Genomic DNA, 72,089 nt, shown 5'->3' with positions numbered 1-72,089 from the left:
TTCCCGGTCTGCTCTTGATAAGAACGTGATGCCCTGACACCTTTACGAAGGAAAACCTGTGGATGAAAGCACAACACGAAGGGGCACTGACACCCCCGTGCATCATCCAGGAAAACCCGCAGGTTACAAACACAGTTCAACAAGTGGTCTGTCACCCGGTGAACAACTCGACAGGCAAGTGGAGTTCCATTCCTCCACACAAGACGAGACCTGATTTTCTGTACCAACTCTGCAGGGAAACTGCGATCCGAGTCAGTACCAGCGACAGGAAACCCAGGAGAGGAAACATGAGGTTCCTGCCTCCACTCGAGATGAGGCTCTCATCCATTGCACCAAACCCAGTGGAGTCCAGAGAGGCCCCTCCCAACTCCACAGTACCCCTGACTTCTCAGAGGCACCCGGAGAAGCTCCATGAGGTCACCGGCACATGTCGAGGGAACCCAGGGTTTCCTGCCACAATGGGAAAAAGACCTCGAGAGTCCTACTTCAACGTGTCTTGAAGCCCGAATCTGCTTCCATGGCTCTATAGAAATGACACGCACCCCCTCGCCACGCACATGGAGACCTGACTTCCCTGGCGCCATAAGAGAGGCTCCCTGAGCTCCCTGTCGTACCTCGTGAGAAACCCCACACTGACGCCGCAGCTTGAGAAAACTCACCATACGCCCCTGTCATCGCGAGATGAGGGCCTTCTTTTCCTGCATGGCCTGGAGAGGAATCCCGAATCCTCTTTCCAAACTCCACAGGAGGCTTGACTCCCTTTAGGCCACTTAGTGGGCTCCAAGAGATACCCGTCGCGACTCGAGAGGAGAATTGAGTCCTTTGCTTCCCCTCGAGACAAGGCCTGACTCACCAGGTGGGTCTGGAATGCAACCCCGAGATCCCTGTCTCCCCTGGAGAGGAACATTAGGTCCTGGAAACAAGCCTAGATGAGGTCTCTTTTGCCCTTCGGTAACTCGAGAGCAATCCCCCGCTCTCCCTGACAACTGGAATGGAAGATTGGACTTCCCTGGGCCAACACAAGAGGAAGCCTGAATTCCCCTTCGTAACTCGAGAATCCCGCCGCAACTCGAGAAAAAGCACTTGGTTGCCTCGTCATCACAAGATGAGGCCCTTGCCCGCTACAGCTTCTCAAGAAAAGTCCCACGTTCCGTCTTGAAGTGCAAAACGATACTTGACACCCTTGATGTGACCCCAAAAGTTCCCCGAAATATCGGTCTCACTCGAGGTGAACACTGAGGTTCCCGGCACCAGTTTATCTAAGCCCCTTCTCCCCTCCTGTTCGTGATAGGAGGGTCACTTCCCCTGCTTTGTTTGTAAGGGGTTCCCGACCTTCACGGGGCACTTCAGGATGAGGCCAGTCTCACGAGGAAATTCGAGACGTAGCTCGCGGGTGGTACCACATGCCAAAAGACTATGATTTCCCGGTACGCTCTTGATAAGAACCCGATGCCTGGACACCTCTTCGAAGGCAACCCTGTGGATGAAGGCACAACACAAAGGGGCACTGACACCCTCGTGCATCGTCCGGAAAAACCCGCAGGTTCCACATACAGCTCAACAAGTGGCTTGTCACCCCTGAAGAACTCGAGAGGCAAGTGGGGTTTCATTCCTCTACACAAGACGATGCCTGACTCTCCTGTCCCAACTCTGCAGGGACTTTGCGATCCGAATCAGACCAGCGCCAGTGAAGTCACGAGAGGAACGCTGAGGTTCCTGCCTCCACTCGAGATTAGGACCTCTTCCATTGCACGAAACCCAGTGGAGTCCTGAGAGACGCGTCCCAGCTCCACAGTATCCCTGACTTCTCAGAGGCACCCTGAGAAGCTCCCTGAGGTCACCAGCACAATTCGAGTGAACCCAGGGTTTACTGCCGCCACCATAGAAAGAACTCAAGAGTCCTTCTTCAACGCATTTTGAGGCCTGATTCCCCTACCATGACTCGAGGGCAATGACGCACTCCCTCTGCTACACTCATGAAGCCCTGACTTCCCTGGCACCACACGAGAGGCTCCCTGAGCTCCCCGTCATACCTCGTGAGAAACCCCACACTGGCGCCGCAGATAGAGAAAACCCACGAGACGCCCCCGTTTTCGCGACATGATGGCTTTCTTTTCTAGCATGGCCTGGAGAGCAATCCCGAGTCCTCTCTCCAAACTCCACAGTAGGCTTGACTCCCTTTTGGTCACTCAGTGGACTCCAAGACATACCCGTCGCGACTCGAGAAGAGAGCGGAGTCTTTTCCTTCCCCTCGAGGCGAGGCCTGACTCCTCGGGTGAGTCTGATATGCGAACCGGAGATCCCTGTCGCACCTGCAGAGAAACATTAGGTCCTGGACACAAGCCTAGATGAGGTCTCTTTTTTCCTGCAGTGACTCGAGAGCAATCCCCAACTCTCCCTCACAACTCGAATGGAAGACTGGACTTCCCTGGGCCAACAGAAGAGGAAGCCTGAATTTCCCGTTGTAACTCAAGAATCCCGCCACAACTCGAGAAAAACCACGTCGTTCCCTCTTCATCGCAAGATGCGGCCATTGCCACTACAGCGTCTCAAAAGAAGTCTTACGTTCCATCTTGAAGTGCGATATGGTACTTGGCACGTTTGATGCGACCCCAAAATTTCCCCAACACACTGGTCTCACTGGAGGGGAACACCGAGGTTGCCGGCATCACCTCATCTGTGCCCCTTCTCCCCTCCTGATCGAGACAGGAGGGTCGATTCCCCTGCTTTGTCTGCAAGGGGTTCTGACCTTCCCGGCGCACCTCAGGATGAGGCCGGTCTCACTAGGAAATTCGAGACGTAGCCTGGTGGGTGGTGCCACATGCGGAAAGACCTCGATTTCCCGGTCCGCTCTTAATAAGAACCCGATGCCCGGGCACCTCTTCGAAAGCAAACCTGTGGATGAATGCACAACACGAAGGGGTACTGACATCCCCATGCATAGTACAGAAAAACACGCAGATTCCAAACACAGATCGACAAGTGTCCTGTCATCCCTTGAAGAACTAGAGAGGCATGCGGAGTTCCGTTCCTCCACACAAGAGAAGGCCGGACTCTCCTTTCCCAACTCTGCAGGGACCGTGCGATCGGAGTCAGAAATGTAGATGAAACCTGACGTTCCTGCATCAACTCGAAATGAGGCCCTCTTCCATTGCGCCATACCCAGTGGAGTCCCGAGAGGCCCCTCCCAACTCCACAGTATCCCTGACTTCTCAGAGGCACCCTCAGAAGCTCTCTGCGGTCACTGGCACAAGTCGAGTGAACCCAGGGTTTCCTGCTGCATTCTGAGAAAGACCTCGAGAGTCCCTCTTTACCGTGTCTTGAGGCCCGATACCCTACCATGACTGGAGAGCAATGACGCATTTCCCTCGCCATGCCCATTGAAACCTAACTTCCCTGGCGCCACACGAGAGGCTCCCTGCGCTCCCCGTCCTACCTCATGAAAACCCCACACTGGCACCGCCGCTCGAGAAAACTCATGAGACGCCCCCGTCATCGTAAGATGAGGGCCTTCTTTTCCTACATGACCTAGAGAGCAATCCCGAGTCCACTCTCCAAACTCCACTGGAGGCCTGTCTCCCTTTAGGCCACTCAGTAGCCTCCAAGAGATACACGTCGCTACTCTAGAGGAGAGCGGAGTCCGTTGCTTCCCCTCGAGCGAAGGCCTGACTACTTGGGTGAGTCTGGAATGGGATCCCGAGATCCGTGTCGCCCCTGTAGAGGAAACTCGGTCCTGGACACAAGCCTAAATGAGGTCTTTTTTGTCCTGCATTGACTCAAGTGCAATCCCCAGCTCTCCCTCGCAACTCGAATGGATGATTGGACTTCCCTGGGCCAACACAAGAGGAAGACTGTATTCCCCGTTGTAATTCGAGAATCCCGCGGCAACTGGAGAAAAACAACGTGGTTCCTCCGTCATCAAAATATGAGGCCCCTGTCAGCTACAGCGTCTCCAGGGAAGTCCCATGTTCCGTCTTGAAGTGTGAAATGGTACTTGGCACCCTTGATGCGACCCCCAAATTTCCCTGACACCCCGGTCTCACTCGAGGAGAACATGGAGGTTCCCAGCACCGCTTCAGCTGAGCCTCTTCTCCCCTCCTGATGGCGACAGGAGGGTCGATTCCCCTGCTTTGTCTGGAAGGGGTTCCCAGACTTCCCGGCGAACCTCAGGATGAGGCCAGTCTCACGAGGGAATTCGAGACGTAGCCTCGTGGGTTGTGCCACATGCCGAAAGACCCCGATTTCCTGGTCCACTATTGATAAGATCCCGATGCCCGGTCACCTCTTCGAAGGTAACCCTGTGGATGAAGGCACAACACGAAGGGGCACTGACACCCATGTGCATCGTCCCCCAAAACCGCAGGTTCCACATACAACTCGACAGGTGGCCTGTCATCCCGTGAACAACTCGAGAGGCAAGCGGAGTTCCATTACTCCACACAAGACGAGGTCTGACTCTCCTGTCCCAACTCTGCAGGGACCCTGCTATCCGAGTCAGAAATGGAGAGGAACCCTGACGTTACTGCCTCAATCCGAGATTAGGTCCTCTTCAATTGCACCAGTCCCTGTGAAGTCCCGAGAAGCCCCTCTCAACTCCACAGTATCCCTGACTTCTCAGAGGAACCCCGCTAAGCTCCCTGAGGTTATGGGCACAAGTCGAGGGAACCCAGGGTTTCCTACCACACCCCGAGAAAGACCTCGAGAGTTCTTCTTCGAAGCGTCTTGAGGCTCGATTCCCCTACCATGACTTGAGAGCAATGAGGCGCTCCCCCTCGCCACGTCCATGGAGACCTGACTTCCGTGGCACCACAGGAGTCTCCCTGAGCTCCCCGTCCTATCTCATGAGAAACCCCAACCAGGCACTGCACCTTGAGAAAACCCACGAGACGCCCCCGTCATCGCGAGATGAGGGCCTTCTTTTCCTGCATGGCCTAGAGAGCAATCCCGAGTCCTTTCTCCAAACGCCACAGGAGGCTTAACTCCATTTAGGCCACTCTTGGGCTCCAAGGGATACCCGTCGCGACTCGAGAGGAGAGCGGAGTCCATTCATTCACTTTGAGACGAGGCCTGACTCCCCGGGTGAGTCTGGAATGCAACCCCGAGATCCCTGTCGCCCCTGGAGAGAAAAACTCGGTCCTGGACACAAACCTAGATGAGCTCTATTTTGCCCTGCAGTGACTCGAGAGCAATCTCCAGCTCTCACTTGCAACTCGAATGGAAGATTGGACTTCCCTGGGCCAACACAAGAGGAAACCTGTATTCCCCGTCGTAACTCAAGAATCCTGCCGCAACTCGAGAAAAAACACGTGGGTCCCCCGTCAGCGCTAGATGAGGCCCTTGCCCACTACAGCGTCTCAAGAGAAGTCCCAGGTTCCATCTTGAAGTGCGAAACGGTACTTGGCACCCTTGATGCAACCCGAAAAGTTACCCGACTTACCAGTTTCACTCAAGGGGAGCACCGAGGTTCCCGGCACTACTTCATCTGAGGCCTTTCTCTCCTCCTGATCCCGAAAGGAGGGTCGATTCTCCTGCTTTGTTTAGAAAGGGTTCCCGGACTTTCCTGCGCGCCTCAGGATGAGGCCGATCTCACGAGGAAATTCGAGACGTAGCCTCGTGGGTGGTGCAACATGCTGAAAGACCCCAATTTCCCGGTCCGCACTTGAGGAGAACCCGATGCCCGGACACCTCTTCGAAGGCAACCCTGTGGATGAAGGCACAACAGGAAGGAGCACTGACGCCCCCGTGCATCTCCGAAAAACCCGCAGGTTCCACACACATCACGAAAAGTGGCGTCATCCTTGAACAACTTGAGATGTAAGCGGAGTCCCATTCCTCCGCAGAACACGAGACCTGACACTCCTGAGCAAACTCAGCAGGGACCCTGCGATCTGAGTCAGATCCGGCTCCAGGAAGTCAGGAGCAGAACCCTGAGGTTCCTGCCTCAACTCGAGATGAGGCCCTCTTCCATTGCACCAAACCCAGAGGAGTCCCGAGAGACCTCTCCCAAATCCACAGTATCCCTGACTTCTCAGAGGCACCCTGAGATGCTCCCTGAGGTCACCGGCACAAGTCAAGGGAACCCAGGGTTTCCTGCCGCAACCCTAGAAAGACATCGAGAGTCCTTTTTCAACCCGTCATGAGGCCCGATTCCCCTACCCTGACTGGAGAGCAATGACGCGCTCCCCCTTGCCCCGCCCATGGAGACCTGACTTCCCTGTTGCCACACGAGAGGCTACCTGAACTCCCCGTCGTACCTCGTGAGAAACCCCACACTGGCGCCACAGCTCGAGAAAACCCACGAGACGCCCCCGTCATCTCGAAATGTGGGCCTTCTTTTCCTGCATGGCCTGGAGAGCAATCCCGAGTCCTCTCTCCAAACTGAAGAGGAGGGTTGACTCCCTTTAGACCACTCAGTGGGCTCCAAGAGATATGCGTCGCAACATGAGAGGAGAGCCGAGTCCTTTGCTTCCCCTCGAGACGAGGCCTAACTCCCCGGGTGAGTCTGTAATGCAAACCCGAGATCCCTGTCGCCCTTGGAGAGGATCATTGGGTCCTGAACACAAGGCTACATGAGGTCGCTTTTGCCCTGCAGTAACTCGAGACCACTCCTCAGCTTTCCCTCGCAACCCGAATGGAAGATGGACCTCCCTGGGCCAACACAAGAGGAAGCCTGAATTCCCAGTAGTAATTCGAGAATTCCGCCTCAACTCGAGAAAAACCACGTGATTCCCCCGTCATTGCAAGATGAGGCCCTTGCCTGCTCCAGCGTCTCAAGAGTAGTCCCACGTTCCGTCTTGAAGTGCGAAATGATATTTGGCACCCTTAATGCTACCCCAAAAGTTCCCCGACATACGGGTCGCACTCGAGGGGAACACCGAGGTTCCTGGCACCACTTCATTTGAGCCCCTTCTCCCCTCCTGATCGCGAAAGGAGGGTCGATTCCCCTGCTTTGTCTGCAAGGGGTTCTTGACCTTCTCCGCGCACCTCAGATGAGGCTGTCTCACGAGGAAATTCGAGACGTAGCCTCGATGGTGGTGCCACATGCCGAAAGACCGCGATTTCCCGATCCGCTCTTGATAAGAACGCGATGCCCAGACACCTATTTGAAGATAGTGTGGATGAAGGCACAACACGAAGGGGCACTGACACCCCGTGCATACGTCCGGAAAAGACCGCAGGTTACTCATACAGCTCAACAAGTGCCTGTCACCCAGTGAACAACTCGAGAGGCAAGCGGAGGTCCATTCCTGAACACAATACGAGGCCTGACTCACATCTCCCAACTATGCAGGGGACTGCGATCGGAATCAGAAATGGAGAGGAACCCTGAGGTTCCTGCCTCCCCTCGAGATGAGGCCCCCTTCCATTTCACCAAACCCAGTGGAGTCCCGAGAGGTCTTTCCCAACTCCACAGTATTCCTGACTTCTCAGAGGCACCCGGAGAATCTCCCTGAGGTCACCGGCACAAGTCGAGGGAACCCAGGTATTCTTGCCAAGACCCGAGAGAGATCTTGAGAGACCTTCTTCAACGCGTCTAGAGGCCTGATTCGCCTACCATGACTCGAGAGCAATGACGCGCTCTCCCTCGCCACACGCATCGAGACGTAACTTCCCTGGTGCCACATAAGAGGCTCCCTGAGCTCCCCGTCGTACCTCCTGAGAAACCAACACAGGCGCTGCAGCTCGGTAAAACCACCGAGACCCCCCGTCATCGTGAGATGAGGGACTTCTTTTCCTGCATGTCCTGGAGTGCAATCCCGAGTCCTCTCTCTAAACTCCAGAGGAGGCTTGACTCCCATTAGTCCATTCAGTGGGTTCCAAGAAATACCCGTCACGACTCGAGAAGAGAGAGAAGTCCTTTGTTTCCCCTCGAGATGACGCCTGACTCCCGGGTGAGTCTGGAATGCAACCGCAAGATCCCAGTCATCCCTTGAGAGGAACATTAGGTCCTAGACACAAGCCTGGATGAGGTCTCTTTTGCCCTGCAGTGACTCGAGCGCAACCCCCAGCTCTCCCTCGCAACTCGAATGGAAGATTGGGCTTCCCTGGGCCAACACAAGAGGAAGCCAGAAATCCCCTTCGTAACTCGAGAATCCCGCCGCAACTCGAGAAAAACCACGTGTTTCCAACGTCATCCCAAGATGAGGCCCTTGCCTGCTATGGCATCTCAAGAAAAGAACCACGTTCCGTCTTGAAGTGTGAAACGGTACTTTGTACCCTTGATGCGACACCAAATGTTCCCGGATACGCCGGTCTCACTCGACAGGAACACCGAGGTTCCCGCACCACTTCATCTGAGCACCTTCTCCCCTCCTGTTCGCGACAGGAGAGTCGATTCCCCTGCTTTGTTTGGAAGGGGTTCCCCACATTCCCGGCGCAACTTAGGATGAGGCCGGTCTCACGAGGAAGTTCGAGACGAGCCACGTGGGTGGTGCCACATGCCGAACGCCCCCAATTCCCCGGTCCGCTCTTGAGAAGGACCCGAGGCCCGGACCCCTCTTCGAAGGCAACCCTGTGGGTGAAGGCACAACACGAAGGGGCACTGCCACCCCCGTGCATCGTCCGCAAAGACCCGCGGGTTCCACACACAGCTCGACGAGGGGCCTGAGACCCCCTGAGCAACTCGAGAGGCCAGCTGGCTTCCCTTCCTCAGACAAGACGAGGCCTGACTCTCCTGTCCCAACTCTGCAGGGACCCTGCGGTCGGAGTCCGAAACGGAGAGGAAGCCTGAGGTTCCTGCCTCCCCTCGAGGTGAGGCCCTCTTCCCTGGCGCCAGACCCAGCGGAGTCCCGAGGGGCCCCGCCACCTCCAAAGGATCCCTCGCCTCTCAGAGGCACCCTGGGAAGTTCCCTAAGGCCCCCGGCAGAAGGCGAGGGAAACGAGGGTCTCCCGCCGCCCCCCGAGAAAGACTTCGAGAGTCCTTCTTCAATGCGTCTCGAGGCCCTAGTCCCCTCTCGTGACTCGAGAGCCATGACGCGCTCCTCCTCGCCACGCGCATGGAGACCTGACTTCCCTGGCGCCCCACGAGAGGCTCCCTGAGATCCTCGTCGTGCCTCGGGAGAAAACCCACACGGGCGACGCAGCTCAAGGAAACCACTGAGACGCCCCCGTCCTCGCGAGCTGAGGGTCTTCTTTTCCTGCATGGCCTAGAGAGCAATCCCGGGTACTCTCTCCAAAAGGAAGAGGAGGCTGGACTCCCTTGAGGCCGCTCAGGGGGCTCCAAGAGACCCGCGTCGCGACTCGAGAGGAGAGCGGAGTCCTTGGCTTCCCCTCGAGACGAGGCCTGACTCCCCGGGGGAGCCTGGAATGCAACCCCGAGATCCCTGCCTTCCCTGGAGAGGAATATTAGGTCCCGGACACACGCCTAGGTGAGGTCTCCTCGGCCCTGCAGTGACTCGAGCGCAACCCACAGGTTTCCCTCGCAACCCGAGGGGAAGATTGGGCTTCCCAGGGCCAACCCAAGGGGAAGGCTGAGATCCCCGTCGTAACTCGAGAATCCCGCCGAAACTCGAGAAAAACCACGTGGTTCCCACCTCTTGGCAAGAGGAGGCCCTTGCCCGCCACGGCGTCTCAAGGGAAGTCCCCTGTTCCGCCCTGAAGGGCGAAACGGTCCATGACAGCCTTCCTGCGACCCCCAAAAGTCCCCCGACACGCCGGGTTCCCTCGAGGGGAACACCGAGGGTCCCGGCACCGCTTCCTCTGAGCCCCTTCTCCCCTCCTGATCGCGACAGGAGAGGCGATTCCCCTGCGTGGTCTGGAAGGAGTTCCCGGCCTTCCTGGCGCACCTCAGGAGGAGGCCGGTCTCACGAGGAAATTCGAGACGAGCCACGTGGGTGGGGCCACATGCCGAACGCCCCCGATTCCCCGGTCCACCCTTGAGAAGGACCCGAGGCCCGGACCCCTCTTCGAAGGCAACCCTGTGGGTGAAGGCACAACACCAAGGGGCGCTGCCACCCCCGTGCATCGTCCGCAAAGACCCGCGGGTTCCACACACAGCTCGACGAGGGGCCTGAGACCCCCCCTGAGCAACTCGAGAGGCCAGCGGGGTTCCCTTCCTCAGACAAGACGAGGCCTGACTCTCCTGTCCCAACTCTGCAGGGACCCTGCGGTCGGAGTCCGAAACGGAGAGGAAGCCTGAGGTTCCTGCCTCCCCTCGAGGTGAGGCCCTCTTCCGTTGCGCCAGACCCAGCGGAGTCCCGAGGGGCCCCGCCACCTCCACAGGATCCCTTGCCTCTCAGAGGCACCCTGGGAAGTTCCCTAAGGTCCCCGGCAGAAGGCGAGGGACACGAGGGTTTCCCGCCGCCCCCCGAGGAAGACCTCGAGAGTCCTTCTTCAACGCGTCTCGAGGCCCTAGTCCCCTCCCGTGACTCGAGAGCCAGGACGCGCTCCCCCTCGCCACACGCATGGAGACCTGACTTCCCTGGCGCCGCACGAGAGGCTCCCTGAGATCCTCGTCGTGCCTCGGGAGAAAACCCCCACGGGCGCCGCAGCTCGAGGAAACCCCTGAGACGCCCCCGTCCTCGCGAGCTGAGGGCCTTCTTTTCCTGCATGGCCTGGAGAGCAATCCCGGGTCCTCTCTCCAAACGGAAGAGGAGGCTGGACTCCCTTGAGGCCGCTCAGGGGGCTCCAAGAGCCCCGCGTCGCGACTCGAGAGGAAAGCGGAGTCCTTGGCTTCCCCTCGAGACGAGGCCTAACTCCCCGGGTGAGTCTGTAATGCAAACCCGAGATACCTGTCGTCCTTGGAGAGGATCATTGGGTCCTGAACACAAGGCTAGATGAGGTCGCTTTTGCCCTGCAGTAACTCGAGAGCACTCCCCAGCTTTCCCTCGCAACCCGAATGGAAGATTGGACCTCCCTGGGCCAACACAAAAGGAAGCCTGAATTCCCAGTAGTAATTCGAGAATTCCGCCTCAACTTGAGAAAAACCACGTGGTTCCCCCGTCATTGCAAGATGAGGCCCTTGCCCGCTCCAGCGTCTCAAGAGTAGTCCCACGTTCTGTCTTCAAGTGCGAAATGATATTTGGCACCCTTAATGCTACCCCAAAAGTTCCCCGACATACGGGTCGCACTAGAGGGGAACACCGAGGTTCCTGGCACCACTTCATCTGAGCCCCTTCTCCCCTCCTGATCGTGAAAGGAGGGTCAATTCCCCTGCTTTGTCTGCAAGGGGTTCCCGACCTTCTCCACGCACCTCAGATGAGGCTGTCTCACGAGGAAATTCGAGACGTAGCCTCGATGGTGGTGCCACATGCCGAAAGACCGCGATTTCCCGATCCGCTCTTGATAAGAACGCGATGCCCAGACACCTATTCGAAGATAGTGTGGATGAAGGCACAACACGAAGGGGCACTGACACCCCCGTGCATCGTCCAGAAAAGACCACAGGTTTCTCATACAGCTCAACAAGTGCCTGTCACCCAGTGAACAACTCGAGAGGCAAGCGGAGGTCCATTCCTGCACACAAGACAAGGCCTGACTCACCTCTCCCAACTATGCAGGGGGCTGCGATCGGAATCAGAAATGGAGAGGAACCCTGAGGTTCCTGCCTCCCCTCGAGATGAGGCCCCCTTCCATTTCACCAAACCCAGTGGAGTCCCGAGAGGTCTTTCCCAACTCCACAGTATCCCTGACTTCTCAGAGGCACCCGGAGAATCTCCCTGAGGTCACCGGCACAAGTCGAGGGAACCCAGGTATTCTTGCCAAGACCCGAGAGAGATCTTGAGAGTCCTTCAACGCGTCTAGAGGCCTGATTCCCCTACCATGACTCGAGAGCAATGACGCGCTCCCCCTCGCCACACGCATCGAGACCTAACTTCCCTTGCGCCACACAAGAGGCTCCCTGAGTTCCCCGTCGTACCTCCTGAGAAACCAACACAGGTGCTGCAGCTCGGTAAAACCACCGAGACCCCCCCCCCCGTCATCGTGAGATGAGGGCCTTCTTTTCCTGCATGTCCTGGAGTGCAATCCCGAGTCCTCTCTCCAAACTCCAGAGGAGGCTTGACTCCCTTTAGTCCACTCAGTGGGCTCCAAGAAATACCCGTCGCGACTCGAGAAGAGAGAGAAGTCCTTTGTTTCCCCTCGAGAGGACGCCTGACTCCTGGGTGAGTCTAGAATGCAACCCCGAGATCCCAGTCATCCCTTGAGAGGAACATTAGGTCCTAGACACAAGCATAGATGAGCTCTCATTTGCCCTGACGTGACTCGAGAGCAATCCCCTGCTCTCCCTCGCACCTCGAATGGAAGAATGGACTTCCCTGGGACAACACAAGAGGAAACCTGAATTCCCCGTCGTAATTCGAAAATCCCGCTGCAACTCGAGGAAAACCACGTGGTTCCCCCGTCATCGCAAGATGAGGCCCTTGCCAGCTACAGCGTCTCAGTAGAAGCCCTACGTTCCATCTTGAAGTTTAAAATGATAATTGGCAACCTTGATGTTAGCACAAAAGTTCCCCGACACCCTGGTCTCACTCGAGGGGAACACCAAGGTTCGGCGCACCGCTTGTTCTGAGCCCCTTATCCCCTCCTGATCGCGACGGGAGGGTCGATTACCCTGCTTTGTCTGGAAGGGGTTCCGGACCTTCCCGGCGCACCTCAGGATGAGGCCGGTCTCACGAGGAAATTCGAGACGTAGCCTTGTGGTTGGTGCCACACGCCGAAAGACCCCGATTTCCCTGTCTGCTCTTGATAAGAACCCAATGCTAGGACACCTCTTCGAAGGCAATCCTGTGGACGAAGGCACAAAACGAAGGGGTCTGACACCCTCCTGCATCGTTGGGGAAGCCCGCAAGTTCCACATACAGATCGACAAGTGGCCTGTCACCCCGTGAACAACTCGAGAGGCAAGAGGAGTTAAATTCCTCCACACAAGACGAGGCCTGACTCTCCTGTCCCAACTCTGCATGGACACTGAGATCCGATTCAGAAATGGAGAGGAACCATGAGGTTCCTGCCTCAACTCGAGATAAGGCCCTCTTCTACTGCACCAAACCCAGTGGAGTTCGGAGCGGCCCCTCCCAACTGCACAGTATCCCTGACTTCTCAGAGGCACCCTGAAAAGCTCCCTGAGGTCACGGGCATAAGTCGACGGAACCCAGGGTTTCCTGCCGTAACCTGAGAAAAACCTCGCGAGTCCTTCTTCACGCGTCTTGAGGCCCGATTCCCCTACCATGACTGGAGAAAAATGACGCGCTCCCCCTCGCCACGCGCATGAAGATCTGACTTCCCCGGCACCACATGAGAGGCTCCCTGAGCTCCCCATCGTACCTCGTGAGAAACCCCACACTGGCGCCGCAGCTCGAGAAAACCCACGAGACGCCCCTGTCATGGTGAAATGAGGGCCTTTCCTGCATGACCTGAAGAGCAATCCCGAATCCTCTCTCCAAACTCCAAAGGAGGCTTGACTCCCTTTAGGTCACTCAGTGGGCTCCAAGAGATACCCGTCGATACTCAGGAGGAGAGCGGTGTCCTTTGCTTCCCCTCGAGATGAGGCCTGACTACGAGGGTGAGTCTGGAATGCAACCCTGGATCCCTGTCGCCCCTGGAGAGGAACCTTAGGTCCTGGACAAAAGCCTAGATGAGGTCTCTTTGGCCCTGCAGTGACTCAAGCGCAACCCCTAGCTTTCCCTTGCAACTCGAATGGAAGATTGGCCTTTCTGAGCCAACACAAGAGGAAGCCTGAATTTCCAGTTGTAATTTGAGAAACCCGCCGCAACTCGAGAAAAATCACGTGGTTCCCCGTATTGCAAGATGAGGCCCTTGCCCCCTACAGCGTCTCAAGAGAAGTTTCACATTCCGTCTTGAAGTGCAAAACAGTACTTGGCACCCTTGATGCGACCCCAAAAGTTCCCCTATATACCGATCTCACTAGAGGGGACACTGAAGTTTCCGGCACCACTTCATCTGAGGCCTTTCTCCTCTCCTGATCGCGATAGGAGGGTCGATTCCACTGCTTTGTCTCGAAGGGATTCCCGACCTTCCCGGCACACCTCAGGATGAGGCCGGTCTCACGAGGAAATTCGAGAGGTAGCCTCGAGGGCCATACTACATGCCGAAAGACCCCGATTCCATGGTCCACTTTTGATCAAAACCAGACTCCTGGACACCTCTTCGAAGGCAAGCCTGTGGATGAAGGCACAACACGTAGGGGCACTGACACCCCGTGCATCTTCCGGAAAAACCCGCAGGTTCCTCACACAGCTCCACAAGTGGTCTGTCACCTCGTGAACAACTCGAGAAGCAAGCGGAGTTCCATTCCTCCACACAAGACGATGCCTGACTCTCCTGTCACAATTCTAGGGACCTTGCGCACCGAGTCAGAAATGGAGAGGAAGCCTGAGGTTCCTGCCTCCACTCAAGATGAGGCCCTTTTCCATTGCCACAAAACCAGTGGAGTCCCGAGAGGCCCGTCCCAAATCCACAGTATGCCTGACTTCTCAGAGGCACCCTGAGAAGCTCCCTAAGGTCACCGGCAGAAGTCGACGGAACCCAGGGTTTCCTGCCGCAACCCGAGAAAGACCTTGAGAGTCCTGCTTTAACGTGTCTTGAGGCCCGATTCCCGTATCATATCTCGAGAGCAATGACGCGCTCCCCCTTGCCATGCGCATGGAGACCTGAATTCCCTGGTGCCACACGAAAGGCTCCCTGAGCTTCCCGTCGCACCTCGTCAGAAACCGCACACTGGCACCGCAGCTCGAGAAAACCAACAAGACGCCCCTGTCATCGCGAGATGAGGGTCTTCTTTTCCTGCATGGCCTGGAGAGCAATCCTGAGTCCTGTCTCCAACTCCACAGGGGGCTTGACTCCCTTTAGGCCACTCACTGGGCTCCAAGAGACACCTGTGGTGACTCAAGAGGAGAGCGGGGTCCTTTGCTTCCCCTCGAGTCGAGCTCTGACTCCCAGGATGCGTCTGGAATGCAACCCCGAGATCGCTGTTGGCCCTGGAGAAGAATATTAGGTCCTGGACACAAGCCTAGATGAGGTCTCTTTTGCCCTGCAGTGACTCAAGAGCAAACCCCAGCTCTCCCTCGAAACTCGAATGGAAGATTGGACTTCCCTGGGCCAACACAAGAGGAAGCCTGAATTCCCCGTCGTAACTCGAGAATCCCGCCGCACCTTGAGAAAAACCACGTGATTCCCCCGTCATCCCAAGATGAGGCCCTTGCCCTCTACAGCGTGTCAAGAGAAGCCCCAAGTCTGTATTGAAGTGCAAAACGGTACTTGGCACCCTTGAAGCGACCCCAAAAGTTTCCCGACACACCGGTCCCACTCGAGGGGAACACCGAGGTTCCCGACACGACTTCAACTGAGCCCTTTCACTCCTCCTGATCGTGACAAGATGGTCGATTCCCCTGCTTTGTCTGGAAGGGGTTCCCGATCTTCATGGCGCACCTCAGGATGACACCAGTCTAATGAAGAAATTCGAGACGTAGCCTCATGGATGGTGCCACGTTCTGAAAGACCCCGATTTCCTGCTCTGCTATTGATAAGAACCCGATGTCCGGACACCTCTTTGAAGGCAACCCTGTGGATGAAGGCACAACACGAAGGGGCACTGACCCCCTCATGCATCTTACGGAAAAAACCGAAGGTTCCACTCACAGCTCGACAAATGGTCTGTTATCCTGTGAACAACTCGAGAGGCAAGTGGAGTTCCATTCCTCCACACAAGACGAGGCCTGACTCTCCTGTCCCAACTCTTCAGGGACCCTGTGGTCGGAGTTTTAAATGGAGAGGAACCCTTAGGTTCCTGCCTCAACTCGAGATGAGAACCTTTGCCATTGCACCAAACACAGTGGAGTTCCGAGAGCACCTCCCAAGTCCACAGTATGCCTGACTTCTCAGAGGCACCCTGAGAAGCTCCCTGAGGTCACCGGTACAAGTCGAGGGAACCCAGTGTTTCCTGCCGCAACCTGAGAAAGACCTCGAGACTCCTTCTTCAACGCGTCTTGAGTCCCGATTTCCCTACCATGACTCGAGAGCATTTATGGGCTCCTCCTCATCACACGCATAGACACCTGACTTTCCTGGCGCCACACGAGAGGCTCCCTGAGCTCCCCGTCGTACCTCGTGAGAAAACTCATACTTGCGCTCCAACTCGAGAAAACCCACAAGACGCCCCCGTCATTGCGAGCTGAGGGCCTTCTTTCCTGTATGGCCTGGAGAGCAATCCCGAGTCCTCTCTCCAACTCCACAGGAGGCTTGACTCCCTGGAGGCCACTCAGTGGGCTCCAAGAGATACCTATCGCGACCCAGGAGGATATCAGAATCCTTTGCTTCCCCTCGAGCCGAGGCCTGACTCACTGGGTGAGACTGGAATGCGTCCCCGTGATCCCTATCGCCCCTGGAGAGGAACATTAGGTCCTGGACACAAGCCTAGATGAGGTCTATTTTGACCTGCCGTGAATTGAGAGCAATTCCCACCCAGCTCTCCCTGGCAACTCGAATGGAAGAATGGACTTCCCTGGGCCAACAGAAGAGGAAACCTGAATTCCCCGTCGTAAGTCAACAATCCCATCGCAACTCGAAAAAAACCACGTGGTTTCCCCTTCATCACAAGATGAGGCCCTTGCCCACCACAGCGTCTCAAGAGAAGTCCCACGTTTCATCTTGAAGTTTGAAACAGTATTTGGCAAGCTTCGTGAGACCCCAAAAGTTCCCTGACATACCGGTCTCACTCAAGGGGAACACCGAGGTTCCCGGCACCACTTCATCTGAGCCCCTTCTCCCCTCCTGATCGCAACAGTAGGGTCGATTAACCTGCTTTGTCTGGAAGGCTTTCCCGACCTTCCAGGGGCACCTCAGCATGAGGCCCGTCTCACGAGGAAATTCGAGACGTAGCCTCGTGTGTGGTGCCGCATTCCAAAAGACCCCGATTTCCTGGTCTGCTCTTAATAAGAACCTGATGCCCGCACACCACTTCGAAGGCAACCCTGTGGATGAAAGCACATCACGAAGGGGCACTGACACCCCCGTGCATTGTCTGGAAAAAACCGCAGGTTCCACACACAGCTCGACAAGTGGCCTGTCACTCCTTGAACAACTCGAGAGGCAAGCGGAGTTCCATTCCTCCACACAAGACGAGGCCTGACTCTCCTGTCCCAACTCTGCAGGGACCCTGCAATCTGAGTCAGAAATGGAGAGGAACCCTGAGGTTCCTTCCTGATCTCGAGATTAGGCCCTCTTCCATTGCAGCAAACCCAGTGGAGTCCCGAGAGGCCTCTCCCAGCTCCATAGTATCCCTGACTTCTCAGAGGCACCCTGAGAAGCTACCTGAGGTCACAGGCACAAGTCGAGGGAGCCCAGGGTTTCCTGCCGCAACCCGAGAAAGACCTCGAGCGTCCTTTTTCATTGCGTTGAGCCCTGATTCCACTACCATGACTCGAGAGCAATGACGTGCGCCCCCTCGCCACTCGTATGGAGACTTGACTTCCCTGACACCACACGAGAGGCTCCCTGAGCTCCCAGTCGTACCTTGTGAGAAACCCCACACTGGCACCGCAGCTCCAGAAAAACCACGAGACTCCCCCGACATCGCGAGATGAGGGCCTTCTTTTCCTGCATGGCCTGGAGAGCAATCCCGCGTGCTCTCTCCAAACTCCACAAGAGAGGTGCCAAGATTGCTGAGGAGTAGGACGGGGAGAACTCTTTCCCCCCCAAACAATTTCATCAAAAGAGCATTTAAACGTCGAGTAAATTCCACAATACAACTTATGAATGCTGCCAGAGGACATCAGGCACCCAGAAAAGAACCCAACTCTTGGAAAGTAGGTAGGAAAAAGTATAAAAGACAAAAAAAGAGACAAAAGAGGGAGGGAGGGATTTCCGTCCCGGGAAGATAGTCTTAAAAAGAGAAAAGTTTCCAAACACCAGGAAAGCTTTTCACTGCCAAATCTTTGCCAAGCTTTGGAAGCACAAAGGGCAACATAAGGGGGATAAAAATAAATAAACAATTAAAACTCGCAGATTGCAAGCCCTACGGTAACTCCCCCAGCCGCAAAGCAGTGCAGACGCCTGCTCACACCATTAGCAAGCAGGGGCTGGGCAGGGAGGCACGGCGCGGGCTGCATCGCTTAGAGTAAGAATCTGGCCTGAATACCCTGAGCACTATCTGAACGAAATAACTTGGGCTAGCAAACCAGACTCTGGGATATCTACCACGCAAAAAGCCAGCCCTAACCTAAGACACCGCCAGGCCCGCGCACGGAACAAAGGACTGAACAGAGATAGCCGGCTGCAGACCTTCCCCCTCCGGTGACAGGCAGCCAGAGCCAGAAGAGGGCAATCGCAGCCCCAGAGAGACATTATCTATAAAACTGTAAGCAGCCTTCTTTGCTAACTAAAACTTCTTGGGGATCTGGACGGTCAACATCTGCCTGAGAAGGTGCGCCTGTTTTACACCCAGATAACCGAGTGGCGGGGAGGCGATAAGTCACAACATTGGCGCTCGCCAATCACCTCATCACCTGAGCTGCTCGGACCTGGGAAGAGCACAAAACGCAGGCCCAACCGAGTCTGTGCCTCTGAGGACTACCCTAGTGCCTGAACCTGAGCGGCTTGGACCTGGGAGGTGCATGAAGCCCAGGGCCAGCCTCGGATTGTTCCCGGTGGAACAACCTAGAGCCCGAGCAGTGTGGGCAGGGAGGCTACACGTGCCGTGAGCGGGGGCAGACCCAGTGTGGCTGAGGCACTGCGAGCGCACGCCAGTGTTATATGTTTGCAGCATCACTCCCTCCCTCCCTCCCCACAGCGCAACTGAACAAGTGAGCCTAAAAAAAAAAAGTGTCCTCCACCGTCCCCTTTGTGTCAGGGCGTAAACCAGACACTGAAGAGACCAGCAAACAAAAGAAGCTATAACAGAGGGAAACGCCTTGGAAGCTACAGGCAATAGATTAAAACCCTGTGGTTACTAGGACTACATAGGAAGGCGCCTATAGATCTTGAGAAATATAAGTCGGACCAAGGAACTAGCCAAAAATGAACCGAACTCACGATACTCACAACAAAACCAGAGAAAGTCCTAGATATATTTTTATGATCATTCTTACTTTTTTTTAATTTTTTTAATTTTAAGTTCTCTATTGTTCATTTAATTTTCACTTTTATAACCTATTACTTTGCAAAAAAAAAGACCCTATTTTTTTCTTCTTCAGCAAACTTCATGTATGTATATATATATATATATATATATATATATATATATATAAAATAATTTTTTGACCTTGTTTTTTTGTTTTGTTTTTTTTTTCTTCTTTTCTTTAACATTGTATTTTTGAAATTCCAAACTGTACTCTAGATTTTTAATTTATGCTTTTTGATATTTGATATCAATTTTGTACCTGTAGTTTCTTTATAATTTTTGCGACATTGCTTGTTTTTGTTTGTTTGTTTTCTCTTTAGTTTTCTTCTTCCTTTTTTTTAACATTGTATTTTTGAAATTCCAAACTCTACTCTAGATTTTTAATTTTTGCTTTTTGGTATTAGTTATCAATTTTTTACCTGTATTTTCTTGATAATTTTTGCGACCTTGTTTGTTTTTCTTTGTTCGTTTTTTCTCTCTTTCTTTTCCTTCTTCTTTTCTTTAACATCGTATTTTTGAAATTCCAAACTCTACTCTAGATTTTTAATTTTTGCTTTTATGTATTTGTTACCAATTTTGTACCTTTAAGAACCCAATCTTCAGTACCCATTTTTCACTAGGGAGCGAGATTACTGGCTTGACTGCTCTCTCTCCCTTTGGACTCTCCTTTTTCTCCACCAGGTCGCCTGTGTCTCCTCCCTAACCCCTCTCTACTCTACCCAACTCTGTGAATTTCTGTGTATTCCAGACGGTGGAGAACACTTAGGGAACTGATTACTGGCTGGATCTGTCTCCCTCCTTTTCATTCCCCCGTTTTATCCTTCTGGCCACCTCTGTCTCCTTCCTCCTTCTTCTCATCTCTGTATAACTCTGTGAACATCTCTGAGTGGTCCAGTTGTGGAGTGCATATAAGGAAGTGACTACTGGCCAGCCCACTCTCTCCACTATTGATTCCACCTGATCTCATTTGGGTCACCTCTAACTCCCTCCTCCCTCTTCTCTTCTCCATGTAATGATGTGAACCTTTCTGAGTGGCCCTCACAGTAGAGAAACTTTTCTTCTTTAACGTAGATGTTTTATCAATGGTGCGCTATAGAAGGAGAAGTTTTGAAACTACTGTAAAAGTAAGACAGATAACTGGAAGCAGGAGGCTTAAGTCCAAACCCTGACTCCAGGGAACTCCTGACTCCAAGGAACATTAATTGACAGGAGCTCATCAAATGCCTCCATACCGACACTGAAATCAAGCACCACACAAGGGCCAACAAGTTCCAGGGCAAGACTTACCAAGCCAATTCTCCAGCAACAAAGGAACGCAGCCCTGAGCTTCAAGATACAGGCTGCCCAAAGTCACCCCAAAACCACAAACATCTCATAACTCATTACTGGACACTTCATTGCACTCCAGAGAGAAGAAATACAGCTCCACCCACCAGAACATGGACACAAGCTTCCCTAACCAGGAAACCTTGACAAGACACCTGTACAAACCCACACACAGTGAGGAAATGCCACAGTAAAGAACTCCACAAACTGCCAGAATACAGAAAGAACACCCCAAACTCAGCAATTTAAACAAGATGAGACAGAGGAATACCCAGCAGATAAAGGAACAGGATAAATGCCCGCCAAACCAAACAAAAGAGGAAGAGATAGGGAATCTACCTGATAAAGAATTCCGAGTAAGGATAGTGAAATGGATCTAAAATCTTGAAATTAAAATGGAATCACAGATAAATAGCCTGGAGACAAGGATTGAGAAGATGCAAGAAAGGTTTAACAAGGACCTAGAAGAAATAAAAAAAGAGTCAATATATAATGAATAATGCAATAAATGAAATTAAAAACACTCTGGAGGCAACAAATAGTAGAATAACAGAGGCAGAAGATAGGATTAGTGAATTCGAAGATAGAATGGTAGAAATAAATGAATCAGAGAGGATACATGAAAAACGAATTAAAAGAAATGAGCACAATCTCAGAGACCTCCAGGACAATATTAAACGCTACAACATTCGAATCATAGGGGTCCCAGAAGAAGAAGACAAAAAGAAAGACCGTGAGAAAATACTTGAGGAGATAATAGTTGAAAACTTCCCTAAAATGGGGAAGGAAATACTCACTCAATTCCAAGAAACCCAGAGAGTCCCAAACAGGATAAAGCCAAGGCGAAACCCCCCAAGACACATATTAATCACATTAACAAAAATCAAACACAAAGAACAAATATGAAAAGCAGCAAGGGAAAAACAACAAATAACACACAAGGGAATTGCCATAAGGATAACAGCTGATCTTTCAATAGAAACTCTTCAAGCAAGGAGGGAATGGCAAGACATACTTAAAATGATGAAAGAAAATAACCTACAGCCCAGATTATTGTACCCAGCAAGGATCTCATTCAAGTACGAATGAGAAATCAAAAGCTTTTCAGACAAGCAAAAGCTGAGAGAATTCTGCACCACCAAACCAGCTCTCCAACAAATACTAAACAGGAAACACAAAAACGGTGTATAAATTCAAACCCCAAACAATAAAGTAAATGGCAATGGGATCATACTTATCAGTAATTACCTTAAACGTAAATGGGTTGAATGCTCCAACCAAAAGACAAAGACTGGCTGAATGGATACAAAAACAAGACCCCTACATATGTTGTCTACAAGAGACCCACCTCAAAACAGGGGATACATACAGACTGAAAGTGAAGGGCTGGAAAAAGATTTTCCATGCAAATAGGGACCAAAAGAAAGCAGGAGTAGCGATACTCATATCAGATAAAATAGACTTTAAAACAAAGGCTGTGAAAAGAGACAAAGAAGGTCACTACATAATGATCAAAGGATCAATCCAAGAAGAAGATATAACAATTATAAATATATATGCACCCAACGTGGGAGCACCACAGTATGTAAGACAAATGCTAACAAGTATGAAAGGAGAAATTAACACTAACACAATAATAGTTGGAGATTTTAATACCCCACTCACACCTATGGATAGATCAACTAAACAGAAATTTAACAAGGAAACACAAACTTTAAATGATACAATAGACCAGTTAGACCTAATTGATATCTATAGGACATTTCATCCCAAAACAATGAATTTCACCTTTTTCTAAAGTGCACATGGAACCTTCTCCAGGATAGATCACATCCTGGGCCATAAAGCTAGCATTGGTAAATTCAAAAAAATAGAAATCATTCCAAGCATCTTTTCTGACCACAATGCAGTAAGATTAGATCTCAATTACAGGAGAAAAACTGTTAAAAATTCCAACATATGGAGGCTGAACAACACGCTGCTGAATAACCAACAAATCACAGAAGAAATCAAAAAAGAAATCAAAATTTGCATAGAAACGGATGAAAATGAAAACACAACAACCCAAAACTTGTGGGACACGGTAAAAGCAGTCCTAAGGGGAAAGTTCATAGCAATACAGGCACACCTCAAGAAACAAGAAAAAAGTCAAATAAATAAACTAACTCTACACCTAAAGCAACTAGAAAAGGAAGAAATGAAGAACCCCAGGGTTAGTAGAAGGAAAGAAATCTTAAAAATTAGAGCAGAAATAAATGCAAAAGAAACAAAAGAGACCATAGCAAAAATCAACAAAACCAAAAGCTGGTTCTTTGAAACGATAAATAAAATTGACAAACCATTAGCCAGACTCATCAAGAAACAAAGGGAGAAAAATCAAATCAATAAAATTAGAAATGAAAATGGAGAGATCACAACAGAAAACACAGAAATACAAAGGATCATAAGAGACTACTATCAACAATTATATGCCAATAAAATGGACAACGTGGAAGAAATGGACAAATTCTTAGAAAAGTACAACTTTCCAAAACTGGACCAGGGAAGAAATAGAAAATCTTAACAGACCCATCACAAGCACGGAAATGGAAACTGTAACCAAAAATCTTCCAGCCAACAAAAGCCCAGGTCCAGACGGCTTCACAGCTGAATTCTACAAAAAATTTAGAGAAGAGCTAACACCTATCCTGCTCAAACTCTTCCAGAAAATTGCAGGGGAAGGTAAACTTCCAAACTCATTCTATGAGGCCACCATCAGCCTAATACCAAAACCTGACAAAGATCCCACAAAAAAAGAAAACTACAGGCCAATATCACTGATGACATAGATGCAAAAATCCTTAACAAAATTCTAGCAATCAGAATCCAACAACACATTAAAAAGATCATACACCATGACCAAGTGGGCTTTATCCCAGGGATGCAAGGATTCTTCAATATCCGCAAATCAATCAATGTAATACACCACCTTAACAAATTGAAAAATAAAAACCATATGATTTTCTCAATAGATGCAGAGAAAGCCTTTGACAAAATTCAACATCCATTTATGATAAAAACTCTCCAGAAAGCAGGAATAGAAGGAACATACCTCAACATAATAAAAGCTATATATGACAAACCCACAGCAAACATTATCCTCAATGGTGAAAAATTGAAAGCATTTCCTCTAAAGTCAGGAACTAGACAAGGGTGCCCACTTTCACCATTACTATTCAACATAGCTTTGGAAGTTTTGGCCACAGCAATCAGAGCAGAAAAAGAAACAGAAGGAATCCAAATTGGAAAAGAAGAAGTAAAACTCTCACTGTTTGCAGATGACATGATCCTCTACATAGAAAACCCTAAAGACTCCACCAGAAAATCACTAGAACTAGTCAATGACTATAGTAAAGTTGCAGGATATAAAATCAACACACAGAAATCCCTTGCATTCCTATACACTAATAATGAGAAAACAGAAAGAGAAATTAAGGAAACAATTTCATTCACCATTGCAACGGAAAGAATAAAATACTTAGGAATATACCTACCTAAAGAAACTAAAGACCTATATATAGAAAACTATAAAACACTGGTGAAAGAAATCAAAGAGGACACTAATAGGTGGAGAAATATACCATGTTCATGGATTGGAAGAATCAATATAGTGAAAATGAGTATACTACCCAAGGCAATTTATAGATTCAATGCAATCCCTATCAAGCTACCAACAGTATTCTTCACAGAGCTAGAACAAATAATTTCACAATTTGTATGGAAATACAAAAAACCTCGAATAGCCAAAGCGATCTTGAGAAAGAAGAATGGAACTGGAGGAATCAACCTACCTGATTTCAGGCTCCGCTACAAAGCCACAGTTATCAAGACAGTATGGTACTGGCACAAAGACAGAAATATAGATTAGTGGAACGAAATAGAAAGCCCAGAGATAAATCCACACACATATGGACACCTTATCTTTGACAAAGGAGGCAAAAATATACAATGGAGTAAAGACAATCTCTTTAACAAGTGGTGCTGGGAAATCTGGTCAACCACTTGTAAAAGAATGAAACTAGAACACTTTCTAACACAATACACAAAAATAAACTCAAAATGGATTCAAGATCTAAACGTAAGACCAGAAACTATAAAACTCCTAGAGGAGAACATAGGCAAAACACTCTCTGAAATACATCACAGCAGGATCCTCTATGACCCACCTCCCAGAATATTGGAAATAAAAACAAAAATAAACAAATGGGACCTAATTAACCTTAAAAGCTTCTGCACATCAAAGCAAACTATTAGCAAGGTGAAAAGACAGCCTTCGGAATGGGAGAAAATAATAGGAAATGAAGCAACTGACAAACAACTAATCTCAAAAATATACAAGCAACACCTACAGCTCAACTCCAGAAAAATAGATGACCCAATCAAAAAATGGGCCAAAGAACTAAATAGACATTTCTCCAAAGAAGACATACAGATGGCTAACAAACACATGAAAAGATGCTCAAAATCACTCATTATCATAGAAATGCAAATCAAAACCACTATGAGGTACCATTTCACGCCAGTCAGAATGGCTGCAATCCAAAAGTCTACAAATAATAAATGCTGGAGAGGGTGTGGAGAAAAGGGAACCCTCTTACACTGTTGGTGGGAATGCAAACTAGTACAGCCACTATAGAGAACGTGTGGAGATTCCTTAAAAAACTGGAAATAGAACTGCCTTATGATCCAGCAATCCCACTGCTGGGCATACACACTGAGGAAACCAGAAGGGAAAGAGACACGTGTACCCCAATGTTCATCGCAGCACTGTTTCTAATAGCCAGGACATGGAAGCAACCTAGATGTCCATCAGCAGATGAATGGATAAGAAAGCTGTGGTACATATACACAATGGAGTATTACTCCGCCATTAAAAAGAATAGAATGAATCAGTTCTAATGAGGTGGATGAAACTGGAGCCTATTATACAGAGTAAAGTAAGCCAGAAAGAAAAACACCAATACAGTATACTAACGCATATATATGGAACTTTGAAAGACAGTAACAATAACCCTGAGTACGAGACAGCAAAAGAGACACTGATGTATAGAAGAGTCTTATGGACTCTGTGGGAGAGGGAGAAGGTGGGAAGATTTGGGAGAATGGCATTGAAACATGTAAAATATCATGTATGAAAAGAGTTGCCAGTCCAGGTTTGATGCATGACACTGGATGCTTGGGGCTAGTGCACTGGGACGACCCAGAGGGATGCTATGGGGGGGGAGGAGGGAGGAGGGTTCAGGATGGGGAGCACATGTATACCTGAGGCGGATTCATTTTGATATTTGGAAAAACTAATACAATTATGTAAAGTTTAAAAATAAAATAAAATTAAAAAAAAAATCCACAGGAGGCTTGACTCCCTTTAGGCCACTCAGTGGTCTCCAAGAAATACCCGTCGGGACTCGAGAGCAGAGCAGAGTCCTTTCCTTCCTCTCGAGATGAGGTCTGACTCCTCGGGTGCGTCTAAAATGCAACCCCGAGATCTCTGTCGCCCCTGGAGAGGAACATTAGGTCCTGGACACAAGCTTAGATGAGGTCTCTTTTGCCCTGAAGTGACTCGAGAGCAATCCCTAGCTCTCTCTCGCAACTCCAATGGAAGATTGGACTTCCCTGGGCCAACACAAGAGGAAGCCTGAATTCCCCATCGTAACTCGAGAATCCCGCCGAAACTCGAGAAAAACCACATGGTTACCCTGTCATCGCAAGATGAGGCCCTTGCCCGCTACAGCGTCTAAAGAGAAGTCCCAGGTTTCTTCTTGAAGTGTTTTCACACTTCAAGTGTGAAAACTCGGCACCCTTGATGCGATTCCAAAAGTTCCCCGACACCCTGGTCTCTCTCGAGGGGAACACCGAGGTTCCCGGTACGACTTCATCTGAGCCACTTCTCCCCTCCTGATTGCGACTGGAGGGTCGACTCCCGTGCTTTGTCTGGAAGGGGTTCCCAACCTTCCCGGCGCACCTCAGGATGAGGCCGGTCTAACGAGAATATTTGAGACGTAGCTTCATGGGTGGTAACACATGCTGAAAGACCCCAATTCCCCGGTCCACTCTTGATAAGAACCCGATGCCCGGACACCTCTTGAAAGGCAACCCTGTGGAAGAAGCCACAACACGAAGGGGCACTGACACCCTCGTGCATCGTCCGGAAAAACCCGCAGATTCCAAACACAGTTCGACAAGTTGCCTGTCACCCCGTGAATAACTCGAGAGGCAAGCGGAGTTCCATTCCTCCTTACAAGACGAGGCCTGACTCTCCTGTCCCAACTCTGCAGGGACCCTGCGATCAGAGTCAGAAATGGAGACGAACCCTGAGGTTCCTGCCTCCACTCGAGATGAGGCCCTCTTCTATTGCACCAAACCCAGTGGAGTCCCGAGAGGGCCCTCCCAACTCCAGGGTATCCTTGACTTCTCAGAGGCACACTGAGAAGCTCCCTGAGGCCACCGGCACTAGTCGAGGGAACACAGGGTTTACTGCCGTGACCCAAGAAACACCTTGAAAGTCCTTCTTTAACGGTTCTTGAGGCCCGATACACCTTCCATGACTCTAGAGCAATGACGCGCTCCCCCTCGCAATGCGCATGGAGACCTGACTTCCCAAGCGCCACATGAGAGGCTCCCTGAGCTCCCCGTAGTACCTCATGAGAAACCCCACACTGGCGCTGCAGCTCGAGAAAACCCACGAGACGCCCCCTTCATCGCGAGATGATGGCCTTCTTTTCCTGCATGGCCTGGAGAGCAATCACGAGTCCTCTCTCCAAACTCCACAGGAGGCTTGACTCCCTTTAGGCCACTCAGTGGGCTCCAAGAGATACCCGTCGCAACTCGAGAGGAGAGTGGAGTCCTTCGCTTCCCCTCGAGACAAGGACTGACTCCCCAGGTGCATCAGGAAAGCAACCCCGAGATCCCTGTCCCCCCTGGAGACGAACATTATGTCCTGGACACAAGCCTAGATAAGGTCTCTTTTGCCCTGCAGTAACTCAAGCGCAATCCCTAGCTCTCCCTCGCAACTCGAATGGAAGACTGGACTTCCCTGGGCCAACACAAGAGGAAGCCTGAATTTCCTGACCTAACTCGAGAATCCCGCCACAACTCGAGAAAAACGACGTGGTTAACCCGTCACCACAAGATGAGGCCCTTGCCAGCTACAGCGTCTCAAGAGAAGTCTCACGTTCCGTCTTGAAGTTTGAAACGGTACTTAGCACCTTTGATGTGACTCCAAAAGTTCCCCGCATCCCAGTTTTACTCGAGGGGAACATCGAGGTTCCCGGCACCACTTCATCTGAGCCCCTTCTCCCCTCCTGATCGGGACAAGAGGGTCGATTCACTTGCTTTGTCTGAAAGGGTTACCGACCTTCCTGGTGCACCTCAGGTTGAGGTCCGTCTCAAGAAGAAATTCGAGACGTAGGCTTGTGGGTGGTGCCACATGCCGAAAGACACTGATTTCCTGGTCTGCTCTTGATAAGAATCTGAAGGCTGGATACCTCTTCGAAGGCAACCCTGTGTATGAAGGCAAAAAACGAAGGGGAACTGACACCCCCATGCATCGTCCGGATAAAACCGCAGGTTCCACACACAGCTCGACAAGTGGCCTGTTATCCGGTGAACAACTCGAGAGTCCAGTGGAGTTCCATTCCTCCACACAAGACGAGGCCTGACTCTCCTGTCCTAACTCTGTAGGGACTCTGTGTTCAGAGTCAGAAATGGAGAGCAACCCTGAGGTTCCTGCTTCAAATCGAGATGAGGCCCTCTTCTGACAAGGTCCAGCCTCGGCTGGTCCAGGGTTTTCGAAGGGGAGACAGAGTAGGCGACCTATTGATTTATTTATCGAAGATATAAAGAGTAATAGAATGAGGATAGCTCAGTAGGTAAATTTAGTGGAGAAAAGAAGCTGAGTAGCTTGGTTTATGCGGAAAATCATTATAACCCGTGACACCAGGTTAGCTCTGACCACGGAGGCCGCAGGCTCCCTCTCGAATAGCGAAAAGTGCCCCACCTTAGACACCTTCTCAAGTGGTCTTCGAAGCCCAGGCAAATAAATGGTCGCAGAGGATATCCGCGCTCCAGATGGACACTCATCTGAAAATTGAGGGGAAGAATGACATTAGGAGACTAAGCGTTGGCAATCAAGGCCCGTAGCTTTATTTTCAACAGGGGTTTTTATACCCTAAGTTACACATGGAGGATAATGGGGATGCAAAGACAGCAGCCTTTGATCCTTATCAAAAACCAGAGTTTCTCTCCTGCAAATGTATCGTATACAAATGGTTTAGGTGATTTACATCATCTTCTAGCCAGAAGACCTATTAACATTTTATGACTCTTGACAAAGACTTATCAACCGTAAGACTTATTTTCTCTAATAGTAATTATTTTAAGGTTTGGCCCCATCTTTCGAAGATAAAATTGCATTCCTATAGGGCAGATGTGTAATGGGCTTACAACAAAGGAAATAATTTATTACCTTAAGGGTCTAAAGTTAGTAACACCAAGGCCACTACTTATTTCTTCTACATACCAACTATATTAATTAATACACATTCAAGGATACAATTCAGGGGATGTGGAAACTTGGCAACAAGCATTGGTTCATCAATGAAATCTTTTACTAGTTTTATTCTGACAGTTTCTAACTCTCTGAGAGGCTCTAAGCTATTTGAATATCTTAAGCTTCCCGTGCCTCTCGAGGCTCGGAGACTGTAAACAATTGTATGCATTGCTGTAGGAGACCGGGTAAACTTGTCAGGCGAGTTAGAGAGCCATCTGACGTGTTTGGATTTAAACACTCCTAATTGCCCAGGAACTTTATTAATTGGAGCTGTAAGTTAGCTCTTTGACAGAGAGAGTGAGATGGTGGTGGGGGACAGCCCCCAGTAAAGTCAGAGGGGAGAGCACAAAGCAATAAAGTAGGCAGACTCTGGTTTTGGGGGGTAGATGCTCAAGAATATCCGGGAGGACTCCCGAGGCTCGATCCCGCCTTTGTGTATGCCCAGCCTCCTTCCTCATGACCTTTGTCACGAGTGGAATGTCTCTCGCCGGCTCCCGGCATCTCCCCGTTTTGTATTTCTTAAAACAGCCAGATGTAGCTCAGTCGCGAGCCTCTGAATACTCTGCCGAAGAATCCTGACAATACAAGGAAGAATGATTATGAGAAGCAGAAATAAAGCAGCCACCGCAGCATAGCTAAAGACATTAGACAGAATATTCTTTCCTGAGATGTAGTTAGGGAAAGTATGGAAGAAATCATTTGCTGTTCCAGCAGCAGTAAAATCTAATCGGGAGTGCTCCATGGTTGCTATTTGATAGTGAAGTTTCCCTACGTCTCAACCAATGTCAGAGCTGTTCCAGATACCTGAAATATGGTTTTTAATCTTTTCCCATTCAAAATCTGTCTCATTTACTTTCAGGGGTGTTACACATATCCACCGATAGTCAGCATGACAAGACAATGCCATTTTCACCTTTAAAGCCTGCAATTCAGTCCCAATATGTATTACTGCTTCCTCTAGGGCGTCTACCCTCATTTCTAATTTTCTCTCTATAGCTTCCTGTGTTGCCAATGTTAAAGAAACATTTGTGGACATAGAATCAACATATTGAGCAGTATGTACTTGTTGAGTCAATGATATTGCTGCCACAGTAACAGAAGTGATTGCACTTATCAAAGCTGCTGTTCCCAAGATAAGTAAGCCCACAAACCGTCGTGTTTGCATTAAATCCTGTAGTTGTTGTAATACAGCAAGACCATAATTCAATAAGTGGTTACATCATAAGATAAGGTGGATGTTGTAGCATTACAAAGGAGCAAACATTATATTGAGGGTTTAAACAAGATGAACCAGGGAGCAGCTGTAGGCGTCAGCCCGGGGGAGCAGTGTCCCCAGCATCAGGAGGCAGAACGCGAGCGGCAGGCTGTGGGCCAAGGCGCCTATGGTGGGCGGAGGGGCAGGGTTCGTGGTTTAGGGCTAGCCGCCACCGCTTGGGCTCAGGGCGGTCCCCTCTCGCTGGTGGGGCCACGCTGGTCTGGACGGCACTCCGCGGGCGCGCTTTCCTCTCTGGCCCTCACTCGCTGCACAGACTTCTTTGCTCTAGGTCACGGGGTGCAGAGAGGTGGGTGCGAGGCGCTGCTGGTGGCGCGGAGGCGAGAGCTGGCTGGGGGAGGGGGAGCGAGCGAGTGCGCACGCCGCGAACCTGGTCTTTGGGGAATGTGACATGACGAATTTGTCTGAGATCCAAACCGGAGAATCTGCATTCTGTAGAAATATACAAGCATACTCTCTCCCACAAGTTAGCAACACATCTGGCCTTTTTCACTCTCCCGTAAGGAGGCCTTTTTACTTGACCAGGGGCCGAGTCGTAGCCTGTAATTCAGGCATCTAGTGTCTCATCATTGTAGTCTGCCCCTGTGTGTTTACGTTTAAGTGATTAATTACAATTGGAACATAACTTCACTATTTGTCTAGCTGTTTCCCTATGGATATGTTAATTTAGGTCTAATGTTTAGTTTAGGTCTCTGTATAAATTTAAGTAATAAATGTATAACCTCCTTATCTCATTTTGGTATACAGGTATACAGATAGACCTAAATGCAAAATGCATTTATATATGTATTTATATATGGCAACAAGTATAAAGTTATTGACATATAATATATATAAATCAATATACTTGAATTAATCTTTATAATTAATATATTAATTAATATATATTACAACAAAACAACACATACACAGCTAATACCAACCAACACAAACCAATATACTGTAATAATACATGTCACACATTTATAATTATACAGTATATAGAACATACATCATCACAGCACATCAATCCATACCAATTAATATCAGCCACACACACATTATATTACTGCCATATATATTTAATTATACAGTATATATATGTGTGTGTGTATATAGTATACATATTAATTTATATACAAATTAATTAAGTATAGATCTATAAATAGAATTAGGTATACCTTTATTATATTTTATTTATACCCATACCTAATTAGGCAAACTGTAATTAGGCAAATACATTTATATTATGTATTTATAACAATATATAAAGTATTGTTAAATGTACCACCTGTACAGCATCTCCACCCCACATACCACTTTCTCTAATCCCACCAACTCATTTTCAGTATTATGTGTTGGCCAGGAGCTGGGCCAGTCTTTCCCAGCAATGTTAAGAGACGTCTGTTCCTGTGTCTAATAGCCCTGGCGTTTTATTCTCTTGAATTAAAAGATCTTTTAAAGGCCTTGGAACTGTAATTTCCTGCACCCAAAAGGCTAGATCACTAGATCCAAATGTTTTGTGGCTCTTAGATTGAGAAGTCAAGTTTTTCCTTGTCTGATAGTAAGGTAAAAGTAAAAGCTGTGTTACTCTTTGACCTTTATTAATTTGTACAGTTTTGATAGGCAGTGAGATCAAGACTTTAATTTCTCAATATCATCAGAATCTACTACACCATGCACCAGCGAAATTTCTTTTCTTTCTTTTTTTTTATTTAATTTTTTTTTAAAAGAAAGCGAGCTACGCCCCAGGACAAATCTTACAATGTCCTCAGATAGGGGGCCAGCCACTCCGGTTGGAATTGGAGTAAGCGGCACATCAGGGGTTAATATTGTTATTAAATCTCCTTGCCTTTTCGCTTTTCTCCTAGCCTGGGTGAGACCCCCCTGAGGGAGTTTTCTCCAAGGAGCATGCTCTGCATATTGTGTACTAAAAGCTCCTTTGTTTAAAAAACTTTTTATCTTCCTCAGTCTTAGGCAACACTTTGGGAGGCTTTGGGGGCAAAGTGGGGAACTCCTGGGTCCTGGGAGGCACAATCGAAGGCGGTGGCAGTCGCCTTAAATCAGAAAGTGGTGGATAAGTTTTTTAAAGGTTTGCGCAGAGGGGGAGGGAGCTCGCCAGGGCTCTCGGCCGCAGCGTCCTGTAAGCCCTCTCCTTCCTCGGGAGGTAGACCACTTTCTCCCTCCTTTTTTTTTTTTCTTCAATGGCAGAAAATATGATCTGTGCAGTAAATGGAGACTCACCACCATCCACCTCTATAGCCTCCCCCATAGTCTATTTAACAGCCTCGTGACGGAGGTCCAGGACATTTCTAATCATATTCCACAGTCAATAAATATTTGTCTATTCTTAGATGCAGAGAAATCCATTTTTAATTTTTTTTTTAATTTTAGAGAATATTTTTATTTATTTTGTAACCTCTTTACCCTGGCTAAACTGCAGAGGGGACTAGAAAAGAAGCCTCAAGGTGAGGATCAAGTTCATCCTTGGGACTAGAGAAAATCCTTCTCTGCGAAACTCCTAGCGGTGGCCCTTTACCCCGACATGGAGGAGGAGGCATAGGGGGATGGGAGCGTCCCGAAGTTTTCCTCTTCTGTTCTGGAGATCCTTTAACTGTTTGGTAACTAAATCTTACGAACTGTCTGATCGGGGATGTTTCCCTCAACCTCCTAGGAGCGGATGGTCTGATTAGGGATGTTTTCTTAAACTTTTAGGAGCATCTTTAGCTTAAAAAAAAAAAAATCCTCATCAGAATGGCATCGAGCTGCTGTTTCCTCTAAACCTTTTTCAAATTGAGGGGAGAGCTGATCTTTCTTTTCATCCCTATCTTTTACATGCTCATTGGCAGTCATAGCGGCTAGCCATTCATTTAGCTGTCGATAGCTAGGTATAGCCTCTTCATTTTCACTTTTCTTTATAACAGGTACCTTTTCAGATTTGCTTTTTTGTTTAACAGGTACTTTTCCAACTTTACTTTCCTCTTTAACAGGTACCTTTTCAAATTCATGAGCTGGATCTAAAACATCTCTAGTCATATTCCACAGAGGAAAGGTGTAAGTAGGGATTTTTTCCAAACGTTGCTGAGCACAATAAGCTCTTAGCTGTTTTCCTAGTTTTTTCAAGATATCTAGGTTAACAGTGCCTTGTTGTAGAAACCAAGGGCAGTGGTCTTGTACAAATGTAAAAAATGATTGAATGGAAGATTTTTTAACCTTGATTCTTCTTTTACTTAATAACTGTAAAATTACTCCTATAAAGAGCTGTCTTTCATTTGATTCAGTGTTGCCCATGTCAGAAACTTAAGGATAGTAAAAGATTTTGCTTTTAGCTATCTAAAGATTAGGCCTTTTTTGTCAGCCTTTTTAGAAACCGTTTTTTCTCTCTAACTCTTCAACACTTCCCACTCCTCTCGCCCTGTCTATTCTACAGGGGGATCTGCAGCCCCCTAAGTGGGATCCTATCTGTCCCCAAAACTGAACACTGGGGGAATGGGGTTGGGGATTTACCTTCGAAATGCCTGTCTCGGGCGCCACCTGCAGAGGTCCAGCCCCAGCTGATCCAGGGTATTCGAAGGGAAGATGGAGTAGGCGACCTATTTATATATTTATTTATTCATCAAAGATATAAAGAGTAATAGAATGAGGATAGCTCAGTAGGAAAATTCAGTGGAGAAAAGCAGCTGAGTAGCTTGGTTTACGCGGAAAATCAATATAACCCGTGACACCAGGTTAGCTCTGACCACGGAGGCTGCAAGTGCCCTCTAGAATAGAGGAAGGTGCCCCACCTTAGACACCTTATCGAGTGGGTCTTCGAAGCCCAGGCAAATAAATGGTCGCAGAGGATATCCGCGCTCCAGATGGACACTCATCTGAAAATTGAGGGGAATAATGACATGGGGAGACCAAGCGTTGGCGAGCAAGGCCCGTAGCTTTATTTTCAACACAGGTTTTAATACCCTAAGTTACACATAGAGGATAATAGGGGATGCAAAGTCAGCAGTCTTTAATCCTTATCAAAAACCAGGGTTTCTTTTCTGCAGATTTATCGTATAAAAATGGTTTAGATGATTTACATCATCTTCTGGCCAGAAGACCTATTAACATTTTATGACTCTTGACAAAGACTTATCAACCATAAGAGTTATTTTCTCTAAGAGTAATTGTTTAAGGTTTGGCGCCATCTTTCGAAGATAAAATTGCATTCCTATAGGGAGGATGTGTAATGGGTTTACAACAAAGAAAAGAATTTATTACCTTAAGGGTCTAAAGTTACCAACATCAAGGCCACTACTTATTTTTTCTACATACCAACTATATTAATTAGCACACATTCAAGGATACAATTCAGGGGATGTGGAAACTTGGCAAAAAGCATTGGTTCATCAATGAAATCTTTTACTAGTTTTATTCTGACAGTTTCTAACTCTCTGAGAGGCTCTAAGCTATTTGAATATCTTAAACTTCCCGTGCGTCTCGAGGCTGGGAGACTGTACACAATCGTATGCATAGCTGTAGGAGACCGGGTAAACTTGTCAGGCGAGTTAGAAAACCATCTGAGGGGTTTGGATTTAAACACTCCTAATTGCCCAGGAACATTATTAGTTGGAGCTGTAAGTTAGCTCTTTGACAGAGAGAGTGAGATGGTGGTGGGGGACATCCCCAGTAATGTCAGAGGTGAGAGAACAAAGCAATAAAGAAGGCAGACTTTGGTTTTTGGGGGTAGATGCTGAAGAATATACGGGGGAACTCCCGGAGGCTCGATCCCGCCTTTGCGTATGCCGAGACTCTTTCCTCATGACATTTGTCACGAGTGGAATATCTCTCGCTGGCTCCCGGCAATCTTCCATTGCACCAAACGCAGTGGAGTCCCGAGAGGCCCCTCCCAACACCACAGTATCAGTGTCTTCTCAGAGGCACCCTGAGCAACTCCCTGAGTTCACCGGCACAAGTCGAGGGAACACAGGGTATCCTGCCACAACCCGAGAAAGACCTCAAGAGTCCGTCTTCAACGCGTCTTGAGGCCGGATTCCCCTACCATGACTCGAGAGCAATGACACGCTCCCCCTCGCCATGCTCATGGACACCTGACTTCCCTGGCGCCACATGAGAGGCTCCCTGAGCTCCCCGTCATACCTCGTGAGAAACCCCACACTGGCGCCACAGCTCGGGAAAACCCACGAGACGCCACCGTCATCGCGAGATTGGGGACATCTTTTCCTGCCTGACCTGGAGAGCAATCCCTGGTCCTTTCTCCAAACTTCACAGGAGGCTTTACTCCCTTTAGGCCACTCAATGGGCTCCAAGAGATACCTGTCGCGACTTGAGAGGAGAGCAGAGTACTTTGTTTCCCCTCGAGATGAGGCCTTACCTTGGGTGAGCCTGGAATGCAACCCCGAGATCCCTGTTGCCCCTGGAGAGGAACATTATGTCCTGGACAAAAGCCTAGATGAGGTCTATTTTGCCCTACAGTGACTCGAGAGCAACACCCATCTCTCCCTCGCAATTCGAATGGAAGATTGGTCTTCACTGGGCCAACAAAAGAGGAAGTCTGAATTTCCCGTTGTAACTCGAGAATCCCACTGCAACTCTTAAAAACCACGTGGTTCCCCATTCATCACAATATGAGGCCTTTGCCCGCTACAGAGTCTCAAGAGAAGTCCCATGTTTCGTCATAAAGTTCGAAATGCTACTTGGCACCCTTGATGCGACCCCAAAAGTTCCCCAATATACCGGTCTCACTCCAAGGGAACACCGAAGTTCCTGGCACCACTTCATTTGAGCCCCTTCTCCCCTCCTGATCATGGCAGGAAGGTCGATTCCCCTGCTTTGTCTAGAAGGGGTTCCCGACCTTCATGGCGCACCTCAGGATGAGGCCAGTCTCACGAAGAAATTCGAGACGTAGCCTCGTGTTGGTGCCACGTGCCGAAAGACCACGATTTCTCGGTCTTGCTCTTGATAAGAACCCGATGCCCGGACACCTCTTCTAAGGCAACCCTGTGGATGATGGCACTACACGACGGGGCACTGGCAACCCTGTTCATCGTCCGGAAAATCCCACAGGATCCACATACAGCTCCACAACTGGCCTGTCACCCCTTAAACAACGAGAGAGGCAAGCGGAGTTCCCTTCCTCAGACAAGACGAGGCCTGAGTATCCAATCCCAACTCTGCAGGCACGCTTCGATCTGAGTCAGAAATGGAGAGGAAACCTGAGGTTCCTGCCTCAACCCGAGATGAGGCCCTCTTCCATTAAAACAAACGCAGTGGAGTCCCGAGAGGCCACTCCCATCTCCACAGTATCCCTGACTTCTCATAGGCATTCTGAGAAGCTCCTTGAGGCCACCGGCAAACGTCGAGGGAAATAAGGGTTTCCTGCCACAACCGAAGAAAGACCTCGAGAGTCCTTCTTCAACACGTCTTGAGGTCAGATTCCCCTACCATGGCTCGAGAGCAATAACGCGCTCCCCCTCGCCACGCACATGGAGACCTGACTTCCCTGGCGCCACACGAGAGGCTCCCTGAGCTCCCTGTCGTACCACGTGTGAAACCCCACACTGGCGCCGCAGCTCGAGAAAACACACAAGACCCCTCCGTCATCGCGAGATGAGGGCCATCTTTTCCTGCATGGCCTGGAGAGCAGTCCCAAGTCCTCTCTCCAAACTTCACAGGAGGCTTGACTCCCTTTAGGCCACAAAGTGGGCTCCAAGAGGTGCCCGTCGCAACTCGAAAGGAGAGCGGAGTCCTTTGCTTCCCTTCGACACGAGGCCTGACTCCCTGGGTGAGTCTGGAATGCAAACCTGAGATCCCTGTGGCCGTTGGAGAGGAACATTAGGTCCTGGACACAAGCCTAGATGAGGTCTCCTTTGCCCTGCAGTAACTCGAGCGCAACCCCCAGCTCTCCCTCGCAACTCGAATGGATGATTGGACTTCCCTGGCCCAACACAAGAGGAAGCCTGAAATCCCCGTCATAACTCGAGAATCCCGTCGCAACTCGAGAAAAACCACGTGGCTCCCCCGTCATCGCACGATGAGGCCCTTGGCCGCTAAAGCGTATCAAGAGAAGTCCCACGTTCCATCCTGAAGTACAAAACGGTACTTTGCACCCTTGATGCGACCCCCAAAGTTCCCTGACATACCGGTCTCACTCGAGGGAAACACCAAAGTTCATGGCACCACTTCCTGGGAGCCCCTTCACCCCTCCTGATCGCGACAGGAGGGTCGACTCCCATGCTTTGTCTGCAAGGGGTTCCCGACGTTCCCCGCGAACCTCCGGATGAGGCCGGTCTCATGAGGAAATTCAAAAAGTAGCCTCATGGTTGGTGCCACATGTTGAAAGATCCCAAATTCCCGGTCCACTCTAGATAAGAACCTGACGCCCGGACATCTCTTCGAAGGCAACCCTGTGGATGAAGGCACAACACGAAGGGACACTGACATCCCCATGCATCGTCTGGAAAAACCCCCCGATTCCACTCACAGCTCCAAATGTGGACTGTCACCCCATGAACAACTCGAGAGGCAAGTGAAGTTGCATTCCTTCACACAAGACGAGGCCTTACCCTCCTGGCCCAACTCTTCAGGGACCCTGCGATCGGAGTCAGAAATGGAGAGGAACCCTGAGGTTCCTGCCTCAACTAGAGAAGAGGCCCTCTTCCATTGAACCAAACTCAGTGGTGTCCCGAGAGGCCCCTCCCAACACCACAGTATCCCTGAAGTCTCAGAGGCTCCCTGAGAAGCTACCTGAGGTCACTGGCACAAGTCGAGGGAACCCAGAGTTTCCTGAAGTAACCCGAGAAAGACTTGGAGAGTCCTTTTTCAACGTCTCTTGATGCCCGATTCCCCTACCATGACTCCAGAGCAAGGACGCGCTCCCCTTGCCACAAGCAGGAAAACTGACTTCCCTAGTACCACACAAGAGGCTCCCTGAGTACCCCATCGTACCTCGTGAGAAAACCCACAGTGGCGCCGCAGTTTGAGAAAAACCACAAGATGCCCCCGTCAAGGAGAGATGGGGGCCTTCTTTTCCTGCCTGACCGGGAGAGCAATCCCTGGTCCTCTCTCCAAACTTCACAGGAGGATTGACTCCCTTTAGGCCACTCAGTTGGGTCCAAGAAATACCCGGTGCGACTCGAGAGGAGAGCGGAGTCCTTTGCTTCCCTCGAGACGAGGCCTGACTCCCCGGGTGAGTTTGGAATGCAACCCCGAGATCCCTGTCGCCCCTGCAGTGGAACATTATGTCCTAGACACAAGCCTAGATGAGGTCTATTTTTCCCTACAGTGATCGAGAGCAACCTCCATCTCTCCCTCACAATTTGAATGGAAGATTGGGCTTCCCACGGTCAACACATGAGGAAGTCTGAATATCCCATCGTAATTCGAGAATTCAGCCTCAAGTCTTAAAAACCATGTGGTTCCCCCTTCATCGCAATATGAGGCCCTTGCCAGCTAGAGTCTCAAGAGAAGTCCCACGTTCCATCTTAAAGTTCGAAATGCTACTTGGCACCCTTGATGCAACCCCAAAGTTCCCCAACATACCGGTCTCACTTCAGGGGAACACCGAAATTCCCGGCGTCTCCAGGGAAGTCCCATGTTCTGTCCTTAAGTGCGAAACGGTACTTGACACCCTTGATGCGACCGCAAAAGTTCCCCGACACGCTGGGTTCCCTCGAGGGGAACACCAAGGGTCCTGGCACCACTTCATCTGAGCCCCTTCTCCCCTCCTGATCGCGACAGGAGAGTCGATTCCCCTGCTTTCTCTGGAAGGGGTTCCCGGCCTTCCTGGTGCACCTCAGGATGAGGCCGGTCTCAGGAGGAAATTCGAGACTAGCCATGTGTGAGGTGCCACATGCCGAACGACACCGATTTTCCGGTCCGCTCTTGATAAGAACCCGATGCCCGGACACCTCTTCGAAGGCAACCCTGTGAGTGAAGGCACAACACGAAGGGGCACTGACACCCCCGTGCATCATCTGGAAAAACCCGCAGGGTTTACACACAGCTCGACAAGGGGCCTGAGACTCCCGGAACAACTCGAGAGGCAACCAGAATTCCATTCCTCAGACAAGACCAGGCATGACTCTCCTGTCCCAACACTGCAGGGACCGTGCAGTCGGAGTCAGAATCGGAGAGGAAGCCTGAGGTTCCTGCCTCCCCTCGAGATGAGGCCCTCTTCCATTGCGCCGAACCCAGCAGAGTCCCGAGAGGCCCTGCCAACTCCACAGCATTCCTCACCTCTCAGAGGCACCCTGGTAAGTTCCCTATAGTCCCCTGCAGAAGTCGAGGGAAACGAGGGTTTCCCGCCGCCACCCGAGAAAGACCTCGAGAGTCCTTCTTCAACACGTCTTGAGGCCCTAGTCACTTCCCATGACTCGAGAGTGATGACCAGCTCCCCCTCGCCATGCGCATGGAGACCTGACTTCCCTGGCGCCGCACGAGAGGCTCCCTGAGGTCCTCGTCGTGCCTCGTGAGAAAGCCCCCACGGGCGCCGCAGCCTGAGGAAACCCATGAGATGCCCCCGTCATCGCGAGATGAGGGCCTTCTTTTCCTGCCTGACCTGGAGAGCAATCCCGAGTCCTCTCTCCAAACTGAAGAGGAGGCTCGACACCCTTGAGTCCACTCATTGGGCTCCAAGAGATCCGTGTCGCGACTTGAGAGGAAAGTGGAGTCCTCTGCTTCCGCTCGAGGCGAGGCCTGACTCCCCGGGGGAGTCTGGAATGGAAACCCGAGATCTCTGTCTTCCCTTGAGAGGAATATTAGGTCCTGGACACACGCCTCGATGAGGTCTCTTTGGCCCTGTAGTGACTCGAGCAGAACCCCCAGCTTTCCCTCGCAACTCCAGGGGAAGATTGGGCTTCCCAGGGCCAACCCAAGAGGAAGCCTGAAATCCCCGTCGTTTTCGAGAATCCAGACGCAACTCGAGAAAAACGACGTGGTTCCAACGTCTTCACAGGATGAGGCCCTAGCCCGCTACAGCGTCTCCAGGGAAGTCCCATGTTCAGTCCTGAAGTGGGAAACGGTACTTGGCTCCCTTGATGCGACCCCTAAAGTTCCCTGAAACGCCGGGTTCCCTCGAGTGGAACACCTAGAGTCCCGGCCCCACTTCATCTGAGCCCCATCTCCCCTCTTGATCGCGACAGGAGAGTCGATTCCCCTTCTTTGTGTGGAAGGTGTTCCCGGCCTTCCCGGCGCACCTCAGGATGATGCTGGTCTCACGAGGAAATTCGAGATGAGCCACGTGGGTGGTGCCACATGTCGAACGACCCCGATTACCCGGTCTGCTCTTGAAATGAACCTGATGCCCGGACACCTCTTTGAAGGCAACCCTGTGGGGGAAGGCACCAAATGAAGGGGCAATGACACCCCCGTGCATCTTCTGGAAACACCCGCAGGTTCCACACACAGCTCGACAAGGGGCCTGAGACCCACTGAACGACTCGAGAGGCAAGCAGAGTTCCATTACTCAGACAAGACAAGGCCTGACTCTCCTGTCCCAACCCTGCAGGGACCCTGCGGTCGGAGTCAGAAATGGAGAGGAAGCCTGAGGTTCCTGCCTCCAATCGAGATGAGGCCCTCTTTCATTTCGTCAAACCTAGTGGAGTCCCGAGAGGCCCCTCTAACTCCTCAGTATCCCTCACCTCTCAGAGGCACCTGGGAAGTTCCCTAAGGTCCCCGGTAGAGGTCGAGGGAAACGAGTGTTTCCCGCCCCAACCCAAGAAAGACCTCGAGAGTCCTTCTTAAATGCGTCTGGAGGCCCTAGTCCCTCCCATGACTCCAGAGCAATGACGCGATCTGCCTGGCCACACGCATGGAGGCCTGACTTCTCTGGCGCCGCACGAGAGGCTCCCTGAGCTCCCCATCATATCTCGTGAGAAACCCCACACTGGCGCCGCAGCTCGAGAAAACCCATGAGACGCTCCCGTCATCACGAGAGGAGGGCCATCTTTAACTGAATGGTATGCAGATCAAGCGTGAACCTTCTGTCCAAGCTACACAGGACGCTTGACTCCCTTTAGGCCACTCATTGGGCTCCAAGAGTTACATGTCGCGACTCGAGAGGATAGTGGAGTCCTTTGCTTCCACTCGAGACGAGGCGTGACCCACCGGGTGAGACTGGAATGCGACCCCGATATCCCTGTTGCCCCTGGAGAGGAACACTACGTCCTGGACCCAAGCCTAGATGAGGACTCTTTGCTCTGAAGTGACTCGAGAGCAACCCACAGCTCTCTCTGACAAGTTGAATGGAAGATTGGACTTCCTGGGCCAACACAAGAGGAAGCCTGAATTCCCCGTCGTAACTCGAGAATCCCGCCGCAACTCGAGAAAAACCACGTGTTTCCCTCGTCATCGCAGTATGAGGCCCTTGCCCGCTAGAGCATCTCCAGAGAATTCCCACGTTCCGTCTTGAAGTGCGAAACTGTACTTGGCACCCTTGATGCGAACTCAAAAGTGCCGTGACATACCGGTCTCACTCGAGGGGACCACCGAGGTTCCCGGCACCACTTCATCTGAGCCCCTTCTCCCCTTCTGATCGCGACCGGTGTGTCGATTCCCCTGCTTTGTCTGCAAGGGTTCCCTACCTTCCCGGCGAACCTCAGGATGAGGCCGGTCTCCCGAGGAAATTCGAGACGTAGCCTCGTGGGTGGTACCACATGCTGAAAGACCCCAATTTTCTGGTACGCTCTTGAAAAGAACCCGATGCCCGGACACCTCTTTGAAGGCAACCCTGTGGATGAAGGCACAACACGAAGGGGCACTGACACCCCTGTGCATCGTCCGGAAAAACCCGCAGGTTCCACACACAGCTCAACAAGTGGCCTGTCACTCCGTGAACAACTCGAAAGGCAAGCGGAGATCCATTCCTCCACGGAAGACGAGGCGTGACTCTCTTGTCCGTACTCGGCAGGTACTCTGCGACCCGAGTCAGAAATGGAGAGGACCCCTGAGGTTCCTGCCTCCATTCGAGATGAGGCCCTCTTCGATTGCACCAAACCCAGTTGAGTAACGAAAGGCCCCTCCCAAATCCACAGTGTCCCTGACTTCTCAGAGGCACCCTGAGAAGTTGCCTGAGGTCACCGACACAAGTCGAGGGAACCCAGGGTTCCCTGCCGCAACCCGAGAAAGACCTCGAGAGTCCTTCTTCAATGCGTCTTGAGGCCCGATTCGCCTACTATGACTCGAGAGCAATCACGCACTCCCCTTCACCACACGCACGGAGACCTGACGTCCCTAGCGCCACACGAGAGGCTCTCTGAGCTCCCCGTTGTACCTCGTGAGAAATCTGATACTGGCGCCGCAGCTGGAGAAAACCCACGAGACGCCCCCGTCATCGCGAGATGAGGGCCTTTTTTCCTGCATGGCCAGGAAAACAATCCCGAGTCATCTCTCCAAACTCCATAGGAGGCTTCACTCCCTTTTCGCCACGCAGTGGGCTACAAGAGATAACCGTCGCGACTCGACAGGAGAGCGGAGTCCTTTTTTTCCCCTCAAGACGATGCCTGACTCTCCGGGTGAGTCGAGAATGCAACCCTGAGATCCCTGTCGGCGCAGTAGTGGAACACTAGGTCCTGGACACAAGCGTAGATGAGGTCTATTTTGCCCTGCAGTGACTGGAGAGCAATCCCCAGTTCTAACTTGCAACTCGAATGGAATACTGGATTTTCCTGACGCCACACAAGATGCTCCCTGAAATCCCTGTGGTACTTCATGAGACACCCCACACTGGCGCCGCAGCTTGAGAAAACCCACGAGACGCCACCGTCATCTCGAGATGAGGGCCTTCTTTTCCTGCATGGCCTGGAGTCCAATCCCGAGTCCTCTCTCCAAACTCCACAGGAGGCTTGACTCCCTTTAGTACACACAGTGGGCTCCAAGAGATACCCATCGCGACTCGAGACGAGAGCGGAATTCTTTGCTTACCCTCGAGGTGAGAACTGACTCCCCGGATGAGTCTGGAATGCAAACCCGAGATCCCTGTCGCCCCTGGAGAGCAACGTTAGATCCTGGACACAAGCCTAGATTAGGTCTCTTTTGCCCTGCAGTGACTCTAGCGCAATCCCCAGCTCCCCCTCGCAACCCGAATGGAAGATTGGATTTCAAGACCAACAAGAGGAAGCCTAAATTCCCGGTCATAACTCGAGAATCCCGCCGCAACTCGAGCAAAACCACGTGGTTCTCCCGTCATCGCAAGATGAGGCCCTTGCCCGCTACAGCGTTTCAAAAGATGTCCCAGGTTCCGTCTTGAAATGCGAAACGGTACTTGGCACCCTTGATGCGACCCCAAAAGTCCCCCAACACGCCAGTCTCACTCAAGGGGAACACCGAGGTTCCCGGCACCACTTCATTTAAGCCCCTTCTCCCCTCCTGATCGTGACCGGTGGGTCGATTCCCCTGCTTTGTCTGCAAGGGGGCCCGACCTTCCCTGCACAACTCAGGATGAGGCCGGTCTCATGGGGAAATTCGATACGTAGCTTTGTGGGTGGTGCCACTTGCTGAAAGACTCCAATTTCCCGGTCCGCTCTTGATAAGAATCCGATGCTCGGACACCTCTTGGAAGGCAGCCTTGAGTATGAAGGTACAACACGAAGGGGCACTAACACACCTGTGCATCATCCGGAAAAAAGGGCAGGTTACATACACAGCTCGACAAGTGGCCTGTCACCTCGAGAACAACTCGAGAGGCAAGAGGAGTCCCATCCTCCAGAAAAGACGAGGCCTGACTCTCCTGTACCAACGTGCAGGGACCTTGCGATCTGAGTCAGAAATGGAGAGGAACACTGAGGCTCCTGCTTCAACTCGAGATGAGTCCCTCTTACATTCCACCAAATGCAGAGGAGTCTCGAGAGGCCCCTCCAAACTGCACAGTATCCCTGACTTCTCAGAGGCACTCTGAGAAGCTCCCTGAGGTCGCAGGCACAAGTCAAGGGAACCCTGGGTTTTATGCAGTGACCCGAGAAAGACCTCGAGAGTCCTTCTTTAACCCGTCTTGAGGCCCGATTACCCTACCATGACTCGAGAGCAATGACGAACTCCCCCTAGCCATCTCATGGGGACTTGACTTCCCTGGCGCCACACGAGAGGCTCCCTGAGCTCCCTCTCGTACCTCGTCAGAAACCCGGCACTAGCGCGGCAGTCTAGAAAACCCACAAGACGCCGCCGTCATCGCGAGATGAGGGCCTTCTTTTCCTGCATGGCCTGGAGAGGAATCCCGAGTCCTCTATCCAAACAGCACAGGAGGCTTGACTCCCTTTAGGGCACACAGTGGGCTCCAAGAGATACCCATCGCGACTCTAAAGGACAGCGGAGTTCTTTGCTTCCCCTCGAGATGAGGCCTGATTCCCCGGGTGAGTCTGGTATGCAAGCCCGAGATCCCTGTCGCCCCTAGGGATGAACATTAAGTCCTGGACACAAGCCTAGATGAGGTCTATTTTGCCCTGCAGTGACTCGAGGGCAATCCCCAGCTCTTCCTTGAAACTCGAATGGAAGATAGGACTTCCCTGGGCCAACACATGAGGAAGACTGTATTCCCAGTCGAAACTCAAGAATCCCGCCACAACTCGAGAAACGCTACGTGGTTCCCCCGTCATCGCAAGATGAGGCCCTTGCCCCCTACAGCGTCTCAAGAGAAGTCCCACGTTCCGTCTTGAAGCGCGAAACGGTATTGGCACCCTTGATGCGACCTCAAAAGTTACTCGACACACTGGTCTGACTCGAGGAGAACACCGAGGTTCCCGGCACCACTACATCTGGGCCCCTTCTCCCCTCCTGATCGCGACAGGAGGGTCGATTCCCCTGTTTTGTCTTGAAGGGGTTCCCGCCTTTCCCGGTGCATCTCAGGATGAGGCCGGTCTCACGAGGATATTCGAGACATAGCCTCGTGGATGGTGACACATGCCGAAAGACCCCGATTTCCCGGTTCGCTCTTGATAAGATCCCAATGCCCGGACACCTCTTTGAAGATAACCCTTTTGATGAAGGCACAACACGAAGGGGCACTGACACCTCCGGGTGTCGTCCGGAGAAACCCGCAGGTACCACACACAGCTCGAGAAGTGACCTGTCACCCCTTGAACAACTGGAGAGGCAAGCAGAGTTCCATTCCTCCACACAAGACGAGACCTGACTCTCCTGTTCAAACTCTGCAGCGAAACTGCGATCCGAGTCAGATCTGGCCCAGGGGAAGTCAGGAGAGGAAACATGAGTTTCCTGTCTCCACTCGAGATGAGGCCCTCTTCCATTGCACCGAACCCAGTGGAGTCCCGAGAGGCCCCTCCCAACTGCACAGTATCCCTGACTTCTCAGAGGCACCCTTAGACCTTCCTGAGATCACCGGCACAAGTCGAGGGAACCAAGGGTTTCCTGCCCCAACCCGTAAAAGACCTCAAGAGTCCTTCTTCAACGCGTCTTGAGGTGCGATTCCCCTACCATGACTCGAGAGCAATGACGCGCTCCCCCTAGCCACGCGCATAGAAACCTGACTTCCCTGGCGCCACAGGAGAGGCTCCCTGAGCTCCCCATTATACCTCGTGAGCAACATCACACTGGAGCCGCAGCTCGAGAATACCCACGAGACGCCCCAGTCCTCACGAGATGAGGGCCTTCTTTTGCTGTATGGCCTGGAGAGCAATCCTGAGTCCTCTCTCCAAACTCCACAGGAGGCTTGACTCATTTTAGGCCACACAGTGAGCTCCAAGATATACCCGTCGCGACTTGACAGGAGAGCGGTGTCCTTGGCTTCCCCTCGAGACGAGGCCTGATTCCCCGGGTGAGTCGAGAATGCAATGCCGAGATCGCTGTCACCCCAGCAGAGGAACATTAGGTCCTGGACACAAGCCTAGATGAGGTCTATTTGGCCCTGCAGTGTCTCGAGAGCAATCCCCAGTTCTAACTCGCAATTCGAATGAAAACTGGACTTTCCTGGGCCAGTTGAAGAGGAAGCCTGAATTCCCCGTCGTAACTCGAGAATCCCGCCGCAACTCAAGAAAAACCACGTGGTTCCCCCGTCATCGAAAGATGAGGCCCTTGCCCGCTACAGCGTCTCAAGAGAAGTCCCACGTTCCGTATTGAAGAGCGAAAAGTTACTTGGAACCCTTGATGCGACCCCAAAAGTTCCCCGACATACCATTCTCACTTGAGGAGAACACCGAGGTTCCCGGCACCACTTCATCTGAGACTCTTCTCCCCTCTTGATCGCGACAGGAGGTTCGATTCCCCTGCTTTGTCTGGAAGGCATTCCCGACCTTCCTGGCGCACATCAAGATGAGGCCAGTCTCACGAGGAAATTTGAGACATAGCCTCGTGGGTGGTGCGGCATGCCAAAAGACCCCAATTCCCTGGTCCGCTCTTGATAAGAACCCGATGGCAGAACCCAACTCGAAGGCAATCCTGTGGATCAAGGCACAACAAGAAGGGGCAGTGACACCCCGGTGCATCGTCCAGAAAAACCCGCAAGTTCCACATACAAATCGACAAGTGGCCTGTCACCCCATGAACAACGCGAGAGTCAAGCGGAGTTCCATTCCTCCACACAAGACGAGGCCTGACTCTCCTGTCCCAACTCTGCAGGTACTCTGCGATCCGAGTCAGATCCGGCGCATTCGAAGCCAGGAGAGGAACCCTGAGGTTCCTGCCTCAACTTGTCATGAGGCCCTCTTCCATTGCACCAAACCCAGTGGAGTTCCGAGAGGCCCCTCCCAACTCCACAGTGACCCTGACTTCTCAGAGGCATGCTGAGAAGCTTCCTGAGGTCACTGGCACAAGTCGATGGAACCCAGGGTTTCCTGCTGCAACCCAGGAAAGACCTCGAGAGTCCTTCTTTAACACGTCTTCAGGCCCAATTCCCCTACCATGACTCGAGAACAATGACGGGCTCCCTCTCACCACGTGCATAGAGACCTGACTGCCCTGGCACCACGTGAGAGGCTCACTGAGCTCCCAGTCTTACTTCGTGAGAAACCCCACACTAGCGCCACAGCTCAAGAAAACCTACGAGACGCCCCAGTCATTGGGAAATGAGGGCCTTCATTTCCTGCATTGCCTGGAGAGCAATCCCGTGTCCTCCCTCCAAACACCAGAGGAGGTTTGACTCCCTTTAAGCCACTCAGTGGTCTCCAAGACATACCCGTCTGACTCGAGAGGAGAGCAGAGTCCTTTGCTTCCCCTCGAGACGAGGCCTGACTCCAAGGTGAGTCTGGAATGCAACCCCGAGATTTCTGTCGAGCCTTGACATGAACATTAGGTCCTGCACACAAGCCTTGGTGGGGTCTCTTTTGCCTTCAGTGACTAGAGCGCACCTCCAGCTCTTCCTTGAATCTCGAATGGAAGATAAGACTTTTGTGGGCCAACACAAGAGGAAGCATGAATTCCCTGTGGTAACTCAAATATCCCACCGCAAATCGAGAAAAACCAAGTGGTTCCGCAGTCATTCCAAGATGAGGCCCATGCCCGCTGGAGCACCCCAAGAGAAGTCCAACGTTCCAGTTTGAAGAGCGAAACGGTACTTGGAATGCTTTATGCGACCCCAAAAGTTACCCGACATACCTGTCTCACTTGAGGGAAACACCGAGGTTCCCAGCAGCACTTCATCTGAGCCACTTCTCCCCTCCTGATCGCCACAGGAGGGTCGATTCCTCTGCTTTGTCTGGAAGGGTTTCATGAACTTCGCAGCACACTTCAGGATGAGGCCGGTTTCATGAGGAAATTCGAGACAACCCACATGGGTGGTGCCAAATGCTGAACGACCCCGATATCCCGGTCCGCTCTTCATAAGAACCCGATGCCCGGACACCTCTTCGAAGGCAACCCTGTGGATGAAGACACAAAACGAAGGGTCACTGACACCCCCGTGCATCGTCTGGAAAAACCTGCAGATTCCACACACAGTTTGACAAGGGGCCTGAAACCCCATGAACAACTCGAGAGGCAAGCGGAGTTCCATTCCTCAGAAATGACGTAGCCTGACTCTCCTGTCCCAACTCTGCAGGGACCCTGATGTCGGAATCCGAAACAGAGAGGAAGTCTGAGGTTCCTGCCTCCCCTCGAGATGAGCCCCTCTTCCATTGCGACAAACCCAGAGGAGTCCCGAGAGGCACCGCCAACTCCACAGTATCCCTCAACTCTCAGAGACATCCTGGGAAGTTCCCTAAGGTCCCCGGCAGAAGTCGAGGGAAACGACTTTTTCCCGCCACAACCCGAGAAAGACCTCGAGAGTCCCTCTTCAACGCGTCTTGAGGCCCTAGTCCCCTCCCATTACTCGAGAGCCACAACGCGCTCCTCCTCGCTACGCGCAGGGAGACATGACTTCCCTGGCGCCGCACGAGAGGCTCCCTGAGATCCTCGCCGTGCCTCGCGAGAAAACCCCCACGGGCGCCGCAGCTCGAGGAAACCCCTGAGACGCCCCCGTCCTCGCGATGTGAAGGGACTTCTTTTCCTGCATGGCCTGGAGAACAATCCCGAGCCCTCTCTCCAAAATGAAGAGGAGGCTTGACTCCACTGACGCCACTAGGGGGCTCCAAGATATCCGCGTCGCGACTCGGGAGGACAGCAGAGTCCTTTGCTTCCCCTCGAGATGAGGCCTGACACCCAGGGGGATCCTGGAATGCAACCCCGAGATCCCTGCCTTCCCTGGAGAAGAACATTAGGTCCTGGACACAAGCCTAGATGAGGTCTCTTTGGCCCTGCAGTGACTCGAGCGAAACCCCCAGCTTTCCCTCGCCAATCGAATGGAAGACTGGGCTTCCCAGGGCCAACAGAGGAGGAAGCCTGTAATCCCCATCGTCACTCGAGAATCCCGGCGCAACTCGAGAAAAAACACGTGGTTCCAACGTCTTCGCAAGATGAGGCCCTTGCCCACTACAGCGTCTCAGGGGAAGTCCCATGTTCCGCCCTGAAGTGCGAAACAGTACCTGACACCCTTCGTGCGACCACCAAAAGCTCCCCGACACGCCAGGTACCCTCGAGGGAACACCGAGGTCCCGGCACAGCTTCATCTGAGCCCGTTCTCCCCTCCTGATCACGACAGGAGAGTCGATTCCCCTGCGTGGTTCAGAAGGGGTTCCCGGCCTTCCCAGTGCACCTCAGGATAAGGCCGGTCTCAGAGGGAAATTCGAGACGAGCCACGTGGGTGGTGCCACATGCCAAATGCCCCCGATTCCCCGGTCCGCTTTTGAGAAGGACCCGAGGCCCGGACCCCTCTTCGAAGGCAACCCTGTGGGTGAAGGCACAACACGAAGGGGCACTGACACCCCCGTGCATCATCCGGAAAGACCCGCGGGTTTCACACACAGCTCGACCAGGGGCCTGAAAACCCCTGACAACTCGAGAGGCAAGCGGGGTTCCCTTCCTCAGACAAGACGAGGCATGACTCTCCTGTCCCAACTCTGCAGGGACCCTGCGGTCGGAGCCGAAACGGAGAGGAAGCCTGAGGCTCCTGCCTCCCCTCAAGGTGAGGCCCTCTTCCGTTGCGCCAGACCCAGCAGAGTCCCGAGAGGCCCCGCCAACTTCACAGGATCCCTCGCCTCTCAGAGGCACCCTGGGAAGTTCCCTAAGATCCCCGGCAGAAGGCGAGGGAAACGAGGGTTTCCCGCCGCCACCCGAGAAAGACCTCGAGAGTCCTTCTTCAATGCGTCTCGAGGCCCTAGTCCCCTCCCGTGACTCGAGAGCCATGATGCGCTCCCCCTCGCCACGCGCATGGAGACCTGACTTCCCTGGCGCCGCACGAGAGGCTCCCTGAGATCCTCGTCGTGCCTCGGGAGAAAACCCCCACGGGCGCCGCAGCTCGAGGAAACCCCTGAGACGCCCCTGTCCTGGCGAGCTGAGGGCCTTCTATTCCTGCATGGCCTGGAGAGCAATCCCGGGTCCTCTCTCCAAACTGAAGAGGAGGCTGGACTCCCTTGAGGCCACTCAGTGGGCTCCAAGAGATCCGCGTCGCCACTCGAGAGGAGAGCGGAGTCCTTGGCTTCCCCTCGAGACGAGGCCTGACTCCCCGAGGGAGCCTGAAATGCAACCCCGAGATTCCTGCCTTCCCTGGAGAGGAATATTAGTTCCAGGACACACGCCTTGATGAGGTCTCTTTGGCCCTGCAGTGACTCGAGCGCTACCCCCAGATTTCCCTCTCTACTTGAATGGGAGATGGGGCTTCCCAAGGCCAACCCAAGAGGAAGCCTGAAATCCTCGTCGAAACTCGAGAATCCTGCCGCAACTCGAGAAAATCCACGTGGTTTCAACGTCTTCACAAGATGAGGCCCTTGCCCGGTACGGCGTCTCAAGGGAAGTCCCATGTTCCGTCGTGAAGTGAGACACGGTACCTGACACCCTTCATGCGACATCCAAAAGTTCCCCGACATGCCGGGTTCCCTTGAGGGGAACTCCGAGAGTCCCGGCACCACTTCCTCTGAGCTCCTACTCCTCTCCTGTTCGCGACAGGAGAGTTGATTCCCCTGCGTGGTCTGGAAGGGGTTCCCGGCCTGCACGGCGCCCCTCAGGATGAGGCCGGCCTTGCGAGGAAATTCGAGACAAGCCCCGTGGCTGGTGCCCCATGTTGAACGACCCTGATTTCCCGGTCCGCAGTTGAGGAGAACCCGATGCCCGGACACCTCTTCGAAGGCCACCCTGTGAGTGAAGGAACAACATGAAGGGGCACTGACACTCCCGTGCATCGTCCGGAAACACCCGCGGTTTCCACACACAGCTCCACGAGGGGACTGAGACTCCCTGAGCAACTCGAGAGGCAAGCGGAGTTCCCTTCGTCAGACAAGACGAGGCCTGACTCTCCTGCCCCAACGCTGCAGGGACACTGCTGTCGGAGTACGAAACGGAGAGGAAGCCTGAGGTCCTGTCTCCCCTCGAGATGAGGCCCTCTTCGATTGCGCCAAACCCAGAGGAGTCCCGAGATGGCCCACCAACTCCACAGCATCCCTCACCTCTAAGAGGAACCCTGGGAAGTTCCCTCAGGTCACCGGGAGAAGTCGAGGGAAATGAGGGTTTCCCGCTGCAAGCCGAGAAAGACCTCGAGAGACCTTCTTCTACACGCGTTGATGCCCTAGTCCCCTCCCAGGACTCGAGAACAATGACGAGCTCCCCCTCGCCACGCTCATGGAGACCTGACTTCCCTGGCGCCGCACGAGAGGCTCCCTGAGAACCTCGTCGTGCCTCGTGAGAAAAGCCCCACGGACGCCGCAGCTCGAGGAAACCCCTGAGAAGCCCCCGTCCTCGCGAGGTGAGGGCCTTCTTTTCCTGCCTTTCCTGGAGAGCAATCCCGAGTCCTCTCTCCAAACTGAAGATTAGGCTTGACTCCCTTGAGGCCACTCAGAGGGCTCCAAGAGATCCGCGTCGTGGCTCAAGAGAAGAGCGGAGTCCTTTGCTTCCCCTCGAGGCGAGGCCTGACTCCTCGGGGGACTCTGGAGTGCAACCCCGGGATCCCTGTCTTCCCTTGAGAGTACTACTAGGTCCTGGACACACGCCTAGATGAGGTCTCTTGGGCCCTGCAGTGACTCGAGCGCAACCCCCAGCTTTCCCTCGCAACTCGAATGGAAGATGGGGCTTCCCAGGGCCAACCCAAGAGGAAGCCTGAAATCCCCGTCGTAACTCGAGAATCCCGCCGCAACTCGAGAAAAACCACGTGGTCCCAACGTCTTCGCAAGATGGGGCCCTTGCCCGCTACGGCGTCTCAAGGGAAGTCTCACGTTCCGTCCTGAGTTGCGAAACGGTACCTGACACCCTTCATGCGACCTCCAAAATTTCCCAGACACGCCGGGTTCCCTCGAGGGGAACACCGAGGGTCCTGGCACCCCTTCATCTGAGCCCCTTCTCCCCTCCTCATCACGACAGGAGAGTCGATTCCCCTGCGTATTCTGGAAGGGGTTCCCGGCTTTCCCGGCACACCTCAGGATGAGGCCGGCCTCCCAAGGAAATTCGAGACGAGCCCCGTGGGTTGTGCCACATGCCAAACGACCCCGATTTCCCAGTCCGCTCTGGATAAGAACCCGATGCCCGGACACCTCTTCAAAGGCAACCCTGTGGGTGAAGTTACCATTCGAAGGGGCGCTGACACCCCCATGCGTCATCCGGAAAAACCCGCGGTTTCCACACACAGCTTGATGACGTGCGTGAGACAACCTGATAAATTCGAGAGGCAAGCGGAGTTCCCTTCCTCAGACAAGACGAGGCCTGACTCTCCTGTCCCAACTCTGCAGGGACCCTGTGGTTGGAGTCCGAAAAGGAGAGGAAGCCTAAGTTTCCTGTCTCCCCTCGAGATGAGGCCCTCTTCCATTGCGCCAATCCCAGCGGAGTCCCGAGAGGCCCCGCCAACTCCACAGCATCCCTCACCTATCAGAGGCACCATGGGAAGTTCCCTCAGGTCCCCGGCAGAAGTCGAGGGAAACGAGGCTTTCCCCCCGCAACCACAGAAAGACCTCGAGTGTCCTTCTTCAACGCGTCTGGAGGCCCTAGTCCTCTCCCATGACTGGAGAGCCATGACGCGCTCCCCCTCGCCACGTGCACAGAGACCTGACTTCCCTGGCACCGCACGAGAGGCTCCCTGAGATCCTCGTCTTGCCTCGTGAGAAAACCCCCACGGGCGCCGCAGCTCGAGGAAACCCCTGAGAAGCCCCCATCCTCGCGAGGTGAGGGCCTTCTTTTCCTGCCTGACCCAGAGCACAATCCCGAGTCCTCTCTCCAAACTGAAGAGAAGGCCTGACTACCTTGAGGCCACTCAGTGGGCTCCAAGAGATCTGCGTCGCGACTTAAGAGGAGAGCGGCATCCTTGGCTTGCCCTCGAGGCGAGGCCTGACTCCCCGGGGGAGTCTGGAACGCCACCCTGAGATCCCTGTCTTCCCTTGAGAGGAACGTTAAGTCCCGGACACAGGCCTAGATGAGGTCTCTTTGGCCCTGCAGTGACTCGAGTGCAACCCTCAGCTTTCCCTCACAACTCGAATGGAAGATTAGGCTTCCCGGGGCCAACACAAGAGGAAGCCTGAAATCCACTTCGTAACTCTAGAATCCCGCTGCAACTCGAGAAAATCCACATGGTCCCAACGTCTTCGCAAGATGAGGCCCTTGCCCGCTACGGTGTCTCAAGGGAAGTCCCAGGTTCTGTCCTGAAGTGCGAAACGGTACCTGACTCCTTTCATGCAACCCCCAAAAGTCCCCCACACGCCGGTTTCCCTCGAGGGTAACACCGAGGGTTCCATCCCCACTTCATCTGAGCCCCTTCTCCCCTCCTGATGGCGACAGGAGAGTCGATCCCCCTGCATTGTCTGGAAGTGTCCCCGGCCTTCCCAGCACAACTCAGGATGAAGCCGGCCTCACTAGGAAATTTGAGAGTAGCCCCGTGGGTGGTCCCTCATGCCGAAAGACCCCGATTTCCCTGTCCACTCTTGAAAAGAACCCGAGGCCCGGACACCTCTTCGAAGGCAACCCAGTGGGTGAAGGCACAACACGAAGGGGCACTGTCACCGTCGTGCATTTCCGGAAACACCCGCAGGTTCCACACACAGCTCAACAAGGGGCCTGAGACCCCCTGAGCACCTCGAGAGGCAAGCGGAGTTCCCTTCCTCAGACAAGACGATTCCTGACTCTCCTGTCCCAACTCTGCAGGGACCCTGCGGTCGGAGTCTGAAACGGAGAGGAATCCTGAGGTTCCTGCCTTCCCTGGAGATGAGGCCCTCTTCCATTGCGCCAAACCCAGCGGAGTCCTGAGAGGCCCCGCCAACTCCACAGCATCCCTCATCTGTCAGAAGCACACTGGGAAGTTCCCTAAGGTCACCGGTAAACTTTTATTGCACAAGGTCCCCATGAAAAGGCCCACGCAGCAGGACAGCCACAGATTCCGTCTGCCATTAAAGGGCAGTAAGGTGCCCTCCCCCCTTCTTCGCTGCCTCGGCGGCCACCAGGGTGCAATTCGCGTACCCTTCCCTTTCCCATCCTAGCAGGTGCTCCAGGGCCCGCTGGCCTACAAAGTGCCAGAAGCAGGGCTGGGCCAGCCGGCCAGAATTCAGGGTTCTGTCCCTTGGACTTCCAGCGGACACTAGGCTGCTTGGGAAAACCGCGCAGACTCTGAGGTTTTTCAGCAGAGGGGTGGAGCGGTAAAGGCCTTGACCCCAAAGACGAGGCCTTTCTGCGACAGCCAGGTTGGGGAGCTCTGAGACTGTGCCAACACAGGGCAGAATACATAGTTCCCTGCTCCACGCAGTCCCCGTTCCCTTACCTGTGTTCCGCACCCCTCCGCTGTGGCCAATGGATGCCGATCCTTGGGGATCCAGGAGTTCACGAAATGGGCATTCCCAGCCGCAATGGCGACCCCCAACAGCACATCTGGAAAGCCCTCCCCCACCCCCGCCAGGAGCCGACCCCCACTGCGAACGGAAACCCACCCCGCCCCGCACCGCCAGGTTTCGCCCCGGCCTTGCCGGGCTCCCGGTGGGTTCCCAGCAATATTGGCGACCCCCGGGAGCACAACAGGGACCGACCCCCCACCCACAGTGAGTGGAATCTCGACCTGTGCAGCCCAGGTTTACCCCACCCTGGCTGCGCTCCCGGCGCGTTTCCAGCTGCAGTGGCCATCTCCGAGAGCACAACTGGGAAGCCCTCCCCTACCCCCGCCAGGAGCCGACACCCGCCCTGCGCCGCCCGGGTTCGCCCCGCCCCTGCCGCGCTCCAGGGGCGCTGCCCACCTTCACCAGTGGCTCTCGGTGAGCCCAGTCCCCACGCCCGGTTCCAGGAGAGGCTCTCGGACCTCGCTGCTGCCGCCAGGTCAAACATGAGGACAATACATACACCCCACAGAGACAATCCAAGCTGTCTATGATTTAGGGATAAAACGAGGACTACAGAAAGGCAAGATGACCTGACCTAGGAGGGCCATGATATTCTATAGAACCAGACAAAGTTAGTTACCAAGGAAACTTTTTTCCTTGGAACCCGGAAAGCTGGTTCTTTGCATATGCAATGACCAACAATTAGCTTGTTACCCAAGCCTGCCTTACTGCCACCCCCATCCCCCCACTCCCCAGAAGACTGGCTCAAAGAAATATTTTAAATCTCAGGCGGAAACCTGGAAGATGTCTTGTCTGTCTGTTTGGATTAAGGTATGTGTCAGTGTGAGCCCTGTGTTTTTTGATAATATTGCTCAAGTTCTGAGTTCTGATTTCAATGGTCTCAAGACAAGGCAGCCCTTCCAAATCAAACTGCTGGAAATACAAGAAAACATTGACCTAAATGAATGTCAGAGTCCCGTGAACTGGGAACTGGTCAATATTAAATATCTAGTATTTTTGGTTTTGCTCCTCCACTATAGACATGTCTAAGAGTCAACAACATTAAGCACAACATGTTCATAGTGCCTAGGTTTCTTTTGAGGTAAAAATTGCTCTATTGTTATATCTGTCACAAGCTTGTCAGCAATAAACTACCTGGAAACGACAACAACAAAAGTAAAAAATGTAAATGTGATATGAGCTTTTAGATAAACTCTTAACAATAATTATACTCTAAAATATCTGCCTCTCATAGTCTTGATTGAAGGCAGAGGAGAAGGGGATGACAGAGGATAAGATGGTTGGATGGCATCACTGACTCGATGGACATGAGTTTGAGCAAGCCCCTGGAGCTGGTGACGGACACGGAAGCCTGGCGTCCTTCAGGCCACGGGGTCCCAAAGAGTCAGACACGACTGAGCAACTGAACTGAACTGAACTAACAAACGTTTCTCCAGGTGTTTTGGTTACCCGAGTTTCTATCCTTGTGACGACAGTGTATTGAATAGCTAGGTCATTTCCAAATAAATGAAAGTTCTGAAACATTCACGACTTGAAAGGACCTCCCTTTTACACAGAAACAAAAGAGATTTTTGACTCTCCATGAATAGTGTCTGGCACCATCCTGACATGTTAAATGTAAGAAAGCAATTGTTTTGTTTTGTTTTGTTCTGTTCTTGGGGGTGGGGGGAGGGGGGCGGGCTATAGCGAATGCCAATATAAAAGTCAGTTCTTGGTTGCTGAAGGGAAATGTATGACTTGTTATTACAAGAAAGTATGTGGAATGCAATGGCACTTGAGGAAGGAAAACAAAGTAGTTCTGTCTTACAGGTGGCCGTTTCAGGATGGGAGAAGCAAAGGAATGGGTACAGAATGGGATAAGGAGGTTGTAGGGAAAGTGGACCCCCAGAAAAGAGTTCTGTGCCTAGCACAAGTTTTCTTGAGATGTCGAAATGCCTTTGCTAATGGAGTTTAAGTTTCTTTACCTCTTAAGTGATCTCTTCTAGGTTGACCTAGAACAGAAATCTTTTGTTAGCTTTGGCTAAGTGGAGAAGTAGTGTTTCACGGTGACATATGTGATCCTTCCTGACTGTTTGCAGCCCTTTTGATATCGATGCACTGCTTCTGCTGCTGCTGCTAAGTCGTTTCAGTCGTGTCCGACTCTGTGCGACCCCATAGACGGCAGCCCACGAGGCCCCGCAGTCCCTGGGGTTCTCTAGGCAAGAACACTGGAGTGGGTTGCCATTTCCTCCTCCCATGCATGAAAGTGAAAAGTGAACGTGAAGTCGCTCCGTGGTGTCCGACTCTTAGCGACCCCATGGACTGCAGCCTACCAGGCTCCTCCATCCATGGGATTTTCCACGCAAGAGTACTGGAGTGGGGTGCCATTGCCTTCTCCCATATCTATGCACAAGCCTGCCTAAATCATTGACTTCTAGCTAGCTTTGGGATGCCAATGACCATCCACCCTTACAAGGCAACAGAGAAGAGAAAAACACTTACCACAGGAGGTCCTGGTAAGGAACGAGGAACTAACAAGCTCCCGCCAACCAGGATTCTGCAGAGGTCAACAAGAGGTCAGTAAGAGATGGAAGACTGCAGTCCAGAGGTCCTAGCAACTTCCATCTTGCAGCAGAGACCCAGCATAGTCAAAACGAATTCAATGTTGCAAAAAATAAGTAAACAAATAAAGGACAGAAGTTCTTTGAACACATGACTGAGATTAGGGGTGAGGCAGTACATGTACAGTGCCCGGAAAATCTTAAAGTATGAGAAAGGAAAGAAATTAAACACAACTATCAAGCTGTCCAAACTGATAAAAACGAAAGATTACACAGTTTTTTCTGTATATATTACCAGATAATAATCTGAAAAGGAATTAAAAAAAATTCCCTTTCAATAATGTCAACATGAATACAACACTTTGCCATGGATGTAACGAGGATGACAAGACTGGCACACTGGAACTTATACACCCTGGCTGAAAACTATCCTGAATACATGGACAGGTATTCCATAACAATGGAAAGACTTAAGATGGCAATACCATGGAATGCATCTTCAATCTGAAATGAAGATTTGATATGATTTGATCGCTCAGAGCTTTTGTGTCATCAATTGTTATTAAAGTATAAATGAGATAGAGAAAACTGCTGACTTAGACTTGAGGCGGGATGTACGCCCTGCTGGTCTCTAGCCAGATATTCTACAGGCACTAGCAGTCAGCTAAGGAAAGAAAGGCACTGTCTCAGGGAATGGCACCAGGCCCCTCCCCCACGACATGCCTTGAGGTCACATTGGCAGCAGGTGAGTCATCCTGGGCCAAAAACTGATTGACATGAATCTTGATGAAAGGCAGTATTCCAGGCAAATATATCATTTCCTTAACATAGATTAGGAGAACAAGGTACGAGGAAAACATACTGTTTTGTTCAAGTCGCTTCTGAGCCTATTGGGGGAACCGACCTGAAGCCAGAGTCCAGCAGATATACATAGGATATTTACATCGCTTAAGACAAACATTTCCTCAGGAACAAATGCATTGCTTAGCTCAAGGTTTGTCTGCGAAATTCTTACACATCAGGAGATGGCTCCGAGCTGGGTTTCTACACACAAGAACATGAATGCAAAGGACAAGCCTGCACAGCCCATCTGCCCCCCTGCCCCACAGCCAGCAGCATTTCCAAGTGACCTCCTAAGGCCTTCCCCAAAATACAGGGGCACCTCTGGGTTTCCTGTTTCCCTCACTTCGAACACTTTTCTTAAAAAAAAAAAAAAATCCTGCACACTTCTTGATAGAATGCCACAGTGCAAGGAAAACAGGCCTTCAATACTTAAACCTCCCTGTGCCAAACACTTGGGGCTTGGTTTTGTTTTGTTTTGTTTTTTAATTACACCACCACATAATTTAACCTTTTTACAATTTCTAATTATTCAGTACAAAAACACCAAACTTTTATTGCACAAGGTCCCCATGAAAAGGCCCACGCATCAGGACAGCCACAGATTCTGCCATGAAAGGGCAGCAAGGTGCCCTCCCCCCTTCTTTGCTGCCTGGGCGGCCACCAGGGTTTGAAATCCATGCACCCTACTAAGTTTCTAGGGTGCAATCCGTGGACCCTTCCCTTTCCCATCCCAGCAGGTGCTCAAGGGCCCGCTGGCTTACAAAGTGCCAGAAGCAGGGCTGGGCCAGCCGGCCAGAGTTCAGGGTTCTGTCCCTTGGACTTCCAGGGGACACTAGGCTGCTTGGGAAAACCGTGCAGACTGAGATTTTTCAGCAAAGGGGTGGAGCGGTAAAGGCCTTGACACCAAGGGCGAGGCCTTTCTGCGACCGCCAGGTTGGGGAGCTCCGAGAATGTGCCAACAGAGGGCGGAATACTTGGTTCCCTGCTCCAAGCAGTCCCAGTTCCCTGACCTGTGGCCCGCAGCCCTCCGCTGCACCCACTAGATGTGGATCCTTGGGGACACAGGAGCATAGGAAATGGGCGTTCCTAGCCGCAGTGGCGACCCCCGAGAGCACAACTGGGACCGAACCCCCACCCACAGCCATCTAAATCTCGACCCGCGCAGCCCAGGTTTACCCCGCCCCGGGTGCGCTCCCGGCGCGTTTCCAGCCGCAGTGGCCACCACCGAGAGCACAACTGGGAAGCCCTCCCCCACCCCCGCCAGGAGCCGAACCCCGCCCCGCGCCACCCGGGTTCACCCCGCCCCTGCCGCACTCCCAGCGCGTTTCCAGCTGCAGTGGGGACCCCCGAGAGCACAACTGTTACCGCCCCCCACCCCCTCCCGACCAGAACCCCGACCCGCGCCGCCCGGGATCGCCCCGCCCCTGGCGCGCTCCCGGGGCGTTGCCCACTTCCACCAGGGGCTCCTGGTGAGCCCCGTCCCCACGCCCGGTTCCAGGAGAGGATCTCGGACCTCGCTACTACCGCCAGGTCAAACACGAGGACAATACATCCACCCCACAGAGACAATCCAAGCTGTCTATGATTTAGGGATAAAATGAGGACTACAGAAAGGAAAGATGTCCTGACCTAGGAGGGCCATGAGAGTCTATAGATCCAAACAAAATTGGGTACCAAGGAAACTTTTTTCCTTGGAACCCGGAAAGCTGGTTCTTTGCATATGCAATGACCAACAATTAGCTTGTTACCCAAGCCTGCCTCGCTGCCACCCCCACTCCCCCCCCACTCCCCAGGAAAACGGCTCAAAGAAATATTTTAAATCTCAGGCGGAAAACTGGAAGATGTCTTGTCTGTCTGTCTGGATTAAGGTATGTGTCAGTGTGAGCCTTGTGTTTTTTAATAATATTGCTCAAGTTCTGAGTTCTGATTTCAATGGTCTCAAGACAAGGCAGCCCTTCCAAATCAAACTGCTGGAAATACAAGAAAACATTGACCTAAATGAATGTCAGAGTCCCATGAACTGGGAACTAGTCAATATTAAATATCTAGTATTTTTGGTTTTGCTCCTCCACTATAGACATGTCTAAGAGTCAACAACATTAAGCACAACAGGTTCATAGTGCCTAGGTTTCTTTTGAGGTAAAAATTGCTCTATTGTTATATGTGTCACAAGCTTGTCAGCAAGAAAGTACCTGGAAACAGCAACAACCAATGTAAAAAATGTAAATGTGATATGAGCTTTTAGATAAACTCTTAACAATAATTATACTCTAAAATATCTGCCTCTCATAGTCTTGATTGAAGGCAGAGGAGAAGGGGATGACAGAGGATAAGATGGTTGGATGGCATCACTGACTCGATGGACATGAGTTTGAGCAAGCCCCTGGAGTTGGTGATGGACACGGAAGCCTGGCGTCCTGCAGGCCACGGGGTCCCAAAGAGTCAGACTCGACTGAGCAACTGAACTGAACTGAACTTACAATCGTTCCTCCAGGTGTTTTGGTTACCTGAGTTTCTATCCTGGTGCTAAACTAAGTGACGACAGTGTATTGAATAGCTAGGTCACTTCCAAATAAATGAAACTTCTTAAACATTCACGACTTGAAAGGACCTCCCTTTTACACAGAAACAAAAGAGATTTTTGACTATGCATGAATAGTGACTGGCACCATCCGAACATATTAAATGTAAGAAAGCAATTTTTTTTGTTTTGTTTTGTTTTGTTCTGTTCTTGCAGGAAGCGGGGTGGGCGCTATTATCACTGATAGGTATGCTCACCAATCTATCAAATGCCAATATAAGAGTGAGTTCTTGGTTGCTGAAGGGAAATGTATGACTTGTTATTACAAGAATGTATGGAATGCAATCACACTTTAAGAAGGAAAACGAAGTAGTTCTGTCTTACAGGTGGCATTTTCAGGACGGGAGAAGCAGAGGAATGGGTACAGAATGGGATAAGGAGGTTGTAGGGAAAGTAGGCCCCCAGAAAAGAGTTTTGTGCCTAGCACAAGTTTTCTTGAGATGTTGAACTGCCTTTGCTAATGGAGTTTAAGTTTCTTTACCTCTTAAGTGATCTCTTCTAGGTTGACCTAGAACAGAAATCTTTTGTTAGCTTTGGCTAAGAGGAGAAGTATTGTTTCACGGTGACATATGTGATACTACCTGACTGTTCTCATCCCCTTTGATATCTATGCACTGCTGCTGCTGCTGCTGCAGCTGCTAAGTGGTTCAGTTGAGGCCGACCCTGTGCCACGCCATAGATGGCAGCCCACCAGGCCCCGCAGTCCCTGGGGTTCTCTAGGCAAGAACACTGGAGTGGGTTGCCATTTCCTCCTCCTATGCATGAAAGTGAGAAGTGAAAATGAAGTCGCTCAGTGGTGTCCGACTCTTAGCCACCCCATGGACTGCAGCCTACCAGGCTCCTCCGTCCTTGGGATTTTCCAGGAGTGGGGTGCCATTGCCTTCTCCCATATCTATGCACAAGCCTGCCTAAATAATTGACTTCTAGCCAACTTTGGGATGCCCATGACCACCCACCCTTACCAGGCAACAGAGAAGAGAAAAACACTTACCACAGGAGGTTCTGATAAGGAACAAGGAACTAACAAGCTCCCACCTACCAGGAATCTGCAGAGGTCAACAAGAGGTCAGCAAGAGATGTGAGACTGCAGTCCAGAGGTCCTAGCTACTTCCATGTAGCAACAAACACCCAGCATAGTCAAAACGATTTCAATGTTAAAGAATAAATAAATAAATAAATAAAAGGACAGAAGTTCTTTGAACACATGTCTGAATTTAGGGGTGAGGCATTACATATGTGTCCCAGGATAATCTTAAAGTGTCAGAAAGTAAAGAAATTAAAGACAACTATCAAGCTGTCCAAACTGATAAAAATGAATGATTACACAGTTTTATCTGTATACATTAGCAGATAATAATCTGAAAAGGAATTTTAAAAAATTCCCTTTCAATAATATCAACATGAATAAAACACTTTGCCATGGATGTAACGAGGATGACAAGACTGGCACACTGGAAATTATACACCCTGGCTGAAAACTATCCTGAATACATGGACAGATATTCCATAACGATGGAAAGACTTAAGATGGCAATACCATGGAATGCATCTTCAATCTGAAATGAAGATTTGATATGATTTGATCGCTCAGAGCTTTTGTGTCATCAAGTGTTATTAAAGTATTAAAGAGATAGAGAAAGCTGCTGACTTAGACTTGAGGCGGGGTGGGGGGGGTAGTAAGAGTACCCCCTGCTGGTCTTTAGCCAGATATTCTACAGGCACTAGCAGTCAGCTAAGGAAAGAAAGGAACTGTTTCAGGGAATGGCACCAGGCCCTTCCCCCACGACATGCATTGAGATAATATTGGCAGCAGGTGAGTCATCCCGGGCCAAAACTTGATTGACATGAATCTTGAAGAAAGGCAGTATTGCAGGCAAATATATCATTTCCTTAACATAGATAAGGAGAACAAGCTAGGAGGAAAACATGCTGTTTTGTTCAAATCGCTTCTGAGCCTTTTGGGGGAACCGACCTGAAGCCAGAGTCTAACGGAAATACATAGGATATTTACATCGCTTAAGACAAACATTTTCTTAGGAAAAAATGCATTGCTTAGCTCAAGGTTTGTCTGCGAAATTCTTACACATCAGGAGATGGCTCCGAGCTGGGTTTCCACACACAGGAACATCCATGCAAAGGACAAGCCTGCACAGCCCATCTGCCGCCCTCCCGCACATCCAGCAGCATTTCCAAGTGACCTCCTAAGGCCTTCCCCAAAATACAGGGGCACCTCTGGGTTTCCTGTTTCCCTCACTTCGAACACTTTTCTTAAAAAAAAAAAAATCCTGCACACTTCTTGATAGAATGCCACAGTGCAAGGAATACAGTCCTTCAATATTTAAACCTCCATTTGCAAAACACTTGGAGCTTGGTTTTGTTTTGTTTTGTTTTTTAATTACACCACCACATAATTTAAAGCTTTTACACGTTCTAATTATTCAGTTCCAAAACACCAAACTTTTATTGCACAGGGTCCTCATGAAAAGGCCCACGCAGCTGGACAACCACAGATTCTGCCATGAAAGGGCAGCAAGGTGCCCTCCCCCCTTCTTTGCTGCCTGGGCGGCCACCAGGGTTTGAAATCCATGCACCCTACTAAGTTTCTAGGGTGCAATCCGTGGACCCTTCCCTTTCCCATCCTAGCAGGTGCTCAAGGGCCCGCTGGCTTACAAAGTGCCAGAAGCAGGGCTGGGCCAGCCGGCCAGAGTTCAGTGTTCTGTCCCTTGGACTTCCAGCGGACACTAGGCTGCTTGGAAGAACCGCGCAGACTCGGAGATTTTTCAGCAGAGGGGTGGAGCGGTAAAGGCCTTGACCCCAAAGGCAAGGCCTTTATGCGACCGCCAGGTTGGGGAGCTCCGAGAATGTGCCAACAGACGGCGGAATACTTGGTTCCCTGCTCCACGCAGTCCCAGTTCCCTTACCTGTGGTCCGCAGCCCTCCACTGCACCCACGGGATGGCGATCCTTGGGGACCCAGGAGCATAGGAAATGGGCGTTCCCAGCCGCAGTTGCAACCCCCGAGAGCGCAACTGGGAACCCCTCCCCATCCCCCCCATGAGCCGACCCCCGCCCCGCGCCCCCAGGGTTAGCCCCGCCCCTCCGCGCTCCCGCGCGTTCCCAGCCGGAGTGGCGACCCCCGGGAGCACAACTGGGACCGACCCCCACCCAAAGCCATCGGAATCTCGACCCGCGCAGCCCGGGTTTACCCAGTCCCGGGTGCACTCCCGGCGCGTTTGCAGCCTCAGTGTCCACCTCTGAGAGCACAACTGGGAAGCCCGCCCCCACCCCCGCCAGAAGCCGACCCCCGCCCCACGCCGCCCGAGTTCGCCCCGCCCCTGCACGGTCCAGGTACCTTCCCAGCTTCTAGCGTTCACGCCCGGGTAGGAGCAGGATGTAGGAGTATGGGAGATGTGTCTGGAGCCTGACAGCCTCAGCTCCGCTCTGGCCTGCCCTTTGGACCTAGGAGCCAGGCCAACTTGCAGAGGGCTTAGGGCCCCATTGTATGCAAACTACCAAGGCCTACCGCAAGGAGAGCTCTGTCCGAGGGAAGGGAAGCGCCCCAGGCTGCATTCCCAAGCTGTTGTTTAGCCGCCCAGACTCAGCGCTGCACAGGGGTAATCAGGCTCTCTGTGCCCGCAGCTTCACACACAGGTGTGTCTCCGTAGGAATCAAGAAAGATCCTGACAGAGTGAGGTTCATTAGAGCTATACTAAAGAGCAAAGGCTTGTCCATGTGGTCTTGCCTTCCCCTGTGCCTTTGGGTCTCCAGGCTCGGCCCCAGCTCCGTGGAAACAACCCCTGAGAAAATATCTTCAAGATCCACTTTTCCCAGTGTCTGGGAACCGGGGTTCGTAGGAGGAGAGAAAAGCACACCTCCATAGGGAACGAAAAGGCAGCCCACCTGCCTGTGTTTTGAAGCCTCTATTTGGAAGGAATGGGTTAGCTTCTCCTAAAGGAGACCTCCAGATCTGCTCAGAAGTCGGTAATTCCAGAGGCAGGGTACTGGTTCCTGACTGCCCTTTGCTAGCCTTGCAAAGATATTCCTAGATTCTAGAGTTATTTTCCATGAAGGAGCAGGCTTCGGGAATGTGTCAGACAAGACTGGCTCCTTATTGACCTCAGCTCAGCTATTGCCTTTCCATTCAAACTAGAACAAGGCCCTACTTTATGAAGGGTAAGGGTCTTCTTCTTTGCAAACTGCCAAGGGCTACAGCAATGAGACCTCTGTCAAGGTGAGGGAAGCCTAAGAGGATGGATTCTCAAGCAGGTGCTTTGCCACAAAGCATCAGCACCCCACGGAGAGAATCAAGCTCCCTGTGCACCAATGTTGGGAGTGTAGCTTCACACACAGAGTTGTCTCTATAGGAGCCAAGAATGTTCCTGAGAGATTAGGTTCACTAAACCTCTCCTACAGAGCATAGACCTGTCCATGTGGTTTTGCCTTCCCCTGTGAGTTGGGTCCTCGAGGTCTGCCACACCTCCGGGGAAACTGTCCCTGAGAAAAGATCTCCAGGAACCGCTTCGCCGAGGCTGGGAAATGCTGTTCACATGAAGTAAGGCAAGCGAATCTCCTGCAGAGTAAAAGAGGCCTTACAGTCCCTGGAGGAGCAGGCTGCCAGAATGTGTGAAACCTGACGGTTGCCTTACTGGCCTCAGCTCCACCATTGCCTGTTCATCCGAGCTAGCACCCAGGCCTACTTGGAAAAGCGTTTGGGTGCAGATTTCTACAAAGTGCCAAGGGCTACAGCAGTGAGAATTCTCTCAGTGGTAAGGGAGAGCATTTTATGGATTCTCAAGCTGTTTTCTGAATGACAGCGTCAAAATGAACAGAGAGAATCAGGCTCTCTCTGCCCCTATGTTAGGTACGCAGCTTCACACACAGAGGTGTCTCTGTAGGAGCCAAGAATGCTCCTGAGAGATGAGGTTCACTAGAGGTCTGCTACAGAGCATAGACCTGTCCATGTGGTCTTGCCTTCCCCTGTGCCTTTGGGCCCCGGGCTCGGCCCCAGCTCCGTGGAAACAACCCCTGAGAAAATATCTTCAAGATACACTTTTCCCAGAGGCTGGGAACTGGGGTTCATAGGAGGAGAGAAAAGCAAGCCTCCTTCGGGCACGAAAGGCAGCCAACCTGCCTGTGTTTTGAAGCCTCTATTTGGAAGGAATGGGTTAGCTTCTCCTAAAGGAGACCTCCAGATCTGCTCAGAAGTCGGTAATTCCAGAGGCAGAGTGCTGGTTCCTGACTGCCCTTTGCCAGCCTTGCAAAGACATTCCAACATTCTAGAGTTATATTCCATGAAGGAGCAGGCTTCGGGAATGTGTCAGAGGGGACTGGCTCCTTATTGGCCTCAGCTCAGCTATTGCCTTTCCATTCAAACTAGGACAAGGCCCTACTTTATGAAGGGTAAGGGTCTTCTTCTTTGAAACTGCCAAGGGCTACAGCAATGAGACCTCTGTCAAAGCGAGGGAAGCCTAAGAGGATGGATTCTCAAGCAGGTGCTTTACTACAAAGCATCAGCACCCCACGGAGAGAACCAAGATCCCTGTTCCCCAATGTTGGGAGTGTAGCTTCACACACAGAGTTGTCTCTATAGGAGCCAAGAATGTTCCTGAGAGATTAGGTTCACTAAACCTCTCCTACAGAGCATAGACCTGTCCATGTGGTTTTTCCTTCCCCTGTGAGTTGGGTCCCCGAGGTCCGCCACACCTCCGGGGAAACTGTCCCTGAGAAAAGATCTCCAGGAACCGCTTCGCTGAGGCTGGGAAACGCTGTTCACAGGAAGTAAGGCAAGCGAATCTCCTGCAGAGAAAAAGAGGCCTTACTGTCCCTGGAGGAGCAGGCTGCCAGAGTGTGTGAAACCTGACTGTTGCCTTACTGGCCTCAGTTCCACCATTGCCTGTTCCTCCAAACTAGGACCCAGGCCTATTTGGAGAAGCGTTTGGCTGCGGATTTCTACAAAGTGCCAAGGGCTACAGCAGTGAGAATTCTCTCAGCGGTAAGGGAGAGCATTTTATGGATTCTCAAGCTGTTTTCTGAACGACAGGGTCAAAATGAACTGAGAGAATCAGGCTCTCTGTGCCCCTATGTTAGGTACGCAGCTTCACACACAGAAGTGTCTCTATAGGAGCCAAGAATGTTCCTGAGAGATGAGGTTCACTAGAAGTCTGCTACAGAGCATAGACCTGTCCATATGGTTTTGCCTTGCCCTGTGAGTTGGGTCCCCGAGGTCCGCCCCAGCTCAGGGGAAGGAGCCCCTGAGAAAAGATCTCCAGGGACCACTATTCCCCCAGGCTGGCAAACGCAGTTCACAGGAGGTAACACAAGCGAGCCTCCTGCAAGGCACAACAGGCCTTAGTCTCCCTGGACGATCAGGCTGCCAGAGTGTGTGAGACCTGACTGGTGCCTTACTGGCCTCAGCTCCGCCATTGCGTGTTTCTCCGAACTAGGACCCAGGCCTACTAGGAGAAGGGTTTGGGTATGGATTTCTAAATACTGCCAAGGGGTATAGCAATGAGAACTGTGTCACGGGTAAGGAAGAGCATTGTATGGATTTTCAAGCTGTTGTTTGAACGACAGCTTCAAAGCTGCACAGAGAGAATCAGACTCTGTGTCTCCATGTTCGGTACACAGCTTCACAGACAGGGGTGTCTCCATAGGAAACAAGAACGTTCCTGACAGAGTGAAGTTCACTAGAGCTCTCCTAGAGAGCAAAGACTTGTCCATGTGGTTTTTCTTCCCCTGTGCGTTTGGGGCTCCAGGCTCGGCCCCAGCTCCGTGGAAACAACCCCTGAGAAAAGATCTTCAAGATCCGCTTTTCCCAGAGGCTGGGATGTGGGGTTCAGAGGAGGCGGGAAAAGCAGGCCTCCTTCAGAGAGCAAGAGGCAGCCAAGCGGCCTGCGTTTGGAAGCCTCTATTTGGAAGAATGGGTTAGCTTCCCCTAAGGGAGACCTCCAGATCTGTTCAGAAGTCGGTAATTCCAGAGGCAGGGTGCAGGCTCCTGACTGCCCTTTGCCAGCCTTGCAGAGACATTCCTAGATTCCAGCGTTATTTTCCATGAAGGAGCAGTCTTCGGGAATATGTCAGACTTGACTGGCGCCTTATTGGCCTCAGCTCAGCTCTTGCCTTTCCTTTCAAACTAGGACAAGGGCCCACTTTATGAAAGGTAAGGGTCCTCTTCTTTCCAAACTGCCAAAGGCTACAGCAATGAGACCTCTGTCAAGGCGAGGGAAGCGTAAGCTGATGGATTCTCAAGCAGGTGCTTTGCCACAAAGCATCAGCACCCCACGGAAAGAATCTGGCTCCCTTTGCCCCTACATTGCGTGTGTAGCTACACGCACAGAGGTGTCTCGATAGGTGCCAAGAATGTTCCTGAGAGAGGAGGTTCACTGTTGGGGGCCAGAGTGAGGCACTCCGCCCATGGCAAAGGTCATGAGGAAGGAGGCTCGACATACGCAAAGGCGGGATCGAGCCTCAGGAGTCCCCCTGGAAATCCTCGAGCATCTACCCCCATCACCAGAGCCTGCCTACCTTACTACTTTGTGCTCTCACCTACACCTCTGACTTTACGGGGGGCTGTCCCCCACCACCTCTTTCGGAGAAGGAGTTAACCTAGAGCTCCAGTTGATAAAAACCCCTGGGTGTGACAAGAGTGTTTTAACCTACAAACTCCTCTGAAGGTTCTCTAGCCTGCCTGACAGGCTTGTCCGGCCACATGTGATTGCTCACAGCCTCCCAACCATGAGAGGCACGAGATGCTTTAAACCTTCTAAAAACAGGTTCCTTAGAAAAGTTAGAAAATTATTAGTATAAGTATAATGGGCTGATTAGAAATCATATTGGTGAAGGGTTTTTCATTTGTTGAGCTGATGTTTACTGCTAAGTCTCCACATCCCCTGCCCTTATACACATTAATGAATATATAGAAGAAATAAGTATTAACCTTTGATAGAAATCACGTTAGACCTTAGGCTAAGTAAATTCTTTCCTTAACTAAAACCCACTACACCCTCACCCTATAGGAATGTAACTTTATTTGGGTGGCGTCTGTTTTAAGAATAATCACCCCTGGAGAAATAAGTGTCCTGGTTGACTGACCGCTGTCACAAGGAGAGGGTCGTAAATTGTCAGCAGGCCCCCCGGCCAGAAGATGATGTAACACCCCTAAGACCTCTGTATACTTTTGTATGAAGCACCTGACTTTGATAAAAGTCAGGACTGCTGACCCCACGTGACTTTGGCATAACATCTCAGTGTATAAAAGTAGACCATGGAAAATAAAGAATTGGGATCAGTTTCTCGAAATACTGGTCTCCCCATGTCTCTCTCTCTCTCTCACTCTGGTTGAGTCTCCATCTGGAGCGCGGAACCCACCAAGCTTACTAATTTTGCCTGGGCTTCTAAGATCCGACCGGGGAGGCCTCAGTGTCTCCTCTCCTTCGGGAGAACAGAAGGACGCCTGCGGCCTACGTAAGTGGTGCAAGCTTCTTGTCTTGAAGTTTTATTGGTCCCCCGCGTAAACCAAGCTACTCAGCCTCTTTTCTCCACTGAATTTTCCTACTGAGCTATCCTCATTTTATTACTCTTTATATCCTTAATAAACGTTTAATTAAGCAGTTGTTCCCTGACCCTCGCCTACGCCGTCTCTGCTTCGAATACCCTGGATCAGCTGGGGCTGGACCCCGGCAGTTCACTAGAGATCTCCTACAGAGCATAGACCTGTCCATGTGGTTTTGCCTTCCCCTGTGAGTTGGGTCCCCGAGGTCCGCCCCAACTCCGGGGAAACAGCCCCTGAGAAAAGATCTCCAGGAACTGCTTTCCGCCCAGGCTGGGAAACGCTGTTCACAGGAAGTAAGGCAAGCGAGCCTCCTGAAGGGAAACAGAGGCCTTACTGTCCCTGGAGGAGCAGGCTGCCAGAGTGTGTGACACCTGACTGGTGCCTTACTGGCCTCAGCCCCGCTATTGCATGTTCATCTGAACTTGAACCCAGGCCTACTTGGAGAAGTGTTTGTGTGCCGATTTCCAGAAACTGCGAAGGGCTACAGCAATGATAACTCTCTCAGTGGTAAGGGAGAGCATTGTGTGGATTCTCAATTTGTTGTTTGAACGACAGCGTCAAAGCTGCACAGAGAGAATCAGGTCTCTGTGTCTCTATGTTGGCGATGCAGCTTCCCACACAGAGATGTCCCCGTTGGAGCCAAGAACATTCCCCACAGACTGAGGTTCACTAGAGCACTCCTAGAGAGCAAAGACTTATCCATGCGGTTTTCCCTTCCCCTGTGCGTGTGGGTCTCTGGGATCAGCCCCTGCTCCTTGGAAACAGCCTCTGAGAAAAGATCTCCAAGAACCTCTTATCCCCCAGGCTGGGAAGTGGAGTTCACAGGAGGTGGGATAAGCAAGCTTCCTTCGGCAAGAAGAGACAGCCCACCGGCCTGTGTTTGGAAGCCTATATTTGCAAGGAATGGGTTAGTTTCTCCTGACCGAGACCGCCAGATGTGCTGAGAAGATAGAAATTCCAGAGGCAGGGTCGAGGTTCCTGACTGCCCTTTGCCAGCCTTGCAAAGACATTCCCAGATTCTAACGTTAGTTTCCATGAAGGAGCAGGCATCGGGAATATGTCAGACTTGACTGGCGCCTTACTGGCCTCAGCTCAGCTACTGCCTTTCCATTCAAACAAGGACAAGGGCCTACTTGGTGAAGGGTAAGGGTCTGCTTCTTTCCAAACTGCCAAGGACTACAGCAATGAGACCTCTGTCAAGGTGAGGGAAGCCTATGCGGATGGATTCTTAGCAGGTGCTTTGCCACAAAGCATCAGCACCCACGGAGAGAATCAGACTCCCTTTGCCACTATGTTGGGTGTGTAGCTTCATGCACAGAGGTGTCTCTGTAGAAGCCAAGAATGTTCCTGAGAGATGAGGTTCACTAGAGCTCTCCTACAGAGCATAGACCTGTCCATGTGGTTTTGTCTTCCCCTGTGAGTTGGGCCCCCGAGGTCCGACCCAGCTCCAGGGAAACAGCCCCTGAGAAAAAATCTCCAGGAACAGCTTTGCGCCCAGGCTGGGAAATGCAGTTCACAGGAGGCAAGGCAAGCGAGCCTCCTACAGGGAAAAAGAGGCCTTACTGCTCCTGGACGATCAGGCTGCAAGAGTGTGTGAGACCTCACTTGTGCCTTACTGGCCTCAGCTCCGCCGTTGCCTGTTATTCCGAGCTAGGACCCAGGCCTACTTGGAGAAGGGTTAGGGTGCGGATTTCTACAAACTGTCAAGGACGACAGCAATGAGAATTCTCTTAGCAGTAAGGGAGAGCATTGTATGGATTCTCAAGCTGTTGTTTGAATGACAGCTTCAAAGCTACACAGAGAGAATCAGGCTCTCTGTTCCCCTATTTTGGCTGTGCAGCTTCACACACAGAATTTGACTGTTGGAGCCAGAAATATTCCTGAAAGACTTAGGCTCACCAAAGCTGTCCTCCAGAGCAAAGACTTTGGATGTGGTTTTGCCTTCCCTTGTCAGTATGGGTCCCCTAGCTTGGCCCCAGCTCCGGGGATACAGCCTCTGAAAAAAATCTTCCAAGAAGCGATTTTCCTCCAGGCTGTTAAGCGGAATTCGCAGTTTGCAAGTTAAGGAAGCCTGCTTCGTGGAAGAGCAAGCAGCCAACTGGCCCTGTGTTAGGAAGCCTGTATTTGAAAGGAATGGGTTAGCTTCTACAGCGGGAGAACCTCAGATCTGCTCAGGGGACTGAAATACTAGAGTCAGGGTCGAGGTTCTCCCTTGTCCTTTGCGCACCTTGCAAAGACATTCCTAGCTTCTAGCGTTAGTGTCCCTGTAGTAGCAGGCTGCAGGAGCGTGTGATAAATGACTGCCGCGTTCCTGTCCTCAGCTCCGCTATTGACTTTCTATTCGAACTAGAACCCAGGCCTACTTTGAGAGGGGTTAGGGTCCAGTGTTTTCAAACTGCCAAGGGCTACGGCAATGCGAGCTCTGTCAGAGGTAAGAAAAGAGCAATTGGTTGGATTCTTCAGCTGCTGCGTGGCTGCACAGCTTCCGCGCCGCATGGAGAGCATGAGGCTCCTTGTGGCCCTATTTTGGGTATGCAGCAACATGCACACAGAATGTCTGTGTTCACTTATGTACAGGCTTATGAACACTAGAGCTCTCCTACAGAGCAAAGACCACTCAGTGGGCTCCAAGAGATACCTGTCGCGACTCGAGAAGAGAGTGGAGTCCTTTGCTTCCCCTCGAGATGAGGCCTGACTCCCCGGGTGAGTATGGAATGCAACCCCAAATCCCTGTCGCCTATGGAGAGGAACATTAAGTCCTGGATACAAGCCTAGATGAGGTCTAGTTTGCCCTTCAGTGAATGGAGCCCAATCCCCAGCTCTCCCTGGCAACTCGAATGGAAGATTAGACTTCCTGGGCCAACACAAGAGGAAGCCTGAATTCCCCGTCGTAACGCGAGAATCCCACCGCAACTCGAGAAAAACCACGTGCTTCCCTCGTCATCGCAAGATGAGGCCCTTTGTCCGCTACAGCATCTCAAGAGAAGTCCCACGTTCCATCCTGAAGTGCGAAACGGTACTTGGCACCCTTGATGCGACCCCAAAAGTTCCGCGACATACCAGACT

Source organism: Bubalus kerabau, unplaced genomic scaffold (genome assembly GCF_029407905.1).
Source record: "Bubalus kerabau isolate K-KA32 ecotype Philippines breed swamp buffalo unplaced genomic scaffold, PCC_UOA_SB_1v2 scaffold_38, whole genome shotgun sequence".
Taxonomy (NCBI): domain Eukaryota; kingdom Metazoa; phylum Chordata; class Mammalia; order Artiodactyla; family Bovidae; genus Bubalus; species Bubalus kerabau.
This window is presented reverse-complemented; position numbering follows the sequence as displayed.